Below are 72,089 nucleotides of genomic sequence, written 5' to 3' on the forward strand. Positions count from 1 at the left end.
CGTGTATGAGGGTTGTGCTTCATGAACCTGTGTGTGTGTGTGTGTGTGTGTGTGTGTGTGTGTGTGTGTGTGTGGTTTTCTACTTCAGAAGATGACCTTTCTGCCAAAAAGGCTCCAATGTATAGCAGTGTTTTTATTGCGCCTGTCCGTGACTCAACATCTTCTCTTTATGGTGAGTAACAATCTTCCATAATACTGTAGTCGAGAAATCGAGAAATGAGAGTTTCACATACATTAAGCTAACTTCTCTTACCACATCAGTTCACACACACACACACACACACACACACACACACACACACACACTTTTTTTTAATGTTCGCCAGTCACTGAGCCTGACAACAGGATCATAAATGCAGGTAATCACTGCAGGAGGGCGAGGAGCAAAGTTATGTACTACAGTGTGGTACAGCACAAGGGCACAGCAGGACAGGGGTACAATGAGGGATCCTGCCTTAGGAAGGAAAGGAACACGAAGTGTTAAGAGGGATGGTGGACAGGGAGACAGGTAGGTTGCACATTAGGCAACACCCTGTCCAACACGGTACAGAACATTATGTTTTTCATAGAACTTTTTTCCTCCTCAATAATATGGATAAGACAGAAGGCTTTTCATCACATACAGGAGGCATGAAGCCACAGACAGGCACAATGAAAAAGAATACTAGAAATATTTCAGCTTTCTGACAAAGAAGTAGAAAAAACACATTCCAAAAATCACATTTCACACAGATGGCCACTTTTGTCCCTGGGCACTAAGGCCTCACTGCAATTGCTTCTGACATTAGAAGCAAACTAGGATGGGGGTAAGGAAGAGGCATGGGTGGTAAGTCTGAGGGTTAGCAGGGTATGTGTGGGGCAAGATATTAGTGTTGACTGTAGGAGTGTGCAGGGTCATGGTAGTGATTGGAAAGGGCTGCCAGATGCAACATCACAAGGTTGTGCAGGGAGCATGGTTGGGGGAGAGAAGTAGAAAAGAGGAAAGGATTATGTAGATGCATTGGTGAGAGAGAAAACCTGCAGTACTGAGGCTGAGAGGCCAGTGGGGTTATGAGAATGAAGGATATGTTATAGGGAGAGTTCCCATCTGCACAATTCAGGAAAACTGGTGTTGGTGGGAAGAACCCAGATTACACAGATTGTGAAGCAGTCATTAAAGTGAAGCACACCATGTTAGGCCTATTCTACATGGTGAATATCTGGAAATAACGAGCTCACTGACCAACAATTAGGGTATACATTAAAACAAAAAGTGCCCTTTCATTCAAATATATTTACATAAGGATTAAAGCACAAAACTTTTCACTGTGTGATACTTTTTCAAAGACATCAAGGTGGTCAGTTTCCATCATTTCACTAATTGTTTACAAATGAATCAGTGTCATCATCAAAATCATTGTCATTCTTGTTTTTGCTTAAGACATCATGCCAAAAGCTCTACAGTCTCTTCCATAGGTAGAATTGTGGATGGAGAACTGGCCATTTTGCACCTACTAGCTTAAACGTAATAATTACAACCTCTCTCTTAACACAAGTGCTACAGTTTGACAAAGAATTAACAGAGGCTTTCCTAGATGGCAGTACTGTGCAGCATTGCTGCCTAGTACAGATTCAGGAATGGAGCATGTGAGAGCTATGAAAAATTGTTTCTAATGAGGCATGACATTGGAGTGGAAAGGGTTGATGCTGTGATTTTGTATTTGTTAGAACTACTAATTTCCTTAATCTCATAAGGGATTATTAACAGTGTTTTAAGTAATCCTATCCATTCTACAGGGTGGTCCAAAAGTCCAGAAACACCCTGATAAAATCCAAATGGAGTAGCAAACAAGGAAACAAGAGTCCCTACACACGAGGAACAGGAAGGGGAAGGGGAAACTATAGGCTATTCCACCAACATGGTGGCCATCTTAAAAGCCGCCATCTTGGATTCAACTCGAAAATTTCAAATGGAAATGTGGTCATGTGACATATCAAACAGATAGAGACTTTCACCAGGAAAACAATGCCGTTGTTATTTTAAACATAGCTTTATTCATTCTCGGGTTATAGCCAATTACTTGCGGCAGCAGTGGGACGCTCGGCAGTGTGAGTATTACGTACTGAGAAGTCATAAAATGGAGTCTGGAACGGTGCAAAGTGACTATCCCATGTCCGATATGTTACATGTGTTTAACTGTTAGCTATCATTTACTCATGCTAACGTTTTAATCATTGTTTCCTTATTTACAGGTTACAAAATGTCCTTAACACATGAAGAACACATTGAAATCATCTTGATATCAGGAGAAAGAAGTGCACAGATCATTGCTGAGGATTTCAACAGTCAACACCCAACCAGACAGCCCATCACTCACAGCACAGTTGCCAAGCTATTGGCCAAATTCTGAGCAACAGGTTCTGTCGCAGATAAACCTAAGCTTGGAAGAACAAAATCCGCCACCGATGAAGCAACAACAGTTAGCGTGTTGGCATCATTTAGCAAGAGTCCGCAACGGAGTACTCATCGCCTGTCACAAGAATGTGGGGTTAGCCGTGCCTCCATACTGTGAAGTTTATCGCAGCACAAATGGCACCCGTACAAAATTCAGCTGCTCCAACCTGAACAAGGATGACCCAGACCGTCAGGTACAGTTCGCAGAATGGGTGACACAGCAGCTGCAGATAAACCCATGTTTCCCCTATCAGGTGCTGTTCAGTGATGAAGCCAATTTCTTTATCAATGGTGAAGTGAACAAGCAGAATCACAGATACTTGTCCGACACAAATCCACACTGGATTGATGCTTCAAAAACTGTCGACTCACAAAACGTGATGGTCTGGTGTGGTGTGCAGGGGTACTAAAGACGTTGGACCTTTTTTTTTTAATTGATGGTACGTTAACAGCCAATGGTTATCTGAGGTTATTGGATGAAGAAGTGTGTCCATCATGTTAACAGAGGACGGTACATTTCCGGAATTCTTCCAGAATGATGGAGCCCCATCACATTATGGGCACAATGTGTGAGCATACCTGGATGTGCAGTTCCCTCAAAAGTGGATTGGTCGTATGGGTGCTGTGGAGTGGCCACCACGTTCACCAGACTTGACTCCTTTGGATTTTTATTTTTGGGGTCATGTCAAAGCACTGGTTTATTCTGTGAAAATACAGGATTTGCATCATCTAAAGCAGCGCATTGTTGACGCGTGTGGTCAAATTCAACCAGATGTGTTGGTCAAAGCTCTTCAGGACTGGGCTCGGATGATAGCATTAACAATCCAACATAATGGACAACATATCGAGCCATTCCTATGACTGTTGGTGGTCTCTCGGGACTGCGTAACATCAGCGTAATGTCTCTTCGGCACATAACACACATGCTGCCGAGCGTCCCACTGCTGCCACATGTAACTGGCTATAGCCCGAGAATGAATAAAGCTATGTTTAAAATAACAATGGCATTGCTTTTCTGGTGAAATTCTTTGTTTGATATGTCACATGAACACATTCCCATTTGAAGCTGAATCCAAGATGGCGGCTTTCAAGATGGCCGCCATGTCGATGGCATAGCCTATAAAGTTTCCCCCTTCCCGTTCCTTGTGTGTAGGGACTCTGTTTCCTTGTTTGCTACTCCATTTGAATTTTATGAGGTTGTTTCTGGACTTTTGGACCACCCTGTACTTATCATTATTTGAATTATCTTGGGAGTCAATCAATGTTCAATTTCCACAATCTAACAAAGAAATTTCAAAAGAAAACATTTACTTAATCACATAAGATAAAGCAAAAAAGAATATGATCACACAGTGCTTAAATATTACAGGAACAAATGCAACAAACAAACTGTGTAAATGACAATTTACAGTACTGTGCTTGCAAATCATCAGATGAAAGCCTAATAGAGGAGAAAGTGCCCATACAGCTAATGGTTCAAAACAGAAGTCAAAGTAGCTGTCACTCAGCACAATGAACTGGTGTCAGACTCCTTACAAAGAACATGTACTTTCCTGTACTTGTGCTGCTATTGCTACTACTATCCATATCCATGACAAATGAAAATCAAATTAATGCAGAATTAATACTGTTTTGTGAAACTAACTAAAAAATTACCACATTATGCATATTTATGGAAAGAAATTTTTTCAGCGTGTGTGTGTGTGTGTGTGTGTGTGTGTGTGTGTGTGTGTGTGTGTGTGAGTGTGTGTGTGAGAGAGAGAGAGAGAGAGAGAGAGAGAGAGAGAGAGGAGTGGTGGCTATAACATATTTTGTGCTAACCTGTTATTAAATAACAGATATCTTAACAGAATATTGCTACAATTTAAAATTATGTACAGGGTATCATTATGGTGCAACCAAGATTTACAAAGAACAAAGCTTCCAAAGAATATGTTGGTCTGCATTTGCTGATATGAAATATACCACAAACAGGGTTCAAAGGTATGTTAATCGTGTTTAAGTAGTTTGTGGGTCCTCAATATGTACCACACACAACTATTTTCCCAATGGTACAGAAATTATCTTCAAATTTTAACCCCTAATAAAATTTTTAATTTATCAGATTTTACCATAAACAGATTGGAATGAGTACACAATACCAACTGTAAAAAGTAATTCTCTGTTAGCTGATCACTGTTTTAACAGTTTAATGCTATGTTCCTACACAGACAGAGGGAAACATGAGAACTCGTTGACTTGGTTATTTTCAACAATGTTTTATGGTACCACCTTCTTAAGGCCACTCATTATGTTCCTGCAGGATATTCTTAGGGAATAAAATTTCTAAAAGAATAATTTCTCCAGTTTGGTGCAGAATTCATGTTGGCTGCTGTTCAAAAAAAAAAACCGGTGGCATGCCAATATCTCGGCTGTTTTCAGTTGGTAAGTGATCCAAAGACTGTGCTTCCCGTGAACTGTAACTCCCTCCAAGCTATCTTGCACTATCTTGTTTAAACAGAATATCAAAGAGATCTTGAAGATAGGGCACAGCCACTACCATTAACACAGCAGAAATGTAACACCTCCTGTCCAGGTTACTGGCTATGGGAGCCAGATGTGATTGTGTTGTGTACCCAATAGCGTGGTGCTGGGTTTATATGACTAAGACAAACAGTCTGGCCACATTCATCCTCCACTGAGCCACCACACACAGATACATCCATTGTAAAGATGTACACAGAACTGGAACTGTTCTGCTGCCGCATCAAGGAAAGCTCTAACAATGGTCACCACGCTAACAGTTTGTGATGCCCCAGGTGGAGTTGCACTGCCCAAGTGGATACCTGGCTTGATGCAAACAAGCCTATTTCCTGACTAAGTATATGGTGTGGCTGCCCAATCTTGCATGGCCAAGTACCCGATGTGTGTGTCCTTTTGGTTATTACACATGGAGCCACTCGTGCACTGCATTCAGTATGGCCGTCCTGAACGATCAATTCTATATTCACTTGACATTCAGGGGTTCCAACCAATGTGAGCAGCAATAGACAGGAACGAATAAACTGCCATCAACAGCCTACAATCCTGCTGCTGTTTAATTCCAACATATACTGGCAGATTTTTTCCCCCTTTTATGTGAGACATAACACAAACAAAGAACACCAAATGTAATTTCTGAATCAGAAACACACTGTGTAATCTTCCCTTATATGTATAAATATATATAGCATTACTTCTACCTACTTTGTGTAGTTTTGCTATAATGTTAGTAATTTGAATATTCAATATGTAATACAGTATGCCAATTTGGTGTGCATTGAAAGCAATTTTAATGGTCAACAGAGTAGTTGTGATATGAATGAATGATGTCAAATCTCTCCTTTTTGTAAACAAAAATAGAAACACGAGAAAATAAAAGAACACGCATTCCCCTCGTTTAATTTTAGGCACAATGACATAACGACTACACATGTTATGAACACTTTGTTTGCCTAATGCTGCCTATGGCATATAAAGTCTGAAGCTGCTCAATGTATGGCTGAAACTAACTATGGCTGTTATCACATTACGCGATTGTGTCTAAAATAAAAAGTGACCAATATGTTAATCATTCTGTCACAGACAGAATATTGTTTTTTTCTATGACATGTTCCCTATCTTTGATCCTCATTTAAATTCTACATTATAATTATATGGTATCCCTGGATGCTAAACATGGACAGTGATTGCTGCTCTTCAAAGTTAGTGAGTGCAGTTTGCTGTTAAGAATACACAACTTATCAGGCTTGTTAGACTCCACCTGAGTAAGACACCAGGGAGTAAGTATAAGAATATATGTAAGAATCATTTCAATTTACTTAAAAGTTTACAAAAATTCTCCACAACTTGCATATGAAAGAGTGGTGTGCGCATTTAGTAATAACTATACTGTTATCAAGATTCTGATGTTGGATGACAGTATTAACATGCATACAAAGAAGGGCTGCACAAATGGTGACAAGTTTGTGTGACTCACAGGTGAGTCACTGAAATGTTGAAAACTATGAACCAGAAGACACACTAAGATAAACACCAAACATCCTACAGAAGTCTAGTGACAAAGTTTCAAGAAAAAGTAACTCCTTTAATGACTGTGAAGACAAGATTACACTAATGACAGTGTTCACAGAGGCACTTAAGCTATCATCCTTCCTGTGCTCCATATATGAATGGAATGAGAAGAAACCCTAGTACGATGGGAAATATCCTCTGTCATGCACTTCACAGCAGTTTGTAGAGTATACATGAAGATTTAGACAAATATCACAGAAAAAAAGCAACTGAAAATATTAGAGAGAACCAGTAGCAGAAAATATCCCCAGTGTTGCAACTGTTAGTTGAAGTGTGCATTGTGGAATAACAGAAGAACAGATAGAGCAAACTGGCAACATCCTATTGTTCAGGCACTGAAGTTCACAATTCGCATTGCTCTGCTTTGAACAGCAACAATGTCAATGACATTCTTATTTGTTGCACAGCCCAAGGTCTAGCTTGGGCCAGAATCTGGTAGTATGATTGCCAGTTCAAAGGGCCAATTAAAGTGTCGTTTTTTATTTCTCATTTCCTAGATATATTTATGCTCCTACTCAAAACCCACATACTCTCATGGTAATAACAATTCTCTGGTTGTTAAAATACATGTGAGTGTTGATGGCATAAATATTACACAGTGCTGGTAAACAGTTGCCTAAGTGATATCAGTAGTTAAAGCTGATGGGCTGTACTGCATTCTTCACTACTTTTCTTCTTTGTCTCTCTCAGTTCAGAACACATTAGAAACCCATCATCTGTCATACATATGAATCAACACAGCACACTACAGATATCAGTGCATGTTATCAATTTTGGGTGAAAAATTGCTCTGTTATGAAACAGATGCAATATTGTTGCTATTCTCCATATAGTGGAGATGCTGAGTCACAGATATGCATAACAAAAACACTATCAAAAAGTTAGCTTTTGGCCAAAGACAGTGGCCATGTGTGCGAGTGACACACGTGCATGCTTGCGCGCGTGCATGTTTTATCTATTTTCAGCCTTGGTGGCTGAAAGCTCACATTCTGATAATTTTTTTGTTGTGAGTAGCAACTATCCTTTTTATAATACTGTTACATTCCATCCTAGATTTACTAAACAGATATACTCATTGGCCTGGGTATATACCTCACCGTTAAAATTAAACTAACTCCAAGATCAGGCCTAGTGTATTGCACTTTCCTGGGCATACTCTACCACGGGGCAGCAACCAGATATAGTATGGAGGGGCATGGGACCAGCACACTGCTCTCCCAGGTGTCAATTCCCACATCCTCGAGCTGCTACTTGTCATTCAAGTGGCTCTACACTTAGCATCACAAGGAAAGGAAAAATTCCTGGCAGACTGGTAACTGAACTCGGTTCCTCCACATGGCAGTCAGAGATGTTTACCACTTAGCTACAGAGGTGGGTGACATACTTTGTCATATCAAAAAAAAAACTTTTTCCTAAACACAAATTCCAAATATCAGGATGTCACCTCTTCCATTGTACACATACTTGAAGAATGGAGGTCAGTATAAAGTATTCATGCATAAAAGTAGCAGTTTCAGACGTATGTAAGGCAAGAAAACAGAAATGTAGAGCACAATAGCCATATCAGCTCCTATTGGTAATTTCATTGTGAAACTTAGAGATTTTGTATGTTAATTGCTTGAATTCTTACTTGCCTTTTTCTGTTATCGACAAATTTTCCAGACTCTGTATCACTTCTTTTGCTGCTGGTGGCGGTGGCTTCTCAAATTGCTCCATTTCTGCCCAAACACTGAAGGCCCTTATTATTGTTGCAAAGCCTGTAGAAGGACGAGTTTCTAGAAACTCTTCAGAGTTACATTCAATAATGTACAAAGGACGTGTGCTGTCATCTGCTTCCTCCTCCTCATCATCATCATCATCGTCATCATCATCGCCATCATCATTTTCAGCCTCACTGTTATAGTACAGTGATTCATCCTCTGAAAGGTCCGTTGTGTATGTACTCCTGTAGGACTGATTGTCATCATCAATTTGACTATCTGCACAAGATTCATTACATTCACAGGAATCGTCTCCTATAGTATGATTTGATTCTGACAGACAATTGCCAGTCTCACAATTATTAAGTTCTTCAGTGTTATGTACTGCTGGTTGGCTGTTCTCATAGTTCTCTTTACATTCACTACATCCATCTTGTTTTCTTCTCACATGAGACTCTCTGCTTACAGAATTATCACTTCTGCACAGCTCTTCAATTTCATATGATTGACTACTGTCATCGTGTATTTCACTAAACAGATACGGGTGACCATCATGATAAGAATCATCACACTCATAAATACTTTCACAGTGGGATGTATTATGTCTGTGTAAACTATCACTGCCTGCCACTAGAGTGTGTTCCACTTTCTCAGTTTCCGCTAACGAATTCCTTCTGTCCAGCTGGCAGGATTCTTTTGACCAACAGCTTCCATGCAAATGATTTCCTTCTTCAGATTTCTTATCTTCATCAAACATGTTACAGCTCTGAAATAAAAGACTTGGATTAGTATAATGAATTTTGTTATGCACTATGAAAAGTAGTATTGAAATAATGTTTTTCACTACCGACATGATTTCTGTTTATTTTCTTATAAAAGTAGTATGTTTTCTCACATGAAACTGCACATTAGTTCTTACCATCACTCGTCAGATTAACTAGTCCTGCCAGGCTAATGTATCACATGGCGACACCGTCAAAGAGGATCTTTGAGTTAGCACAGGAGAAGACTGTTTGCCTTTGGTGGATTGTTCGAGCATTTCCGGTAAGAGGAAGACTCTGTAGTTGTTTGGTTGGAGGGATGGAGGAAGTCTTCATGGGAGTATTCCTTTGTCCTTTACGCCCTACTGGTTGTGTAGCTGGTGGCTTCACCCCTTGAGGTGCGAGTTCGACGGCTTGTTGCACAGCTGGATGGGGAGACGACAATGCTACCTTGACACTGGGCGATTTCACAACCTCAGAGCTGAATTGGCGGTTGTAAGTCTGTGTGGCCATGGCCTTCATGTGGCGAGGGGGTAACAAGAACAAAACTATAGGCGCCAGATGGGAGAACACAGGGTTTGCGACTAGACAGTCACTTGCAAGCGACTGGGTAAGGCACTTTTCACTTTACCCTGATCTCTTTGACAACCCGCTCATCAAGATACATGGGACAATCCCAAGAGGTGGTAGCATGGCTGCCACTGTAGTTTGTACAGCGGGGAGAAGGAGGGGGACAATCTCTCTTTTGTGCTACCACAGGTTACAGATTTGGCTGGGTGTCATCAAGACGTTCTAGTGTGGTGGAAACGATGACACTGGTAGCAGCGCATCAGGTTTGGAATGTGCGACTGGACTGTGATAATTTCATAGCCTGCTTTGATCTTGGATGGAAGCACCACTCTTTCAAAGGTGAGAAAAAGAGTGAGGGGGGACACTAAGGAGGAATCTACCCTTTTCATTTCCCTATGGACAGCAATGACACCCTGATCAAAGAGGTGAGATTGGATTTTGGCCTCTGTTAGACCATTGAGCAGCGTGGTGTAAATTACACCATGGGAAGAATTCACAGTTCTACGAGCCTCGACATGAGCAAGGTAGCTGTGGAGAAGTGAGGCAGCAAGCAGTTGTGCTTGAGAATAAGAAGTAGTCTCTAAAAGTGAAGTGCCATTCTGTAAACAAAGCAGGATTTCACAGGTCTGGCAATTGCATCAACACCTGTATGAATAATAAACAGATTTAGCCATGGTTAAGGACTGACCGTCTTCAGTAGATGAGACCATGAGGAACTGTGGTGCAGCGGGAAGGGTCTCTGAATCATTAGCCTCATTACATTTACGTTTCGCAGATGTGGATTATGAAGTTGACTGACTCATTGCAAGAAAATCCCACATGATTGCCAGCATCTCCGATGGCACACTCCTTCCAACTGAGGGCCCCCTTCACAAGGGGGCGCACCTGCCTTCGGTGATTGTTCAGTCCTCTGGTCACTCCTCCTGAACACCTAACGGAAGGACCAATCAACATTTTGGGAAGGTTGTAGCTCAGGCAATTCCCCATCCCTGTGCCTGGCCTGTACCTGGGGGTATGTGAGAACCCAACCTGTCGACCCAGGGCTGGGAATTACGCATTACCCAGTCAGCTGTTATGCGTCAGATGGGTGGGCTGGCCTTCGGGAGTGCACAGGGAGGAAGAAGAAAAAGAGGAACCTCAAATGCCAAATTGGAGGAACAATAGGAGAAGGGAAACAAAGAAAGGAGAAGGGAATGAAAAAACAAAGGTGAGACATTTCATACATCAGCGATAGACAATGCAGAACATTCCCAATAACATCCCAGACACTTTCCCCAAGGGTGGCAAAAAAGAATAGCAAGAAGATAGACCTGCAGCACGGCGGGAAAAAATGCTGCAAAGGCTGGAGCCCCGTGGTAGCCAAGCACGAACCTGTCAAAGAGTGGCTAGGCCCCCTGGGGGGACCATCCAGGTTGGAGGAGGTCAGAAAGGAGATCCTGGATAGTCACAACCAACAGCTGAGGGTAGGTCAGCAGCCTGAAGACTATTCAAGAAGTCACTGCCAATTAAGAACAACTTGCTGGTGCAAGAACAATGGTGGCTGAGGATTCAAGCGATGGCCATCTCTTCTGCAGTGCATACATTGCATCTGTTCAGCAGGGAGCTTAGTTCACTGCACCTTGAATGTGTCTTAGGGACAGTTGGTTTGTCCTTCAACCATAGAGCCCTCAGTGTATACCACTCCTGAACCAAGAAATGCTTTGAAAACGACCAGGAATAGGTGGCAAAAAGCCTCATGGTCAACAGAATATTTCAGTCCACGGGATGGGTCGAGGTAGATACGAGGGCGGGGTACACACCATGAGGGTGTATGCGATTGGTCCTTGACCAGAGGTGACAGTGAGGGAAGTTAGGAGTTCAGAGTGGAGATACTGTATGCGAACTGCATTTGTGATGCCAGTCCTGGGCCTCTGTTGTGGGAGGTGGCTCCCCTTACCAGAAAAAAGGGAGTGGCAAATGTGTATCGCACAGCTGAGCAGCAGTTGTTGGCACCTGTTCTGTGGTGGAGGGACCCCAGCCTCTGTGAGTAGGCTGCCTGACAAGGCTGGTCTGAAAGGCACCTGCCGGGAATTGGACCCCACAATGACACATTGGTTCCAGCATCCACAATGCTGAAAGCAACGTCAAACTATATGCTAGATTCCCATAATCAAGACAGGACAGGTTCAAAGCTCTGTAAAGCTGCAAAAAGTGCAGAGCAGTCTGCAATAGTGCCAATGAGACATAACTGTTGTTACTGAGGCAGCAAAGAGTATTAAGGTGGGACCAGCATGTTAGCTTAACCTGGTAAAGATGGTGAAACCAAGTCAAACAAGCATTAAAGATCAGTCCCAAAAAGACTCCATCACAATGAGCAGTTGGTCATTGAGGTAGAGTTCTGGTTGTGGATGGACATTATGACAATGATATATGTGCACAATGCATATCTTTGTGGCTGAAAACCACAAGCAATGTTTAAGAGCCCAGTACTGTACCTTTTGTATAGCACCCTGCAATCAGCGTTCAGCAACACCCACAGTCAAGGAGCAATAGTGAATGCAGAAATTGTCTGCATACAAGGAGGTTGACTGTAGACCACTGACAGCTACTAGAAAGAGGCACACACAATATAGAGCACTGTGGGACCCCAGTCTCTTGTGTATGGAGGGGGGGGAGGGGGGACTGTACTGTGGGGAGCATTGAATTGAACCTGGGAATTATGGTGTGGCAACAAGTTCTGAACAAACATCGGGAGCATGCCCCAAAGTCATAAGCATTTTGCAAGTCAAAAAAGACATTGATAAAGCACTAACACTGAGAAAAACTGACTGGATACCAGACTCATGACAGACCAAACTGTCAGCAATAGAACAACTTGGTGAAAATGGCCCCAGGACAGAGTCAAAAGATCCTGAGACTTCCAACACAGCTGCTGACACACCATACATTCCAGAAACTTTTAGAGAACATTAGTGAGAATAACTGGGCAATATCTGCCCATCTCACAGAAGTGTTTACCCTCTTCCATTATTGGGACAATCATACCTTCTCGCCACTGAGGTGGGAACTCACCCTCCCTCCAGATACAGTTTCAAACAGCAACGAGACGACATTGGCAATCTCTGATAAGTGTTTGTGCATTTGATTGCGGATGTGGTCTGCTTCTAGAGCCATCTCAGGGCAAAGGGCTTGGGCACTCAGGAATTCTCATGCACTGAACAGAGCATTACGTGGCTCTAGGTGATATTTGGTGGAAGATAAAGTGCATTCGCTCCACCTGCTGCTTGAGGACACTAAATGCATGCTCACAATTCTTACATGCAGAGGCATGAGCATAATGTTTGGCGACAGCATCTGGGCCAGTGTAGACACCTTTCAAGGAGACACCAGATACACCTGTAGGGGGATGTGTGTCCATAGATGCTTCGAACCTTTTCCCAAACTTGCACAGGAGTATTACACAGTCTGATGGTAGTAATACACTGTTCCCAGCGTTCTTGTTTCTGTCATTTTATTAGGTGGCGGACATGAAGACAGAGCCATTCAAAGGCAATAAGGTTCTCCTACGATGGAGGTAACTTATGGCATTCAAGAACCCATCTACAATCTACAATGGTCATGGCAATTTTTGAAGTCTACAATGGTCTTCCAAAAAGGGATCCCAAGGAATAGGGGATCACAAAGTCTGGTGCAGATACAATGTCTGTGGTTGTGCTCTGGACAGACACATCAATAACTCAATGTGGTAAGGTGATAATGTCAATGGCAGAGACAAAGGCATCCCAGTCAGCACTCTTGCGGCCCATTCTGGTGAACACATAAGCAACTGATGCTGAGAGAGGGACAGGACGATCTGAAAATGATCAGTGTCACACACGTCAATCATGGACTCTCCAACAGATGGAAGGGAAAAAAAAGGGCTGCAGATGGATACGCCAATGGCCAAAAAACAGCCATATGCCACACTGAAGTGCATGGGGGCACCAGTATTCATGGGACAAACATTGAGCTCTGCAAGCAAAGTTTCGATAGCTACTGCAGCCTGTGGCCGTAGTTCCACCCTACAAAGGGATGCAATCACTGAAGTTGCCCAAAATGAAGAAGGGTGGGGGAGTTGAAAAATCAGATCAGATAACACAGACATTTAACCATCGGAAGGGAGATACACATTACAGATGATAGTTATTCAGAATGATGATTAAGTGTCCAACATCTTAAAAAAATGTTCACAACACAAAGTACAGTACCTTCTAACACAATTTCAGCTTGTATTAATGAGTTTGGACAAAAAGAACTGCTGGTTAATATTGCCAGTCCCAATCAAAGGGTTATAATTTATACAAAACTCAGCCTTCTGACGACTGGACGCATCAGAATGGAATGCGAAAATAAACCACATGGTTTACGACAATCGCAAGGAAAGAGCATTAAGAAATTTGGGAAAAACCCCATCTCTGTAAACAGCTTCCAAAAATCGGTAATTCAACACACACATACATGAAAACAGTGCCAACATTAAGCAAATTACTTATTGCTGTAAAACAAAAAATCCATTTTCCTTGGCAGACAGATATTTTACAGAAGACACTGTATGAAATGGGATTTGCCTGAAAGATCTCTCCAAGTAGAAGGAACATTCTACTGAAGAGAACTAATGTAATTGACTGGCGCTGCAAATACTTGAGACAAGTAAGGAAATTAAGAGAGCAAACAGTAAATTCTTTTATATCAACTTAGGTGGACAACAAACAACATTACCCTTAGAGAATGTTGGCAGAGTCATAGCATTGACACCAACGTGGATAATACTTGCGGAAGCAGCAATGGTGAACAAGTACAGGGCGTTTCAAAAAGAAAGAGCAGATTTCAAACATTTATTTCTCAAAAACTACAAATGATAGAAACACAATTCCAACGGTCCTTCACTCAATATGAGTACCAAATGTTACACAACAAATATCAAAACTGTACCTCAATATGAGCACCATTTGTTACACGACAAATATCAAACCGGTATCTCATTTCTTGCCACACACGACGCAACTGGTCTTTAGTTACCGAATTCACGGCCGCAACAATTCGATGTCGTACCTCTTGAAGAGTAGCGGGCATAGGTGGGACATAAACACAGTCCTTTATGTACCCCCACAAATAAAAATCGCAAGGAGTAAGGTCTGGTGACCTGGGAGGCCACAGACGATGACATTGATCTTGTGCTCCTGCTCTTCCAATCCACCGTCCTGGAATGGTGTTATTTAGGTACCGTCGTACAGGTTCAGAGAAGTGTGGTGGGGCGCCATCTTGCATGAAGATGAAGTGATTTGAATCTTCCTGAAGTTGAGGAAATAGCCAGTTTTCTAACATGTCCAGGTAAATGGTTCCTGTGATAGTTTTCTCCATGAAAAAGAAAGGTCCATAAACTTTGTTTACCGAAATTGCACAAAAGACGTTAACCTTTGGTGAGTCTCTTTCATGTTGAATAACGTCCCTCGGAGTTTCACTCGCCCAAATTCGTACGTTATGCCGATTAACTTTACCAGAAATGTGAAACGTTGATTCATCTGAAAAAATTAATCGTTCGGCAAAATTGTCCTCTTCCATGTCCTGTAGAATTGCAGTTGAAAATTCGAACCTTTTGTTGTGGTCGTCAGGACGCAATGCTTGCAATAACTGCAGTTTGTACGGCTTCATGTGCAGACGGTTACTCAGAACGCGCCATACCGTTGTTTTAGACATGTTTAGTTCGTGACTTGCCCGTGCCGTGGATTTTCTAGGGCTCCTTTCGTAAGCTGCACGGACACGCTCGACATTTTCATCCGATGTGCGTGGACGACCCGTGCTTTTTCGCTTGCAGATGCAACCATCTTCTACGAATCTGTGATGCCACTCATAAATTTGCTTATGACGAGGCGGCTGTTTGTTGAATTGACGGCGGAATGCACGTTGCACACCAACAATGGACTCTAACTTTGCAAATTGCAGCACACAAAATGATCGTTCCTGTGGTGTCGTCGCCATTTTCCTACAAACAAACGCCAGCGCCACTGCGGATTTGCATGGAACTTCTGCGCGGACCATTGAAAAACTTTGAACCTTTCTCTGACAAGAAACGTTTGAATTGTGTTTCTATCATTTGTAGTTTTTGAGAAATAAATGTTTGAAATCTGCTCTTTCTTTTTGAAACGCCCTGTATTGTGCTTGGTTATTAATCTACATCAAAGTTATCCTCACCAAAATATTTCACATTACATATTATAGATATTCCAGTGCTTTTTTCTAGTCCTGAAACACTTCTAGATCTCTGCCTTTGGAATAGCTGTTCTCTCAGAGATGCATTTTTAATCTCATCTATGTTTGTAAAAGATTGCCCTTTCAGGGTTTTTTTGAGAACAACAATTCATATCAGTGAACACTGACTCAAAGGCTTCAGTACAGTATTGTTTTGGGAACGTAATGAAGTGTCAGCAGGTGCATTATTATAGTACAGAAACCACGAAATATTCTGCCACAAATCTGGACTTTTTCCTTTCTTTTTTTTCCTCTCTCCCCTTTGGACTGTTTCATGCATAATGTGTTGAATTTTTAAGTAGTACTCCTTATTGATTGTTTCACCTTCTGGCAAGAAGTCTTGGTGCACTATACTGTTAAAATTGAAGAACGCTGTGACAAGCATAGCATTCACATTTGACTGCACTTGCGGAGAATTTATTGGTCTTTGCAATCCAGACTGTGATGACTAAGCATTAGTTTCAACAACATATCCATTAACTCACACTTCATCTCCTATTATGACCCATTTTGTGGCCTTCACCTTTGATATACTTTTGTAAACCCTTGTTTTACTCATAGTAGACTTACCAAAAGTAATATTTGACATTTCTAATAGTCTGATTCACTTTATTTTTCTTACAGCAAAATTTAATACGAATGCCCTGATCCATTTTTATACAAAATAAATGATCACCGATACTACTAAATCATGTGTAATCTTTTTAACAGGTAACAGCAGACTAAACATCCAAGATGCCTAATGTTCAACCAAAAATTTCAGAAATTTTTATCAACACAATGTCAAAAAACACTCATGCAAATTATTCTACTAAGAAATTGTGTATCGCCATCACTTTTGATCACTCCTTGTGTAGAAAGAATTATGGTTTTTCAACAACTTTGTCAAAAATCTACTTCTTATGAAAGTAAAAAAAAAGACAACTAAAACAAGCAGAGAGAAATGTATGTATGTTCAGTACACTAGATAAAAAAATCAGTAGTGTCATATCTTGATGAGGAACTTTAAACTTTCAGCACAGGGCAGGAGCTCACAGAAGAACCCCGGCACAAGTTTAAAAGAATAGTTAACCATGCACTGGATAGATATGTACCCAGTAGAAAGTTCATAATGGCAGGGAACCTCCATGGTATACAGTCACTGCAATGAAACTTCTACAGAAATAGAGTTTACTGTATAACAGGTGTAAAACAAAGCATTGGGCTATCGATAGAGAGATGCTGAATGAAATGCATTTGGCTGTCAAGGCAGCAATGCGTGATGCCTTCAATGACTACAAATAGCAGAATATTGTCAAGTGATCTTTCACAGAACCCAAAGAAATTCTGGTCATATGTAAACGCTGTTAGTGGCACCAAAGTTAGCATCCAATCCCTAGCAAATGAGACAGAAACTGCAATTAAGGGTAGCAAACCTAAAGCTGAAATGCTCAAATGCATTTTCAAATGTTCCTTTACAACAGAAAACCAGGAGAATTGCCCAAATTTAATCCTCGTACCACTGAAAAGATGAATGAAATAAGAGATGTTAAGTCCCATAGTGTTCAGAGCCATGAATGAAGTAAGTTTTAGTCACAGTACAAAGCATAACAAACAAGTAGAAAGATTTATATGTTCAGTGAACTAGATAAGAAAGTACTAGTGTGATATCTCACTGAGGAACTTGAAACTTTTAGCTCAGGACAGGAGTATGTAGAGGAACTATCTTCAAGTATAGAAGAATAGCTGACCATGTACCGTACATGTATGTACCCAGCGGAACACTTTGCAATGGGAAGGACTCTTTATAGTATACAGTCAGCGTAAAGCAACTTTTAAAGAAACAGACTACTATATGATAGGTGTAAAATAAAGTAGAGAGCTAGAGATGCTGAATGAAGTGTGTTTGGCTGTCAAGACAGCAACACGTGAAGTCTTCAATGACTAACATAGCAGAATATTGTCGAAAGACCATTCACAAAACCCAAATTGTCCGTAGCTCATGGTCTAGCGGCAAGCATTTCTGCCTCTGGAACATGGGGACCCGGAATCAATTCCCAGCCGGGTTGGGGATTTTCTATGCCCGGGGACCGGGTGTTTGTGTTATTGTTATCACCATCACCATCATCTGTGACAGTGGGTAGATTGGATTGTGTAAAAACTGGACTTCATAAAAATTGGGACTTTGTACGGGGGCTGATGACCGCGCAGTTGAGTGCCGCACAAACATCACAAAACCCAAATAAATTCTGGTCATATGTAAAAGCTGTTGGTGACACAAAATTAGTGTCAAGTCACCCAAGGATGAGACAGAAACAAACTTATGGTAGCAAAGCAAAAGCTGAAATGCTTAAGTCCATTTTCAAATGAACCTTTACAAAGAAAAACCCACGAGTACTGACCCAATTTAATTATTGTACCACTGAAAAGATAAGTGACATAGATATTAGTCTCAGTGTTGCTGAGAAACAGCTGAAATCGTTAAAACTGAACTCCGGGGCCCAATGAAATCCCTGTCAGACTCTATACTGAATTTGTGACTGCGTTAGCCCCTGTTTTAACTATAATCTACTTTAGACCCCTTGAACAACAAAGTATGCCCAATTCCAAAAAAAATAAAAAAATACAATGGGTGGGGGGCACAGATCACACCCATCTATATGAAGGGGAGTAGAAGTGATCCATGAAACTATCGTCCAATATCCTTGACATCAATTTGTCGTAGAATCTTTGAACATATTCTGAGCTCAAGCATAATGAGGTATCTTGAACAGAATGACCTCCTCAAAGCCAACCAGCATGGATTTTGAAAACAATCATGTGAAACCCATTTCATTTTTATCACATGACACACTGAAAGCTTTGGATCAAGGAAACCAAGTAGAAGCTCTATTTCTCGATTTCCAAAAATCATCTGACTCAGGACAGCACCTACATTTATTGTCAAAAGTACGAGCATATAGGATGTCAAATGAAATTTGTGACTGTATGTGGAACTTTTTGGTAGGGAGGAAGCAACATGTTATCTTTGATGGAGAGTTAACACCAGATGTAGAAGTAACTCTGGGTGTGCCCCGGGGAAGTGTGTTGGGACCCTTGGTGTTCATGTTTGATATTAATGATCTTGCAGACAATATTAATAATAAAATGAGGCTTTTTGCAGATGATGCAGTTATCTATAACGAAGTACTATCTGAAAGAAATTACAGAAATATTCAGTCGTATCTTGATAAGATTTCAACATGGTGCAGAGATCGGAAACTTGCTTTAAATGTTCAGAAATATAAAGTTTTGCACTTCACAAAATGGAAAAAAAACAGTCTCCCATGGCTACATACCTGGGTGAAACACTTTGGAGGGATATGAAATGGGATAATCGCGCAAGTTCAGTCATGGGTGAAGCAGGTGGTAGACTTCGGTTTATTGGTATAATACTGGGGAAATGCAACCAATCTACACAGAAGACAACCTACAAATCATTCGTGGGATTAAAGGATATTGCTCAAGTGTGTGGGACCCATACCAAATAGGACTAACAGGATGTAGTGAATGTACACATACAAGGGCAGCACAAATGGTCACAGGTTTGTTTAATCCATGGGAGAGTGTCACAGAGATACTGAAGGAACTGAACTGGAATACTCTTGAAGATAGACGAAAATTATTCTGAGAAAGTCTATTAACGAAGTTTCAAGAAATGGCTTTCAATGATCACTCTAGGAATAAACAACAACACCCTAAGTATTTCTCACATAGGCATCGTGGAGATCAGAATAATTTATGCATGCACAGAGGCAGTCAAACAATCATTCTTCCCACACTCCTTACGTGAACGGAACAGGAAGAAACCCTAATAACTGGTACAATGGAACATACACTCTGCCATGCACCTCATGTTGGATTGCAGAGTACAGATGTAGATGTAGATAAACAATGCAAGAATGAGCCTTAAATTATATAGTATAATTACACTATACTGTGTTAAAATCCTACTGGAATATATCCATCAATGTGGGAGATAGTAGATGAACATGCATTCAGATAAACAGACATTCGGTTCTGTATTTGTAATAGATATAGGAACCCTGACCTATGACTTCTGCTACTGCCTTAATGTAGTTAATTTACTCTATAATGTTGTGTTTGGGAAGAGGGCTATCTTCTGTATTCGAGTAGTGTTAATGCATTTATCTGAAAATAAACGCTGCCCTGATATACCTGCACCCATGCCACCACTGATTTAAAGTATTCACTGGGGAAGGGCTAGTACTACTTTGTGAAGCAGCCTGTAGAAGCACCTTGTGAAGTAGCTGGGTATGCAGAGTATGGACTCACTCACTCACTCACACCCTCCCTCTTGAGTTTACTGGCAGACTATAGCCACAGAGGGTTGGGGTCAATGTTGCTGGGAACAAAGTTTCCTGGAGTGCAATGCAGAAATCAGATGAAATGTGCGAGAAACACCTTAGCTTAGACAAGCATGCAGGCTGTGCTGCAGAGTCACCTACTGCATTGGTTCTGAATCAGGTTGTGTAGGAGGATCCAATGCCACAGGCACCACCAGGAACTCTACTCTGAATACAGAGCCAGAACATACAGGCTCCAGTGACATTAGGACCATCAGAACCTCCACCATCTTGGAGGTCGTCTTTCTGTGCATCTTCTTCTTGGAGGATTTCAGTGCCCCTGGCATCTTATTTGCTCTTGTTACAGGGACAAGAAGAAACGCAAAGTCCTAAGACCAGCAACCTGTAGCTCCTTCACCCCTGATTCATATCTGGTTGCAGATCAGCAGAATGCTGGGAAGGAAACATCCTGAGGGATCCTGTCCTGGTGAGAGGTAGTGGAGGAGGGTATGGCTTCTCTGGCTGGGGGTTGGGGATTGACATCCTCTGTGGATGGAGAATCAATGCTCCCAAAGTGGAAGTGGGGGAAACAGTAGGAGTAGGGCCAGCAACCAGCAGGGGAGTGAGTGTAATCGAGCAGCCTTGAGGGCGCAACATAGAAGGCATGACGGCAAGGGTATAGTCACCAGGAAGAATGAAATCTTCACAGCCATAGCAATCTTCATCTTTATATGTACACGATACAGATGTTCATATTTCTTTTTGTCTCATGGTAACTGAGTTGGTCAACAGTATCTTTTCTCTTAGGAAGATGGTGCAGTCTGGTGAACAGAGCGAAAGGCACTCCCTGCACTTGACACAAAAAGGGAAGGGGCACAATGAGCATTAGTGTGCAACTGCCAGCCACAATCCCTACAGATAAGACTGACATTGCAATGCAAAGTCAGGTGCCCGAATCTCATGCACTTGAAGCACCGCATGGGAGGAGAAACACAGTTTCACATCACATCGATACATCATCAACTTTACCTTTTCATACAGGAGTTGTCTTAAAAGACCAATATGACGGCACCAATATCAACCCTATTGTCCCCACTGGATACAATGGACAAAATGCACACCCCCACTGGTATGACCTGGCATGTAACTTGTCATCGGTCTGTAAAAGGATGTCGCGCAGAAATAAGATATCCTGTACCGTATTACGACTGTTACGGGGGTGATAGTTACAGGAATGTCACCCAGCTTGTCACATGTGAACAGTGTTGTGATTGAGTAAGAGGTGCCCTTTTAATCAGATCTGAACCACTTTCCATTTTCGGAATCATTGCTACTTCCCGAAACCTGTCCTCAGGGTGTTTGAGAAAGAATAATGACTTCGTGACAAAAAGGAGTCCTGCCAGTCCTAGAGAAAATTCAGTATTGTGGGGAGTATTTCTGCCTTTGTTTCTTAGTTCTACATTCCTCCCATGATATCGCCCAAAGTCCCCGGGCCCCAGGCATGATGGGCACATACTTCTTGTCATACACAGGTAGTTCCCAGCACAGGCACCAATAACGGAGTCCATGCTTGGTCAGGATACCACCACTGTGCAGGTAACAGATGACCCCCTCACCCAATCGACGATCAGACGACTACTGTGTTGGGTTTGGGCATGTACTACTATTGCCAGAAAGGAAGGGTGCAAAGTCAGAAAGGCGCGAAAGGTGGAATGTACACCATGCTGGGCAACATACCTTGCATGATCCGCACTTCTGTTTGGAATAAGAATGGTAGATGAAACGCAACAATGAGGACCATGTAGTGAAGGATGGAAAGCTGTATGATGTGTCGAGAGAGAGATTTTTTTCTGGGGGGGAGGGGGGGGGGGGTTAGGGCGCTCAACTACTGAGGTCATTAGCGCCCAGTCACAAATGTAAGCGCACATATAATCTGGTAAAACTCAAGGGGGTGGGGGGGGAGGGGGGGGAGACACCAGGAAGTTCTTACAAAGACGCAGATAAAATAATTAAAAGAGTTAGATGTCTTTGGACAAGTCTGTCAAAGTAATAAAACGAAGAACACGAGCAGCTGCTCGAGCGTCATCATCTAAAATTTCCTGTAAAGTAGATGGCAGAGACAGGACAACACGAGATTGATTAAAACAGGGACACGACAATAAAACATGGCGCACTGTCAATGCATGACCACAAGGGCACTGCAGGGCGGGGTCACCGGATAGCAGGTAGCGGTGGCTAAACCGGCAATGCCCAATCCGCAACCTGGCCAAAAGGACCTCCTCTCGCCGAGATGGTCGGGAGGAAGTTGTCCAAGCTGTTGGAAATGGTTTTATGGCCCAGAGCTTATTTTCTTGAAGTGACGACCAAGTATCTCACCATAATGACACAAGCCTCTTACAAACAACCCCACTAATGTCAGACGATGGGACACAAAGGGAGGCTGGCCGAGGCAGGAGGACTGCAGCCTTGACCGCACCATCATCAGCAGCCTCATTCCCAGGCACTCCTACATGGCCTGGAACCCACATAAAGCAAACAGGAGAGCCATCATCAGCAAAAGAATGGAGGGATTGCTGGATCTGTTGCACCAAGGGATGGACCGGATATGGAGCTCCAAGGCTCTGAAGAGCAGAGTACATACGGAGAATGGCAGTGGCGACGGACATACTGAACGGCCTGATTGAGAGCAAAAAGCTCGGCCGTAAAGTTGGAACACTGGTCAAGGAGCCGGTATTTAAAGGTGACGTCCGACACCATCGTCCGTTTTGGAGCCATCAGTGTAAATAAAGGTGTTACTGGCAAGCCGCGCATGAAGTTCGACAAACCGTGAGCAATACACTGCATCTGGAGTACCCTCCTTCAGGAGTGAGCCGAGGTCAAGATGAATGTGAACCGGAGCCTGGAGCCAAGGTAGTGTCGGGCTCTCGCCCTCTCTGAAGATGGTAGGGAGGGCAAAATCCAATTGTCGAAGCAGGCGACGAAAGCGGACTCCAGGGGGCAGCAAGGCAGGCACATACAACCCATACTGATGGTCGAGAGAATCAGCGAAGAAGGACTGATAAGAGGGGTGGTCGGGCATTGACAACAGCTGGCAGGCGTACTGACAAAGTAGTACGTCGCGCCAGTAGGTCAATGGTAATTCGGCAGCTTCAGCATAAAGACTCTCAACGGAACTAGTATAGAATGCTCTGGTCACAAGACATAACCCCCAATGATGGATGGAGTTGAGACGGCGTAAGAGGGATGGCCGAGCAGACGAGTAGACGAGGCTCCCATAATCCAGCTTTGATGGGACTACGGACCAATATAAGCAAAGCAGGACAGTGCGATCTGCTATCCAAGATGAACCACTATGAACACGGAGAACATTAAGGGAACATGTACAACGGGCAGCCAAATAAGAGACATGCGGAGACCAACAATGTTTCCTGTCCAGTGTGAGCCCTAAAAACTTCATTGTCTCCACGAATGGGAGAACAATGGGACCAAGATGTAAGGATGGTGGAAGGAATGCTTTATAGTGCCAAAAGTTGATGCAAACCGTCTTCTCTTCAGAGAACCGGAAGCCATTAGCCACACTCCATGAGTATAGGCGTTTAGGACAACGCTGAAGGCAGCACTGCAGGAGGCATGTTCTCTGGGCACTGCAGTAGATCGCGAAGTAATCGACGAAAAGAGAGCCTGAGACGTTAGGTGGAATGCAATCCATAATTGGATTGATCTCTATGGCAAAAAGGGCTACGCTCAAAATGGAGCCCTGAGGCACTCCGTTCTCCTGGAGGAAGACGTCGGACAATACGGAACCCACACGTACCCTGAACATTCGATCTGTTAAAAATGAATCAATAGAAAGGGACAGGTGACCACGTAGGCCCCACCTGTGCATAGTGCGGAGGATACCTCCTCTCCAACAGGTATCGTAAGCCTTCTCCAAATCGAAGAACACAGCTACTGTTTGGTGCTTTCGCAAAAAGTTGTTCATGATGAACGTCAACAAGATCACAAGATGGTCAACAGCAGAACGGCGTCGACGAAATCCGCATTGAACACTGGTAAGTAGCTGTCGAGATTCAAGAATCCAAACCAACCGAGTGTTAACCATGCACTCCATCACCTTACAGACACAGCTTGTAAGAGAAATGGGGCGGTAACTAGAAGGAAGGTGTCTATCCTTCCCAGGTTTGGGTATGAGAATGACGGCCTCACGCCAACGCATGGGGACCTGACCTTCGGTCCAGACGCGATTATAGGTATGAAGAAGAAAGCATCTGCCTGCCAAAGAAAGGTGTGTCAGCATCTGAACGTGAATGGCATCTGGCCCCGGAGCAGAGGACCGGGACAGTGCAAGTGCACAATCGAGTTCCTGCGTGGTAAAGGGGGCATTATAATCTTCCACATTCAGCGAGTGGAAGGAAGGTCGCCGAGCCTCTTCTGCCTCTTTTCTGGGAAGGAAGGCAGGGTGGTAATGGGCGGAGCTTGAAACCTCCGCTAAAAAGCGGCCGAAGGCATTTGAGACATCCACAGGGTCCACAAGTACCTCATTACCTGAAGTCAGGCCAGGTATCGAGGAGTGGGCCTTAATGCCCAACAGCCAGCGCAGGCCACCCCAAACGACAGAAGAGGGAGTAAAACTGGTAAAGGAGCTTGTGAAAGAGGCCCAACAAGCTTTTTTGCTGTCTTTGATGACTCGACAACATTGCGCTTGGAGTCGTTTGTAATCAATACAATTCGCCAGCATAGGATGGCGGCGAAAGGTGCATAAAGCACGTCGTCCAGCACGGATAGCGTCTCTGCAAGCCTCATTCCACCAGGGGACTGAAACGCGACGTGAAGATGAGGTAGTACGAGGAATGGAACGTTCAGCAGCATTGATGATAACAGCCGTGAGGTATTCGACCTGACTGTCACAGCTGAGAAAATCTTTGTCCGGAAAGGTCGCCAGGGAGGAGTAAAGTCCCCAGTCAGCTTTCGGTATGTTCCGGCTCGAGGGACATGGGGATGGGGTGTGATGCAGGAGACGAACGACACAGAGGAAATGGTCAGTCGAATAGGTGTCAGAAAGGACATACCACTCGAACCGACGGGCAAGAGTGGTAGAACAGATCGAGAGGTCCAAGGGGGAGTAGGTATGAGTAGAGTCCGAGAGGAAAGTCGGGGGCACCAGTATTGAGGCAGACAAGATTGAGATGGTTGAAAACATCCACCAAGAGGGAGCCTCTCCCAAACAATAAAAACGGCAGAGGAAGCTGAGCGATCAGGTGCATCATGTCAGCCCGACCAACTGCGGATGACGATGGAGTGTAGACAGTACAAAAAGAAAAAGTAAAGGCAGAAGGAGTAATATGGACAGCAATTGCTTGGAGTGGCGTGGTCAATGGGATGGGATGGTAACAGACATCGTCCTGAACGAGCAACATGACCCCATCATGAGCTGGAATACCGTCCACAGGGGTTAGGTCAGATCGCTTGGAGACATAGTGGGTAAAAGCAATACGGTCAGTTGGGCGTAACTTAGTTTCCTGGAGACCAATGACGAGCAGACAGTGCAGGCGGAGGTGCAGTTTTAATTCCTCCTTATTAGATCGAATACCTCTTATGTTCCAATGTAACAGAGCCATTGCAGAGAAAGGGGGAACGAAACGGGTGAAGAGCTGGTCACCTCGACGGCCGCGGAGGGCCAGGTTTCGAGGGAACATCGCTACAACCGTCGGGAGGCGGATCCTGTTCCATCAAGTCGTCACCAGCTGCGGCCACATTCCTGGGTTGCGCAGGAGGGACAGCATCATCCGCCGATGACAGGCCAGCTGAGCACCTGGCAGCAGAGCATCCCGGCAAAACTGAGGATGGCCGGGAGCAGCGACTGTCGGATGGAGCATCAGATGAAATGCGCCAGGGTGGAGATGGGGATAAAGACTTCTTCTTTGAGGCCTTCGCAGATGAGTCACAGGGATGGTGGGCTGTGGGGGCTGGACCCGAAGAAAGTCCTCATGCTCTGGATCCTTTTTGGAACACTGGACCTCTGAAGCCGGGGTCCGTAACGTTTCCCTGATGGATGCCTGAGTAGAGGATCACTTCTCAGGCGTCATCGGAGGATGGGGAGGGGGCGGAGGAGGAGGGGGGCGGAGGAGGACGGGGGCGGAGGAGGAGGGGGGCGGAGGAGGGGGGGAGGAGGGAGGAGGGAGGAGGGGGGAGGAAGGGGGGAGGGGGGAGGAGGAGGAGGATGGGGGAGGGGGGAGGAGGAGGAGGAAGGGTGGCCCCTGGGGCAAAGAGGGCAGGGGCCGCAAGGGAGGAGGATTTGGAAGGGAGGGATTTGGGAGGTGGAGGCATAGACCCCGGATGGGGTGAGGAGGTGGAAGGGGGACAGGATAGGGGTGAAGATGCTGCGGAAGGAGTGGACACGACCGAAGTAAACTACGTTGTCAACATCACGGGATGGAGGCAGTCATATTTCTTCCTGGCCTCAGAATAAGACAGACGGTCCGCAGTTTTCAATTCTTGTATCTTCTTCTCCTTCTGATATGAGGGGCAGTCGAAAGTTCTAAGTGAGTGGACGCCAGGATAATTGACACACCAAGTTGGTGGGGTGCATGTATGTCCCTCACGAAGAGGACGTCCACAATCGCCACAAAGGGGCTCAGCTTGACACCGTGACGACATGTGCCCAAAGCGCAAACATCGAAAGCATCACATAGGAGGCAGGTCGTAAGGTCGCACGTCGCAACGGTAGCACATCACCTTTACCTTCTCGGGGAGAACATCCCCCTCGAAGGCGAGGATAATGGCCCCAGTGTCGACGCGACAGTCTTTGGGGCCGTGCTGGACTCGCCGGACAAAATGCACGCCACGGCACTTCTGGTTGGCTCTGAGCTCCTCATCAGATTGCACCAAGAGGTCCCGATGGAAAATAATCCTCTGCGTCCTATTGAGCGCCAGATGTGGGACAATGGACACTGGGATGTCCCCTAGAGGGCCGCATGCCTGGAGCGCCGCTGACTGTGTAGCGGAGGTGGTCTTTATGAGAATGGACCCCGAACACATTTTACTAAGAGCCTCGATTTCTCCGAAGATATTCTCGATATGCTGTACAAAGAACATGGGCTTGGAGGTGGCGAACGTCCCCCCATCGGTCCGAGAACAGATTAAATAGCGGGGGAAGTATTTCGCCCCAAGCTGGCAGACCTGTCCTTCCTCCCAGGGAGTAGCCAAGGGGGAAAAGGCAGAAGTACCAGAACCAGAGACAGAACCTTTCCTCTTAGAAGACGTGGCCGCAGAGCGACCTGATGCATGTTGACATTTCATCTGCGAAACATCCACCCAGATACCACCCACTCCGACCAGGGGCTCTCCCCACGGGCGCCACCCAGCCTCAGCAAGGGCCACCTGGCAGGATGACCACTGCCGGGAGTCCTGATGCCCCAGGTAGACGGGCACCTACTCCTTGGCTAACGTGGGGAGGGTGCAGCTCAGGTATCGGCAGTACGATCCCTGTGTTGTCAGGGGGCTACAACCTAGAGGGTACATGATGACCCCACCACAACGGGCTGGCCACCGTGCTGGATTTCGGGTGCCATGGAAAGTCCGTCATGATCGTAGGTGCAGATGGGGATGCACTATGGGCGTAACTTGTGCAACCCATCAGGTGTTTAGGCACAAATTGATGAACAGTGGGTGCAGTTACGACGCCGTTACGATGATGAGTGCCAAGATCTTAGTGCACTGAGGACTGGTGATACACCACGTAGGGTGTCCTTCCCCAAAAGGCTCGTACTTCTGTAGAATTTTGAAAAATGGAGGTCAAACCCCAATGGGGACCATCACATTGAAGGCCGAAATTGTTGAAACTCCTTTTAGTTGCCTCTTACGACAGGCAGGAATACCTCGGGCCTATCCTTACCCCAGACCCGCAGGGGGGTCGAGAGAGAGAGAGAGAGAGAGAGAGAGAGTTTTGCCTGTTTATAAATAAAGCAGAGTGTATTTATGTGTGTACATCTGGGACCTCTTCCCAAACTGGACTGATTTCAACCAAATGTGGCTTACGAACAGCAAACTTTATGAGTATCGGAAATGTGGGCACTACAGCCGTCTAGCTTCAGTAAAGGGCAGAGAAGGTCAAAGCCACCTTTTTTAGCCCCTGCCATATAGGCTGCTCTGTATGACAAGTGTCTTGTGTGGGAATAATATTGGCCTACCTTACTGACCTGCATTGCTGAGCAGCCTACACCTCAGGGGGCAATAAATGGTTTTCAAGTCCATTATGAGAATAGTATTGACCTACTTCATCGATCTGTTGGGCTCAGGTTACACATGCAGATGGACACAGCTGGTTGAAGGTTGAAATGGACAGCAGGGGAATGGATAGAGAGAGGAGCAGGAGTGGGGCGATAATGGGAAGGTGGGGCAGGAGGAGATAGAGAGAAGAGGCAGGAGGGTGTGACAGAGTGAGGGAGTGGAGGAGATGGAGGGAGAGGGGGAAGGATAGTGGCAGAGAGGGAGGGAAGAAGACAAATAGGAAGAGGAGACCTGGAGACAGACAGGGAGAGTAGATAGGAGGGGATAAGTTAATGTGAGGTCTGAAGGAGGTGATGCATGGAGAGGGGAGCAGGAGGAGAGGGACAGGGAGAAGAGGGAGGACGAGGCAGACAGGGAGAGAAGGGGAAGAAGAATATTGGCACAAGCAGGTGGAAGGAGATGGTGTATGCAATATACATGTCAAATACGTATGTGGGTGAAACCTCGCAGAAAAGGCTAATATATACAGGATGATTCAGCTGCCCCTACTGCTGTCATTTTATGCTGTACACAATGTTATGGCTAGCCTTCATAACCATGCACGAGATTTTCTTACATTCTTGCTGGCAATGTGCAAATTATTAGTCCTACAGAAAAAAATTAGTAAGACCTTTTTGTAGCAAGTTTGATGTTAAATTTTGAACTGGGATATGTTTCTACTGGAGACTTTTGAGTTAGTCAAGAAAAATGTACAGAAGTGACCTTCCAATGCACTCCCTTCACCAGTCATGATGTCTAGTATGTTTGTGGTACTCCCTGCTAACACTGTACAAAAATTTCTGATGATACAAAATACTCCCAACAGTCAACTGTTTTTGACTCTACTGATTGGGCTGTTACATTACATCCTGGACTTTACACAAATGTCAATTTTACAATTTCTAACTGCTCGACTAAGATGGCGGCACAATAAGGCCAGTCAATAAAGGTGAGCAAGACTGAATGTGAAAATAATTTGAGAAGTTGCAAATATTTGTACAGTGGCAGGAGGGAGTGGCATGAACAACATACTAGAAATCCTGACCAGTGACAGCAGAATGTGGGAGTTGGGGTGTGTTTAAATGTCACTTTTGTACGTTTTTCTTTAATAACACAAACTACGGCTTGTAGCGAAAACATATCCCATCACAAAAAAAATCCTACAAAAGGTCCTGTTCATTCTTTATGTAGCATTAACAGTTTGCATAGTGAGCAAGATAATATGGAAATTCCACCAATGGTTCATGAAGGCCAGCTATAACATTTCAGGTTGTATAAAGCAGACTGTACAGATGCATGTCCAGGATCTCCTTCCAAATCCCTGCATCAATTTTAGTCGCGCGCGCGCGCACACACACGCACACACACACACGCACACACACACACGCACACACACACACGCACACACACACACCACAATCTTCAAAATCCTCAGGAGTGCGATATTTGTAACCTTCTAGCTTCAATAGCAGTGGAAATACAGGCAAAAAATTGTTTCTTCAGCCCCTGCACAACAAGTGTGTATGTAGTGTGGGAATAGCATTAGCCTGCCTTACTGAACTGCTTTGCATGATAGCCTAGACATCAGGAACAAGAACCAGTTTTACAGTCCCTAATGTTAGGCTATGCTGCACAACAGGCACATTTTTATTGACTTGTTTCGCACAAGCTGTATATAGGGATGGGCACATAGAAGCAGAGAGGAGATAAAAATGGATGGTGACGGATGGGGAGAGGATGAGGTGGACAAAAAAAGTGGAAGAAAAATGACAGTGAGAGGCAGGAGGGAAATGGACATGGGGGGGGGGGGGGGGGGGAAGAGATGGAGAGACAGTGTGGGGAGGGGGGGAGAGAGAGAGAGAGAGTGAGGGGAGGGGGAGAGACGGGGGGAAGACAGAGAGAGAGAGAGAGAGAGAGAGAGAGAGAGAGAGAGAGTAAATACTTTATGTTCCTCTTAAACCAAACTTCATTGGCAGTTACACTTTTTATGGCGGCTGGCAAATTAGTAAAAATGTGTGTTCTCAAATAATGGACATATTTCTGGAGTAAAGTAAGTGATTTTAAATTTTTGTGAAGATTATTCTTATTTCTAGTAGTGATTCCATTAACTGAGCTGTTGGTTTGGGGAAAAAGATTTTTATGACAAATTTAACTAATGGATTAATATATTGTAAAGCATTAAATTAATATCCCTAGTTCTCTAAACAGGCTTCTTCAGGATGTTCTTGAGCTCACAGTACCAATAATTTACTTACATTTTGGAATGACAGAGTGGCGGAGAATATAATCCCCAAATCCCCAGTCCTTTTTTCAATTAAGTGAATGAATTTTCGTAATCATAGTGACATCAAAATTGATTGAAAGAAATCACTGACTATTAAGTCATAAGGGCAATACTAGGAGTTATAAAAGACAATCAAGTCCAGACAGACTTGACAAGGCTAAAACAGATGGTAGGAACCATGCCAGCAATCTGATGCCCATGACCATGTAACAAAAATTCAGTTTCAAAATGCTGGTAGTTTGAGTCTTAGCATGTTATCCAGTGACATTAATATACATGTTTATGACCTAAATTTTGAGATGTCAGTGTGAGATTCTACAAGATAAAAAGAATATAGATAAGCTTTGGATATGTCGGTGTGACATAATTGAAGGCTGATGTAGTGGGAGATGAACTCAAATGGCTTTGCATCTGTAAACCACAAAAGGCAAAAATGTAATCATTCTATAATTTCACACTTAAGGATATGAAATAAGATAAACAAGTGCAAATAAGGCTGCCTCTGTTAGAAAGTTTTACTGAAGGGGACAGCAATCTTCTCTTACCCATTAAAACTGGTATGCAGCTTTTGATACCCAGCTCATGAATGCTACAAAATAGATGTAATGTAAATACACTTTTCAAGTTTTACCCCCCCCCCCCCCCCCCCCAAACTGGCACTGTGTAATTTCTCATAAGACTTCTTTGAAGGGACTGTTCAAGATCTTCATTTGGTTACGGTACTGCCTGTTACAAGATTGCAATCACCACCTTGTAGCAGTAGGATAACTATAAACTCCTGAAGAGGAGTAACTTGTTTCACAGCAATGTTGTGGGACTCGCACACCGTTATCTGGCAGCAAACATGAGAATTGTATGTGCAACAGAGCCATGGGGAATGCCAGGAAAGACAACTTGAGGATATGATTTTGCAGCTGCCAATACAGAATCACAAAGGAAGGTTACAGTTTAACAACCAAAAATAAAAGTTAATGGCCACTATTTATAAATGTTTAACAGCTGTAAAACCTGAATTATTATTGATATTACACAACTTTTAATATTTACAGATTTTCATGAAGCCATCACACTGGTCACTACCATGAAAACACATTGGGATAAAGACAGCTAAGATCAGACAAAACTGGTTAGTGTGCACGCCACAAATATCTATGCAGGATTGAGGACAAAGTACTTCTATGACAAATAGAAGATAAGAGTGGTTGTCAGTATCTGGTTATTATGAGTAATTCAAGGTTTTGGGAGTGGTTTTGACATTAAAAAAATAAGATGCACTAATGGAACCTTTGTGGGAACAAGGTATTGTGAGCTAATAATGTTCCTGTTAATAACACCTTAAAACATATTTAAAACTCTAAAAAATCAGAGATGATACAGATTTTGATTAAAAACAAATTTAAGTATGGAATGTGCGCCCGTCCAGTTAGCCGTGCAGTCTAACGCACTGCTTTCCAGGTGGGAAGGCGTGCCGGTCCCCAGCACGAATCCGCCCAGTAGATTAGTGTCAAGGTCAGGTGTGCCGGCCAGCCTGTGGATGGTTTTTAAGGCAGTTTTCCATCTGCCTTGGTGAATGCGGGCTGGTTCCCCTAATTCCACCTCAGTTACACTATGTCAGCAATTCCTGCGCAAACACTTTCTCCATGTGCGTGTACACCGTAATTACTCTACCACACGAACATTGGGGTTACACTCGTCTGGTGTGAAACGTTCCCGTGCTTTTGTGTGTGTGTGTGTGTGTGTGTGTGTGTGTGTGTGTGTGTGTGGGCGCGCGCGCACGCGTGTGGGTGGGTGGGGGTGGGGGGGGGGGGGGTGAAGGCTGTCCACTGGGGGCCGAACTGCACTGCTGTAGCCTGTTGTGTACCACGGAGGGCTACAGCGAGGACAAAGCCTCTCCATTGTTTCTAGGTCCCCGGTTCCACACAATGCAATTAATATATATGTAAAAACTATTGCCACAACATTATTTGACTTCTTCAACTCACAAACTGTCACATTTCGATTTAGTATAGAACATGATCAAAGCTATCACAAATTAAACATACCAATACATTTAAGATACCATCTACATAATATATGACACCATACTTCAAAGAATATACCAATGGCTCACACTGTTAATTAAATCTGATTAAATTCTCTTATATCATTTCTAAAGTGAATAAAGTACTACAGCCTAAAAACCAATTCATGTACTCTTTAGTGTTGACTTGGTATATTCTGTTTGCTGATCATGAAGAAAATGAAGGTTGGTTAGGGGGTTTTCGATGAGGACACTGGAGATTGAGCAGAAACTTTGACACGGAAAACATGCGATAGAAAACTTTCTGTATGTTTCAAGGAGGCAACTCTGAAATTTACTACAAAATTAGCTAGGAAAACCAAAATGGAAGCTTTATTGCTAAAGTAATTTCCTAGGTATGGTCACCTAATTTCATTTTCTGCTACAGTGCTCATGAAAATTTCATGTGTACTTTTCATTGGCAGTACACAGCACGTCCCAGGAGTAATAATCAACATTCACGGATATGACAGGGACAACCATTTGAAGAATAAAACTTCGTGTGACGTATGCCCCATTCTGAAAGGTTTCCAAGACAGAACACATTTAATGTACATTGTTGCTTATTTTCTGTAGCAATCAACATACTGTCAGGTTTACATACGTACACATGTACAACAGTCATTACACTTTACAAAATGCATTTTACAAAGTATCAATTCAAAAATACGTATTTTAACACATTCATCTTTAAGCATAATTGCACACATCACATTACATTACATTATGGCCATTGTGCAGTTAACAACAAATGTTCCAGTATCCTACCGCCAACTGCAATGCATTTGTGTATTCTTGGAAGAATATGCTGTGTTGATTATCTGAGTGCCTCCACTGTTCCCTAGTAAGGGCATCTATGATGCGACCATACAGTTCATCTACATATTCACGATTTGTTTGTACACCTTAAGAGTTCATCCAATTGCATAAACAAAAACATAATGGTGTAATGTTCTGTGACTTTGGTGGCCAGTTAACTGTACTATCATGACCAGTCCAGTGATTAGAGTGAATGCAGTAGAGATGTTCCCTCACACATCTGGTAAAATGTGGAGGGGCTTCATCATTCTGGAAGTACATTGCAGTCTGTGTGGCCAAATGAATGCCCTCAAGGTATTCAACAAATGAATTTGCCAAAAACTGGGTGTGTAAGAAGCACATGTGCCACTAGCCCAAAAACAAATGTACATTAAATGTGTTCTACCTTGGACACCACTTGAAATAGGGCTTGTGTATGTGTGATTATTTTTGCTTCAAATGCGTGTTTCTGTCATATTCCTGAATACTACGCAATCCTCCCGAGACACCCTGTATGAAGCACACGTCTCAGGGTAATGCCTTAGTACTACAAAGTCCTTGAAGATCTTTTGGGATAGTCTCAAAATATTCCTTAAAACTGTACAAACATGCCGTTTTAAAGCACTCACATAGTTTTCTTTTGAAGATGGGAAGTGCTTTTACATTTTTGAAACTGCCTGGTAATCTGTTGTATAATAAGCACCCTTTGGCAGTATCTTTATCGTTCAGTGGTAGGTGGGTACTACTGATTTAAAATTTATCTTACATTCTTGGCTGTACGTGTGTAGTTCTCTAACATTATGCACAATTTAAGACACATGATAGTTTCATTTGTATACTGAGTGGAGTTTAATATTATCTATTACAGACATGAGGTAACACTTGTTATAAAAGAATTTTAAGCCATTCTGACTATTTTTCGATCATGAGTGTCTGTTTCTTGGGACAGAAAACTTAATTAGAAACAAGTTTGACCTGTCTAACCAGTCTGTCACTGTTGATAAGAATGAAATTTGGAATAGCCAATAAATTACATTTTATTTTGGAAAGCTTAGATTATGGGTGCAAAGCAATGTAAAATGGGATAACCATATATTTTATTTTATTTATTTATTACAATATCTTGATGCAAAATTGAACAAGGCATGTCACCTTCTTTGCTCACTAAAATTGTGCTGCACAGAGAAAATAGTAAAGACTGCATATCACACCTACTTTCATTCTCATCTGAAAGGGTCACATTTTGGGAAAACTCTAAAGCATCTATCAGCACAGTCAACCTGCAAGAAAGGGCTATTAGAATCACATTTGGACGCAACCCTATAGACCCTCCTTCACCATGTATCTATATTCTGGAAACCCTTATGGTCTTTAAAAGAAATTTGATAAGTAAGGACATCAGATTGTACAAAGAAAGACATATTTATGACCACTTTACCAGGCAACTTCAAATGACCCACATCAGCATATCCCCATGCTAAAACAATAGTTTCATTTTGAAAGTTAAAGTTTATGACAAACTTCCCAAAAACATAAAAGCAAATACTAAAGCCCAAATTCTTGGAAAATCTTTAAAATCATATTTACAGCATCACTTCTTTTACTCCACTGAAGAATATTTAACTGTATGAAGAAGCGTATTAGCAGTAATTTTAAATATGTGTGCACATAAATCACTTTTGCCTTTATACATACAAAATGACTTGCTCAATGTCTTATGCTACTTTTGTAAGTGACAGGATCAATAAAAAATACTACATCTCAGGAGTGTTATATAAATTCATACAATTCTCTTCGTGAAAAATCATAATGCAGTACTTTAGATATTAGCAATGTCAAGTATTTAGAAAACAACTTTGATATTCTGAAATGGCAGCTCATGTACAAAAAATTACAATTTAAGTCTTATTGTGTAAGAAAAACTTCTAAAATATCTTGATAAATTGCCTTTTATTCTGTAACTTTACCTTCTAAAAGTAACGTTTCTGTATGGATGATACTTACCATGGTGCTGGTGATAATGCACTGCTTGTCAATGACCTAATTTCATATCAACTAGTCTATACTTCCTTGTTATTGGATGTACCGCTGGAATTTATCCCCACCACAGGTAGGTGAAGTTATATGAATAAATAGTACACGGCCTTGCCCCTTTATACATAAATAAAGGTATTCACTATTAATGATGTCTTTTCTTCGGTTTTTTTTCGACAAAACAAATTTTATACGCTATTATCTTCACGCCACTGATGTAAGAAGTGCCGACAGAAAAGAATATTATATGTACACGAGGAGGGCATATTTAAAGATAGTAAAAGCTCTATAATAATCCCAACATTAACACCTCAATCCTAATATCGTCAGTTAAAATATATTTTTTTAAATTACTCCTGTGATGCACGTCGAAACATGAATCATTTAATATGATGAATCTATGCCCAAGTCAAATTAAAAGGCAACCCATGAAATCGTGAACTATTGTATATGTAAAAATATTGTGACACTTACTTCCTACCTGCTAATCAACAGTACTACTTGTTTTCTTCTTTGATTAGTGGAATGACACATGACCCCAAAATAAGCGTCTTTCAGGCATGCCAACATGAGAGTCTTCCTTCATTTCTTTCCGGTACTTCAAGAAGATAAGGTACTCAGCTTTTGTCGCTTTTTATTCTGATTCTCATAAAATAACTACATTTTCACTATGAAAATTATTTGCTGATGCTTTTTACAAGTTACAAACTACTTATTAATACACGCCTGAGTTGATTTGGACATGATTCCCAGACTGATAACAATACAATTAATTTTTATCTCAGTTGCACCACGTGACCTCTATTATGCTTCAGGTAGCAGAAGTTACTTCATTCGGGAGCCTTCAATTCAAATACTTGCGTCTGTTGTTCCCAGGCCCTTGTGTGAACCAAAACGTAGCCGATATATTTGTTACTATGAAACCTTAGATGGTGAAAGTATGAGCGGTTCTTAGCATAAATTGAAACGAATCCGATTAATGTCGCAAATAGGTCTATAAAGATTGTCCTACAACGGAAGACTACAGTACTCTGTTCAGAACAAAGTGTGTATGTAGCTTTCGGGGTATAGTACAGGAAAAGCTGTAATTAACCAGTTTGAGAACTCGCATTTATTAATAGGTAAATGTATTACGATGTTAAACCGTTCATTCTGTTCCTAACTTACCATAAATAAATCTGATGGCTTTCAAACTGTACAATGTTGCTCTTTCCTGCCCTACCGCCAACTTTGATCTTAGATGTGCACATTAGAAAACTGGCCCGTCATTAGTTATCGCAGCCGCTGGTGATAAGTGTCACGAGTTTGTTTCCATTCTGACGGATTACCTAAGCACTCCAAAGACACCAAATAATTTTGTTTACTTGGTCTCACATATTGGCCCTGGAGTAAGAGTTCGTCACAAGGACGTTTCTCGGTTTTTCGCTTAGTAATTTTTCTTCGAAAATTTTAGCTGTAACCTCTTACTCGCACCCATTCTTAATATATAACCTGTTTGCTGTCGTTCCTGGTAATCAAAATTGTATTTAATTGCGCTATATATTTCTGTGGCGTCCAATGTGGACTTGTGCAGAAGCGTTGCGCGTGCTTTTATCTGTCAGGTCGATACAAATGACAAATACTATTTTTAAATTTGTAAAGCCACTGGACCAGGGAAACATTGTAAGTGTGCTTCGAAGTAGGCTACTGTAGTACTCTCAGGATTAAAATATTGACGAGAACATGAATGTGGATTGTACTTTTATTTAATATGCCACGACTTTTTTTTTTCTTTCCGCAGTTATAGGAAGACATGCATGTAAAACCTGCTTCAGGTGTAATGTATTTTGTATTTAATAAGTGGCTATCGTATAAATGCCATTACTGTATAGTCAAGGTGATATTATAGAGCTTATGCTTGGGTGGAGGCGTGGAGCATGTCCAGGTGACATAGGTTGTGAAATGGACATTGTAGTCTATGTGCTGAATGAGCTGCTTACTTTGTTACTTGGTAGCCAGACACATCTAAAATTTAGCAGCAGTAATTCACACACATAGATAGCAAGTTAGTGATGATGCCTTCATAAAAAGCAAAGCTGTCTGTTTCTGCAAATAGTCCTTAATCAAATGTGATAGGCTGTACCAGTAACAGGATTGGAGTAAGATGTTCCGGATGGTTACATGGGCCATTGTTACCTCTGGGTCTTTCACTCAGATATGATCCACATGATCAGGATTGATGGTAAGAGTGGCATTAGAATGGAGTAGCAGTCAAAAAATGGAACCAATGCTTCCGATTGACACTTTTGGCTGCATCTTCTGGAACTTTGCTTCAGCCTCTGGATGGTGGACTTGTTTTGTTCCTCCTTAACTTACTTTTCATGAAAGTTTTCTGAATGTTGGCAAAACTGACACATCAAATGTATTGGTTGTGTAAATACACTCTGCTTTAATATGTAGCCCATTTTTTTTCCTCAGTTAATTGAGGGTCATACTTACAAAAAGTAAACTTCCTTCAATAAAGTTGCATCATTTTTTGAAAGTCCTTTAACTTGTTTTCCTTTTGTGACAGTTTGCTGTACTTCACTGTTTTACTATAGGTTGCCATATCCTTTCAGAAACTCCGACTTAGAACTAAAATCCTCTTGAATAAATGCAGGCAGTAGAAGAAATAACTTTCACAATTGACAATAATGCCACTTTTTAAAGCTCAATAAAATCAACTAAAATACATAACCCAAAAATAATGTCCACTTATTTCAAGTACATGTAATATAGTTATTTAAATCACTTCAAAAGAACATCATTAAAGTAACAGCCATTGCTCATGAGACACTGCTGAGACAATTTGAGGAAGTTGCCCATGGCTTTTGCCTCATCTCCGATTGAATGATGTTAACTTCCCATAAATTACTTCATTAGTTCCAAAACTGACATGTCTATATTCCAGATTATCTCTGTAGAAGATAATTGCATTTGATGAAATGAGGTGACTAGGTTGATCAACAAGTCTCTCCACACAGAGAGATTAGATGGGTAGAGAACATCAATTGTAGATGTCACCTGCACAGTGGCACCATTTAAAGTGAGTTTGATGTTTATCGTTCTTCAGACTCTGGGAATTATCATTCTAAGGAATGGATTGGTGCGAGGGAAGCAATTCTTTTGCACCTTGTACTTATACAGAAAAATTACTGTTGCTTCTAAACGCACTTGAATGCACATTAATGCAGCTGAAATTCTGTGTATTAAAAGATGACAGTGATGATATTTCTTTAATTTCAATATCCAGTGGTGTGTAGACCCGAACACTCTTCTGCTGTACCAGTAACAGGAATGGGTAATGAAGAAACACAAAGAGAATGAATTCCTCCATATCAACCAGAATAGATTCAAAAACCATTTGTTCTGTTAAGCTCAACCCACCTTTGTGTCACATGACTTTCTGAAAGCTGTCGATTAAGCAGGGAGGATGCAGCATTTACTTATTTTATTTATTTATTTTTCCACCTAAAGAGCGTTTTGTTCAGTACCATACCAACAATTATTAGTGAAAGTGATCATATGAGGTATCAAACAGAATTTGTTGGTGAACTGAAATTACTTGGTGGGGAGGATAAATCTTCATTCACTGGAGGGAGAGTCATTCACAGTCGTATGGGGCCATCAAGATACACGAGCCCTGCAATGAATTTGTGATATCACTCTAGCTGGCTTGTCTGCGACACTTTGCAAACACTTGGCTCTCTGTAGGGCCCATTGTAAATCAATATGTAACTGAAAATGTACACACTACAGAACTTAATTTTGTCATGTGCTATTGAAAACTTACATGCATTTAAACATGCAGTCAAGAATTATTAAACATGTCTGAAACAGATATTCCCTCTCTGCCAGATATGGCTGTTGGCACTCTTAAGACCTGCAGTGTCACTATCTGTGACGTATGCGGCATGGCCTGTCTTTATCGTGGACCTCACAGATGTAGAATTAAGTTTAGGCGTGTCCCAGCGAAGTGTGTGAGGACCCTTACCACTAATGTCATTACAAACAATAGCTCATTGCCCATCATGGTTTAAAGGAAAGTGTGTTATTGTCTAACTCAGGCTGATCTCTAAAGGGATTCTTGTCACATCTATCTGTCACTGTTGCATATTTTTCTCCTTTAATAGAAGTCATGGGAATAAAACATGTTTAAGCAAAAGACTGCATGTGGTAGCAGCAGCTGGATTAGGTGTAGAGTGTGGTCTTTGGATATTTTTGACACTTTCTGCATTGCATAGATCACACACAGCAACATAAGTTGATGATGGAAGCAGTGAATAAAAGAAATACACACACTAGTGTTAGCAAAAGTTTGTAATGGTATTGTGTAGTGATGCCATGGACAGCACAAAATTGGTAGGGCTAAACTTTACAAAGGGCCTTCCATATATTGCACTTTCTGTGTTATAAGGTAGATGTTGGCAGTGTCCTTGTGTCTTTCAAGTTAGAGGTATTAATAAACTACTGTTAATCAAACATACCTTTATATGTTACATATGAATCAATCACATTTTGTTACTGGGCTTTCCTTCACATTTTGATTTTGCCACATATCGACTTTTCTGAATAGCACATTTGTTCCTTTTGTGTTGAAATGTTATTAATTTTTTGTCTTAAGTGTGTACCCTAGGTTATGGTGACAGACTGATCTGTAGTGTACATACAGGTCTAGTTTTAGTTAAATGGCTACAGTTCAGTTGTGAGTTTATGAAGCCAAGAAATGTGGATTTGAAATCTTGGATGCAGTGACAGAATGATCTGTAGTATAGCCAGAAGTCTTATGTTAGCTTAGAAGCTGACCGAAAACAGAAAGAAAAAATTCATTGTATTTTCTCCTGCAAATGAATTGTCTTTGTCTTCTTTTTCTTTATTTTATGCTGTCCCCCTTGAAGTTCAATTTCATCACTCTGTAACATCTAGTATGTTAAAGTTGATGGCGCATTAAGTACTAATATTTCTTCTGTGATCATAAAAAAAACATATAATTACTTCATTGGACATACAAATCAACTGTACTGCCATTACAACTTCCCATGATCTCTTGCAACAAGTGTTACCAGCATACACTTGAAGATTAGAGCTTGGATAAGCACTGGGGAAAGTTGTATCACTGGTAATCCTGCATGTATCTAGGACAAAATGACCAGTTAATCCATCTAAAGAGTTCCCTAGGCCAGAATCGAATAATACAGTTTATTTTAGAGTATAATAATACTCAAAGGGGCGGTATCATAGTGTGACGGTACAGTTTCCCATAGCATCGAATCACGGCTTGTATTTATTCCATTGACATTAAGAGCATGGTCCTATGTTGAAGAAATCTCACAACCAGTTGCCATACCACTCATGAGTGTGCTGTCTGGGTCAAGGTCTATAAAATTGCCACTTCAGTTTTTATGTTCAACATCTACCACCCTCTTCCCGCAGCATCATCTGAAGTGTCACCAATATAAAATATATGGAATGAAGTTCAGTTTATCCCATAGTATACACGTATAAATTTCAGTAGTCAGGAACTGTGTAGGATAAATAAAGCCTGTTGCTGTTATGATAGGAGGTCTTTGGGCTACTGACCAGTTGTTTTGAAAATGGAAGAGCCGTAACTACATACTTATATTGTTATCATCAGTAACTTGAATAATAAATATTATGGGTTGCTTGCTGAAATCGTTTCATATTATGAATACCTTGTCCTCCTTCCCAAACATCATTCCTTTTTTGGCTGTGTGTGTGGAATTCACGCTGAAAGCTAGCAAAAGTTTGCAATCCTTTTGTATTTATTTCACAGTTATCAGAAAATTCTTTGTTGCTGTATTTACACTCATTAAGCAGATAGCTGTTCTGGGGTTGTTTTCCTAGGTTAATAATATTAGCTTTCACATGAAGCATATATAGTTTTACTAATTGTCTTCTGAAAAGCGAGCCGTCTTCTTATCTTTCTCAGCATGGTTCCAGTCTGTTCTCTGAGTCAGCAACCTTCATTTTCTTCTAACACAGTGTCAGGCGTAAGCACTGTTGACCATTAAAATTGCAACACCATAAAGATGGTGTGCACCAAATATCAAACAGTCATGAAGGGTATTACATGCTTGGATATGCAAATGATTAGCATTTCTGCATAATGACACAAAGTAGGTAGAAATAATTCCATCTACATTCTGTATACAAGGAAAGATTATGCAGCAGATTCCTCATTAAGAATGTTGGTTGCTTGTGAGCTAGTGATAGGTCCCATGAAGTAGGAGAAACATCAACCAACAACTGTTGGAATTCAACAGTGACAGAATTATCACCTATCAGGATTGTTATTTGTCATTCTGTGAGATTGCTGCTCACATTGGTTGGGATCACATGGCTGCCACGCGAATGTCAGTAGGCGAAGGAGGACCATACTCTATATCAGGCAAGATCTCAATGGTCCTGTGCATATAATGTCTGAGCAGACAGACACATTGTTTTTGCTCCGCTGTGCAGTACCTCAAATCAGGAAATGGGCTTGTTTACAGCAAGAAAAGCATCAACACAAAATACAAAGACATCTAAAGCACCACAACTGTCAGCATTTCAGTCATTGTTGCAGCTTTTCTTGATGTAACAATAGAGGGAGAGGCGCTCCAACAGTGGTGTGTCTAAAAACAATACTGGACACAAAGGTGTCACCATGTCATCTTTTTTTTATAAGAGTTCTGCGTGCGGGTTAGAAATGGATGCATCTATTTGTGGAGACTCCGAGAAGGTCAAATATAGCCAAATAGCATTTAACATCATACTACGGGCCCTTCACCTTGAGTGATGGTGTGGTGTGCCATTGGGTACACAGCACAATCACTCATGGTTTAAATAGCCAGTAGTTTGGAACAGCAGCCATTACATTTTTGATGGGTAGCTTTGCCCCATTTTTGAGAGCTTCCTGATGGTATTTCTCAACAAGATAACATAAGATATGTTGTTCATAAAGTTCTAGACTACCTTGATAGAGTGTGTGCTCAACTGTTGCCCTGATGAGCATGTTCTCCAATTTACTCACCCACTGAAAACATCAGGTCATGGGTTGTCAAGAAATGGAATGCCAGCATGCGTCAGCCACACTACAAAGGATGAACTGTGGCATACAGTGGAAGCAGTGTGGAACAGTGTAACTGTGTCTGCCATCTAAGCTCACTTTTACTCACTGCCGAGCTGGATTGGAACCATTGTTGCTGCCAGAGAGACAGCTCTGTGTACTAAATTTTCACTACAAACTGATTCATATAAATTAACAATTATAGTGTATCCACACAATAATTAAAATTTCATTATTTACTATCATTCCTGGTATAGCAATTTTAACAGCCACAATGCGTACGCATCCTTGCTTGCAACTATTTCTGAAAATATAATATTCCTTATTCCAAATCTTAAGATATTTTAAAACTTGTTTGCCGTGCACGAGTGCTAGACTAAAAATAAGGTGACTTCTTGATGTTGCAAATTTATTGCAAGGGATATAATTTCAGGTCATAATGCTATTAAGCCTGGCAGAACCTGCCCAAGCACACACTCATCTGCCCTATTTGTCTCTCAGATTATGTCCTAATGTAAGTAGTCTTTGTATAGAGAAGGCACACATTTTAAATGCCAAAAAACCACATCCAAGCAGAGATGATGCAGTAACAGGTGGGAACAAATGTGGCAAAGTTGGACAATCCAGATTTGTGTACAACTGGCAGCAATGGCCCTACTAAAACCTAGTAATGAAGGGCCTTGTTCTCAAGGAGAATGAAACGGTGATGCTTTCAATCATTTTTTATGGTTGCAGCTAGGTTTGAAAACAAGCCTCCTCATGGCACTAAATGTCCTTAGGAACTTTACTCTATGGTGAAAATAATTTCTATTTATTTCCTTTTTCTAAGTCCAAGTGGCTGCATTTATTGCTTTCCACTTTAATTACAACAGATTCTGAAGCCACAAATCTACATCTACACACATACTCTGCAAGTACTTTGTACCACTGCTTGTCATTTCATATCTTATACCGCTGACAAATAGAGTGAGGGGAAAAACTGTCTATATGCTTCCATTTGAGTCCTAATTTCTCCTATTTTGTCTTGAAATATATGTTAATGGCAGTAAAATTGCTCTGCAGTCAGCCACAAATGCTTGATCGCTAAATTTTCTTAATAGTGTTTCGTGACAAGAACATCATCTTCTCTCCAAGGATTTTAGTTCATGGAGCATTTCCTACTGCTTACAAATATGGCAGCATGCCTCTGGATTTCTTCAATATTTTCCTTTCATCCGACTTGGTAGGGATCCTAAACACACAAGCAGTGTCCAAGAATGGGTCGATCTAGTACTATGCGTGTGATCTCTTTTATAGATGGGCCACACTTTCCTCGAATTCTCCCAATAAACCAAAGTTGACCGTTTGCCTAACCTTACACTGGCCTTACATGCTCATTCCATTTCATGTCATTCTGAAACATTATATTTAGATATTTAATTGATATGTGTCTGTGAAGCAGCATATCACTAATACTTATTCAAACATTGCAGGATTGTTTTTCCCACCCATTGTTCTAAATTGCATTTGGCTTCATTTAGAGCAACCTGCAATTCATCATACCCAATAGAAATTTGATCTAAGTCATTTTGTATCCGCCTTCAGTCAATCAACGATGAAACTGTGCCGTACACAACAACATGATCAACAAACAGTTGCAAATTGTTACTCACAACATCCGTCAGGTCTTTTAGATATATAGAGTCATCCTGTCACACTTATGTGGGACACTCCTGATGATACCCTTTTTTCCGATGGACATTTGTCATCTAGGACAGCATAATGGGTTCTATTACTTACAAAGTCTTTGAGCCTCTCACATATCTGAGAACCTATTCTGTATGCTCTGATCTTCGTTAACAGTCTGCAGTGCAGCTCTGTGTCACACAATTTCTGGAAATCTAGGAGTATGGAATCTGCCTGCTTCCTTTCATCTATGATTTTCAGGGTATTGTTTGAAATATTGTTGAATTTTACAAAAGCAATGCTTTATAAATCCATACTGATTTGTGGACAGAATTATATTCGAACATAGAATATGGTCATAATTTGGCAGCAAACTAACGGCAAGAATATCGGTCTGTAATTTTTTGGATCCATTCTTTTAACCTTAATGACAGGAGTCACCTACATTTTTTCCCACTTCCTTGGGACTTTGTGCCATTTGAGAGATTCGTGATAAATGCAAGGTAAATACGTAGCCAGTGCCAAATAATATTCTATGTAAAACCAAATTGGGGTTCCATCCAGATCTGGGATCTTATTTATTTTTTCTTTACATAGGGGTGCCTGTTTGTATATATTCTGTATGGGAGTCTCTGTGATGGTCAAAGTATGGTATGTATAAACAGCTTTTTGACAGAGTAATAGTGTACTGAAAAGGAAAAAGTTGACTTGTTCCTCAGATTTATTTAATGTTTCAGTTGTCTTTAGGCTTTTCAGAACATTTTTGCACTCTTATTTTGTACCATTTTACTAGTTTATTACATTTTGTTCTCTTCAGATATTTTTTCTAATCTGACTGTTCCGTGGCTCATATCAGACACTAGTGACTACATCGTGGGATGCCCTACACTCGGAACAGTAATAACAGCAGCAGCAGCAATTCAGCCTCCTAATTGTTATCTGAAACTGACAAAATGCTATCGGAGAAGTTAAATGTGGTGAAATCATCTGTTTATAATGGACAAGGCCAAAATTGGCCATTAATGTAATTTATATGCATGCTGCATTAAAGGAATAAAATTGACAGCCTGTGGTGGTTAAAATGGCCCCATCATTTAGACAAGCAATGAGAGTAATGCTGAGGCACTGCCTTGATGAACAACATTCTCCTTATCAAAGAGTCTGACAGGACTTCTCAAAGCAACAACATAGAAAACAGTGGTATGAATATAGGTAGATATCCTCAGAATTCTCATTAGTTTAGATTTCTGAAGATATTGTAAGCCTAAATATCTGGAAAGATATAATTGACATGGTGTTTGTGTATGAAACCCTATTGTATCCGGTTATCAATATCGGAATGTTATCTCCTGTCCATATGAAAGCAACTGTAAGATAATTCTAGTTTGATACTGCAGGCAAGACAGTAGTTTGTAATATGTTCCAATGTCTTTCCTGTACATCTGATGAAAGTAACATCATGGTAATGCGTCAGACATGTATTGTCCTCCCTGTGATTGAGTTGAGATACTAGTATTGGAGGCGCCTGTGAATCGCAGGGAATCAGTGTCTTTGAAATACGTTTCTTGAAGACAAAGACACAAGGACCTTGCCTATGCCAAGACTCAGTTACTCCATGTGACTACTGAACACATCAATGTGCCACTTTGATACATGAGTCATCTTAGTAATGAGGTAATTCTTTTTCTTGCACACCATTTTCCTATTGAGATGAAGTGTCTGCAATTGATGGAGCTTTACGTATTGGACTTGCTTTTTCTCTAAGGCCAAATGAAAATACTTATTTTAAGGAAGAGTCATCATCAGACTTTTCATGCTAAATGACTGTTGTATGTTCTCATATCTTTGAATCCCTTTTTCTGGAAATTAACTTCATAATGTGAGGGCTCACTGAATACGGTATCATGTTTTAAAAGGTCTAATTACCAGCTTCTTTGTTTTATGTTCTTGTCCTTTGTTGTTGCAGTGATAGGATATAATTAAGTGCTGTATTCATAGTTACTTTGAGAACAATTCTAGATGTTGTTGTGATCTTCAATCCTGAGGCTGGTTTGATGCAGCTCTCCATGCTACTCTATCCTGTGCAAGCTTCTTCATCTCCCAGTACTTACTGCAACCTACATCCTTCTGAATCTGCTTAGTGTATTCATCTCTTGGTCTCCCTCTATGATTTTTACCCTCCACACTGCCCTCCAATGCTAAATTTGTGATCCCTTGATGCCTCAGAACATGTTCTTTGCTGTCTCTGACAGAATTACAATGTCATCGGTGAACCTCAAAGTTTTTATTTCTTCTCCATGGATTTTATACCTATGCCGAATTTTTCTTTTGTTTCCTTTACTGCTTGATCAATATACAGATTGAATAACATCGGGGAGAGGCTACAACCCTGTCTCACTCCCTTCCCAACCACTGTTTCCTTTTCATGTCCCTCAACTCTTATAACTGCCATCAGGTTTCTGTACAAATTGTAAATAGCCTTTTGCTTCCTGTATTTTACCCCTGCCACCTTTAGAATTTGAAAGAGAGTATTCCAGTCAACATTGTCAAAAGCTTTCTCTAAGTCTACAAATGCTTGAAATGTTGGTTTGCCTTTCCGTAATCTTTTTTCTGAAATAAGTCACAAGGTCAGTATTGCCTCACGTGTTCCAACATTTCTGTGGAATCCAAACTGATCTTCCCCAAGGTCGGCTTCTACCAGTTTTTCCATTCATCTGTAAAGAATTCATGTTAGTATTTTGCAGCTGTGACTTATTAAACTGATAGTTCAGTAATTTTCACATCTGTCAACACCTGCTTTCTTTGGGATTGGAATTATTATATTCTTCTTGAAGTCTGAGGGTATTTCACCTGTCTCATACATCTTGCTCACCAAATGGTAGAGTTTTGTCAGGACTGGCTCTCCCAAGGCTGTCAGTAGTTCTAATGGAATATTGTCTACTCCAGGGGCCTTGTTTCGACTCAGGTCTTTCAGTGCTCTGTCAAACTCTTCATGCAGTTTCGTATCTCCCATTTCATCTTCATCTACATCCTCTTCCATTTCCATAATATTGCCCTTGTATAGACCCTCTATAGACTCCTTCCACCTTTCTGCTTTCCCTTTTTTGCTTAGAACTGGGTTTCCATATGAGCTCTTGATATTCATACAAGTGGCTCTCTTTTCTCCAAAGGTCTCTTTAATTTTCCTGTAGGCAGTATCTATCTTACACTTTGTGAGATAAGCCTCTACATCCTTACATTTGTCCTCTTAGCCATCCCTGCTTAGCCATTTTGCACTTCCTTTCGATCTCATTTTTGAGACGTTTGTATTCCTTTCTGCCTGCTTCATTTACTGAATTTTTATATTTTCTCCTTTCATGAATTAAATTCAATATTTCTTCTGTTACCCAAGGATTTCTACTTACTAGCTCTCGTCTTTTTACCTACTTGATCCGCTGGTGCCTTCACTACTTCATTCCTCAGAGCTACCCATTCTTCATCTACTGTATTTCTTTCTCTCATTCCTGTCAATTGTTCCCTAATGCTCTCCCTGAAACTCTGTACAACCTCTGGTTTAGTCAGTTTATCCAGGTCCCATCTCCTTAAATTCCCACCTTTTTGCAGTTTCTTCAGTTTTAATCTACAGTTCATAACCAATAGATTGTGGTCAGAGTCCCCATCTGCCCCTGGAAATGTCTTACAATTTAAAACCTGGTTCCTAAATCTCTGTCTTACCATTATATAATCTATCTGATACCTTCTAGTATCTCCAGGATTCTTCCATGTATACAACCTTCTTTTATGATTCTTGAACCAAGTGCTAGCTCTGTGCAAAATTCTACCAGACAGCTTCCTCTTTTATTTCTTACCCTCAATCCATATTCACCTTCTATGTTTCCTTCTCTCCCTATTCCTACACTCGAACTCCAGTCACCCATGACTATTAAATTTTTGTCTCCCTTCACTATGTGAATAATTTATTTTATCTCATCATACATTTCATCAATTTCTTCATCATCTGCAGAGCTAGTTGGCATATAAACTTGTACTACTGTTGTAGGTGTGTGCTTCATGTCTATCTTGGCCACAATAATGCGTTCACTATGCTGTTTGTAGTAGCTTACCCGTACTCCTATTTTTTTTATTCATTATTAAACCTACTCCTGCATTACCCCTATTTGATTTTGTATTTATAACCCTGTATTCACCTGACCAGAAGTCTTGTTCCTCCTGCCACCGAACTTCACAATTCACACTATATCTAACTTTAACCTATCCATTTCCCGTTTTAAATTTTCTAAACTACCTGCCCGATTAAGGGATCTGACATTCCACGCTTCAATCCGTAGAACGCCAGTTTTGCCTCTCCTGATAACGACGTCCTCTTGAGTAGTCCCCATCCAGAGATTCGAATGGGGGGCTATTTTACCTCCAGAATATTTTACCCAAGGGGACACCATCATCATTTAACCAAACAGTAAAGGTGCATGCCCTCAGGAAAAATTACGGCTGTCATTTCCCCTTGCTTTCAGCCGTTCGCAGTACCAGCACAGCGAGGCTGTTTTAGTTAGTGTTTCAAGGCCAGATCAGTCAATCATCCAGACTGTTGCCCCTGCAACTACCGAAAAGGCTGCTGCCCCTCTTCAGGAACCATACGTTTGTCTGGCCTCTCAACAGATACCCCTCCGTTGTGGTTGCACCTACAGTACGGCCATCTGCATTGCTGAGGCACACAAGCCTCCCCACCAACGGCAAGGTCCATGGTTCATGGGGGTGGGGATGGGGGGTGGTGGGGAATTCTAATTACATGACCTTTTTCCTCCTTGGTAACTTGTACCTTTACATAAATATGTATTCTTATATTTCTTGGTGGTCTGTGTTTAGGTTGTTGTGTTAGCTTGAGATACATTTTTCTCTTTGAAAGTATTTTACTTCACCATATGGCATCATCCTTCTTTCCACTCCTCAGCTTACTCAATGTATTTTCCCCTTCATTCACATGACTACCTGAACAGTAAACAGACTTAGTGACATATCAACAATGTAGAGAAAGACAGATTGGTACTTGCCATAGTGAAGTCATGTGGTGTTGCAGGCAGGCACAATTAAAATACATTCACATAAATATTTCGGCTACAGTCTTTGTCAGTAGGTAAAAAACAAAAACAAACACACGCACATACACACACACACACACACACACACACACACACAAAAAAAAAAAAAAAAAAAAAAGCACAGCCACTGACACCAGCATCTTGGGCCAGAATGTGAGTGTGAGTGTCTTTTAATTGTGCCTGTCTACAACTTGACATGTCTTCTTTGTGGTAAGTAGCAGTCTGTCTTTTCCTACATTATTGATATTCCTATGTAGAGTTTCCATTGTTTGATTAGACAGTGACATACATTCTTTTATCAGTCCATGACTTAGCAGCTGATTCTGAGGTTGCTCACTAATGATTGTTACACCTGAACATTCATCCACACTATTTTCATGCATCATGGGTTGAGGGTGAAAGTTTGTGCTGTAGAGGTTTGTACCATGCTCATTCCCAATGGGTAAGGTAAGATTCTTGCTTTTCAAAAGATGCACATTCAATTTTCTTCCCTAAGAGTAAATGCTACAAAACACCCAGAGTTCATGGCAATCAAGAGCCAGTGATCTCTTCGTACTCTCCTTAATAATTCAGCAGGACTTTGTACTCACTGTCCACAAGGCTACAAGTTACTCTGCTGTTGATGAGTATTACTCATCGACAGTTCCATCATACAGCTAACAGTGGTACATCTTAAGGAAATGGCCACAAAGGATGGGAAGGAGCACCATGTGCACTCAGTGTGTTTGACTGATGGCATCATTCAACATGTTGAAGAGGCTATTCCATCAGCCTTTGAGCGAACAGAGTGTAACGAGCTGCAGATTGTGACACATTCTGGGCCTGTCATCTGGGCTCAGAGGTCATAGTTGGATCATTCCAGTGACTGGCAGAGAAGGTTGAGGATACTGGTCTTTCTCATGGAGTTTCAGTGAAGCTCTTAATCTGCAGTACTGTCTCGAGAACAGATTGTGGTTCCCTTGTTCTGAGTCTGGTGGAAGGCTTGAACAAGACTGTGAAAAGTTCTGTGACTTCCTGGACTTGAGCCATAGGGCTGAGTACTGTAGGGTCCCACTAATGGGTCAAATGCCTGCATGTGAGATCATTTGGGTAAGCCTCAGTATCAGGGGCGAGTAAAAATTATAACTGGATCCTTCTATAGGCCACCAGACTTGCCTCCTGATGTGACCAGAAACCTTAGAGAAAAGCTTAGTTCATTAGTGTGTAAGTTCCCTGCTCATACTATTATCATCAGAGGAGACTTCAATCATCCAACAGTCAGTTGGCATAGTTAGGGTTTTGTTAGTGATGGGCATGACAAGACATTCTTTGAAACATTATTAAATGCCTTCTCTGAACACTACTAGAACAGATTGTTCAGGGCCCCACTCATGGTGGAAATATATCAGGTGTACTGGCAACAGATAGACTAGACCTCTTCATAAACACCCACATCAAAACTGTTATCAGCGACAATGAGGCAGTTATAGCAGATATGATAAACAAAGTACAAAGGATAACAAACAGATAGAAAGCTTTATATGTTCAGTGAACTATATAAGAAAGTACTAGTGTCATATCTCACTGGGGAACTTGAAACTTGTAGCTCAGGACAGGAGTATGTAGAGGAACATCTTCAAGTATAAAAGAATACTTGACTGTGTACTGTACAGGTATGTACCTGGTGGAATACTTTGCAATGGGAAGTACTCTTTATGGTATACAGTCAATGTAAGAAACTCTTAAAGAAACAAAGACTACTGCATGATAGGTGTAAAACAAAGTAGAGGGCTATAGCTACAGATGCTGAATGAAATGTGTTTGGCTGCCAAGAGTGCAACACGTGATATCTTCAGTGACTAACATAGCAGAATATTGTTGAAAGATCATTCACAAAACCTAAAGAAATTCTGGTCATATGTAAAGGCTGTTAGTGACACAAAATTAGTGTCCAGTCACTCAAGGTTGAGGCAGAAAATGAAACTGAGGGTAGCAAATCAAAAGTTGAAATGCTTAACTCCATTTTCAAATGTTCCTTTACAAAGGAAAACCCAGGAGTATTGACCCAATTTAATTCTTGTACCACTGATAAGATAATTGAAATAGATATTAGTGTCAGTGATGTGGAAGTATAGCTGAAATCATTAAAATTGGACAAATCTCCAGAGCCTGGTGGAGTTCCTATCTGATTCTATACTGAATTTGCAGCTGAGTTAGATCCTGTTTTAACTATAATCTACTGTATATCACTGAACTGTTCCTTATGGTTGGAAGAAAGCACAGGTCACATCTGTCTACAAGAAGGGTGGCAGAAGTGATCCACAAAATTACCATCCCATATCCTTGGCATTCATTTGTTATAGAATCTTCAAACACATTCTGAGCTATATAATCAAGTATCTTGAACAGAATGACTTACGCAAGCCAACCTGCACAACGCTTCATGAGCCCCAACTTGCAGTTTTCTCACATGATATACTGAAAGCCTTGGGTAAAGGCAGTGAGATAGATACAGTATTCCACAATTTCTGTAAAGCATTCGACTTGGTACCACAAATCTGCTTATCATCAAAGGCATTACCATATTGGGTATCAAGTGAAATTTGTAACTGCATTGGGGATTATGTTGGTGGGAGAATGCAGCAAGTTATCATGAATGGGGTGTCATGAAAGATGTAAAGTAACATCAGTTGAGCGCCCTGCTAATGTTGTGTATCTTGCAGACAATATTAATAGTAACCTCAGATGGTGCAGTTATCTACAGTGAAGTACTGTCTGAAACAAGCTGGTCAATGATTTCAAAGTGGTTCAGAGACTGGCAACTTGCTTTAAATGTTCAGAGGTGTAAAATTGTGCACCAAACAAAATGAAACACATAGTATCCAATGACTTTAATATAAGTAAGTCACAGTAAGAATCAGCCAACTCATGCAAGTACCTGAGTGTAACAGTTTGTAGGAATATGAATTGGAAAAATCACAGTCACCGTTCTAGGTAAAGTGGATGGCAGACTGCGGTCTGTAGCTAGAATCCTAGAAAATGCAGTCAGTTTACAAAGGAGACTGCATACCCCAAAAGACTCATGTCATTCATCCGAGAATACTGCTCAAATGTGTGGGACCCATATCAAATAGGAGTATCAGGGAATACTGAACAGTTACAAGGAAGGGAAGCACAAATGGTCACCAATTTGTTCTACTCATAGGAGAGTGTTATGAAGATGCTGAAAGGACTGAACTGACAGATGCTTGAAGATAGATGCAAACTATGCTACGGAAATCTACTTAGAAAGTTTCTAGAACCAACTTTAAGTAACAAATTTAGGAATATATTACAGCTGTCTTTGTATTGCTCCTGTATGGGTTGCGAACACGAGCTTATACTAATTACAGTGTGCACAGAGGCATTTAAGCAAGCATTCTTGTCGTGATACATATGTGAATGAAATGGGGAAAAAGCCCTAATGACTCATACAGTGGGACATACCCTTTGCCAGGCCTTCAAAATGGTTTGTAGAGGTAGCTGTAGGTATTAGAATTATCATGTAACTGCGTGGCTCTCCCTGACTGCAGAGTGGCATAGCTCATTCCACAAGAAGATGGTAATCTTCATAGATGGTCAAAACATTGGAACCAATGCATCAGTGACCTTGTGGATTGCAGTTGTAATGTGGTTTCTCATTTCTATTCACTGTTACAGTATCTAAACATAGCCTTCGACTGTGCAGCACCCTGTCAACTTAACCAACCGTCCATTCAGGTGGTTTCTGTTCAGGACTTGTTTTACCCGTTAGATGTACCAAACTGGGAAGCAGTCACTTGGTGAACTTTCCACTAAGCAGTACCTGCAAGAGCAGGGGAATGTATAAAGAGATTTTGTAGCAGAGAACAACCCCACAGCAGTGGTGAAGTGTAAGTGTTGTACCCTATGTTCAGAAGGTGTAAAACTTCTAAATGCAGAAAGCTCTCAGCCCTTGTGGCAGCTGGTCTTATAGCCCCATAGCAAGTTGTGTGCATTAAAATCCTCACAAAAGAGGGAGAGTTGTGTAATAATGTCAGTGAGAGCTGGTCAAGATCTTAATTAGGGGACAAGGGAAGGGACCATATTATCAGTCTATACAGCAGTAACTGCTTGCTAGTTGTTGTTGAAGTAGAGAAGGATTTGCATTAATTACTGATGAATATGGCCACTACATCCTTAGCCTTCTTCCCACTCAGGTTGTCATTTCTATGTAGTCTGTAACAGCTTAGGAGAGCCATCAGCATTTTTAAAGTATGTGTCTTGCAGATGTAGACACATGGGAATCTCCTATATCAAGAGCCAGCAGTTCTCAAATTTAATCATAAACCCATTGATGTTCCACTGGAGCATATGAGCATCTTAATGATTAGATTTTTCTTCATCTTCATCCACATCCATATTCTATTACTTTCCCATTTTGTCACCAGTTACTTGGAGATTTTATGTCATTAGTAAGTGGGGGGACAAAGAGACTTGCTGAATCCCCAAGGCAGACTGCATACACCATAAATTCACCTAATGCTTTCTCATTATACTCACTTTTAGTTTTGGATGGTCAGAGAATTTTGGAATCTTTCCCATAATTTCTTTGAATTATGACTGGTCACTTAACTTCTGACAACATAGTAGAGTACGTATGTTTGTCTTTCTGTTTTGAGGTGCTGATACATTTTGTTTGTAGTCTATCTGGAGGAAAGGGTTTGTTTTGGATTTGATGCATTTGTGCAAGTAAAGAAGCAATGCTGCAAGAATTGGCACTTTTGTCAGTTACCTTGTTTGTGCAACTAATTAACTGAGCTCCTGTAATATCATTGGTGGCCAGTTCTTTACAGATGAAGCGAATAGTGTTCTGAAGACAGATGGATGATGTGGTTTTTCGTATATCATCTGTGGCTCACTGTTAACCCTCTTCATAACATTTTTTTTACATTTCTGACATATTCTCTCTCTCATTCTTTGTCACATTCACTTGTTTACATATCCATTATACCTTTGCATGGCACAATTCCTTTACTGTAGTTAAGGGTTGTGTGTTGCTCTGTCACAGTTGGATACTTGTCAAGATGTTTTTCATTCAAAAGAGCCATTACTGAATATAGGGTATATGTCTGAACTACGAGGGTCATTCAGTAATCAGAGAGACAAATTGGTCTGGGGAAAAAACTGTTAGTAGGGCAAGTTTGGTATTTTTATGGCTTTAAGTTGGCATCACTAGGATGAGCCCTGATCAGCTGATGTATCAACATTGTTTTGTTTATAACCTCAAAAATACATTTCAAGATGACGGGTCTACTGGGAATATCCACATTAGTTGAACAACGTTCTGTTGTTCATTTTTTACTTGCAGAAGGCGAGAAACCAGTGAATATGTACTGTAGAATGTCTATAAAGTTTATGGTGAAGGTTGTATGAATCGTGCACATTTTTACAAGTGGGTAGAGCAGTTCAAAAATGGTCATGACTCGGTGACTGATGAACACCATTCTGGCCAACTGGTTGCAGTTTCAAGTCCCTCACTTGAAAGTTTAATTGATGACATTATTCATGCTGACTGACATGTGACTGTGGAATGATAGTTGATAAGGTTCAAGTTCTGTGAATCATAGTAAATTGTTAAAGAAAGTGTATGACCTTACTAAGGACTACCAACTAACATCCCTTATTAGTATCTTCCTTCAGAACAGTAGATTCCAAGTTTCATTACAGGATAAGAGGAGTAGATGTTGAACACAGAAGAATGGTCTCCCCCAAGGAAGTGTGCTCACTCCAGCACTGTACAATATCTACACAAATGATCAGCCAATACCAGCAAGTACTAGGCTCTTCATTATACTGATGACACAGCAGTAGCTGTTCAGGGGCCAAACTTTAAAGAAGTAGAGGGAAAACTGTCTCTAGCAATGGATGAACCCTTCAAGTACTATGATGCCAGCCACCTGAAGCCCAATCCCTGTAAAACTCAAGTGAGCGCCTTCCACTTACAAAACGGAAGCGTAGCAAAAGCTGGACATCACATGGTAAGGAGAGCAACTGAAACATTGTCCAACACCAGTATACCTAGGTGTCACACTTGACAGGGCTCTAACATACAGGCAGCAATGCCTAAACTCGAAACAGAAAGTCATTGCTTGCAATGGAATACTTAAGAAGCTGATAGGCAGCAGTTGGGGAGCCAATCTGCACCTCCTAAGGACTTCTGCACTTGCGCTTTGTGTCTCAGCCACTGAGTATGCTGCTCCTGTGTGGAACGCTTCAGCTCACACTAAGCAAGTCGATATTGTGGTCAACGATACTGCAAGGATCATCTCAGGATGCTTGAAGCAAACACCAGTGCAGAAATTGTATCCGATTGTTGGAATAGCCCCACCCAACATCCGGAGGGCCATTGCTGCAGACAATGAGAGAACAAAGCAGGAGAATGACCACTGACATTCTCTGTATGGTCATCAGGCAACAAGATCCCACCTTAAATCCTGCAAGAGATCCTTTGCTAGAACTGTGCCACTGGAGGGAGTACCAGAGGCAATTCATCTTGTAACATGGAAGAGCTCACTACCCATAGATGTCTCATCAAAAGAAGGACTAGCTCCTGGCACAAACCTACAATACCCTGTATGGAGGTCCCTCAACCGCCTCAGAGCAGGTGTCCCCCAATACAAGACTAACCTGAAGAAATGGGGAATCCTTCCAGTGAGTGCTGTCATCTTTTGTGACTGCGGGGCTACTTGTATGCCCCCTCCTCGACAACCTGTACACAATACAAGATGTTTATGAAGGATATGTCAGTTATCGCAGCTGCTATTTTTGGAAATGCTGACCAGACACAAAAATGAATGAATGAGGTTCAAGTTAGTACTGGTACAGTTCATATCATCATCATCTGTAACAAGCTGAAGTACCAGAAAACATGTGAGAGATGGTTCCCAAAGGAGTTGATGCAGCTATACAAGGAAACAAGGTTGAGACTGTCCACAGAGCTAAAGGAACGTTATGGAAGAGAAGGTGAGCACATCCTTAACAAAATTTTGATTTATGGTGAAATTTGGGTTCATTATTATGAGCCAGAATCAAAAAGACAAAACAGGGAGTGGAAGCTCACCAAGTTACCTGTCAAGAAAAAAGTCAAAACCCAAGCATCAGCAGGAAAAGCCATGTTGACGGTGTTTTGGAATGCTGAAGGTCCAGTTTTTTTGTGATTATCTCAAATAGTAGCACACAATGAACAGCCAATAGTACTTGGATTTGCTTTTAAACAAGGGGAAGCCAGCCGTGAGAGAGAGACATCGTAGATCTCAGAGGAGAGGTGTGGTTCTCCAGCAAGACAATGCACATTTTCATATTATTCAATTAACCCATGAAACCATTGACAAAATGGGCTAGGAAGTACTGCCTTATCCCCCTTACAGTCCTGGTTTAGCACCTAGTGATTTCCATTTGTTTGGTGCACTGTAGAAGACATTATGTGGGAAGAGGTTCCAGGATAATGAGGACGTGAAAAGTTTGTGGGAAATTGGGTCAAACATCAAGATAAAGAGTTCTTTGCAGCCGGAATAAAAAAGCTTGTAGCCTGCTGGAACAATTGCATAAATGTTCAAGGGGATTATGTTGAAAAGTAGAAAAAGTATTGTTTTGTAAAAATAAATGCTTTTTTTTCTCCAAACCAATTTCTCTCTTTAATTATTGAATGACCCTCATAGCTTTTTATCCTGTGACTTCCACGTGTGTGCGTTTGTCATACAGACATTGAAGCACCAAACAAACTGGTATAGGCATCCGTTTTCAAATACAGAGACATGTAAACAGGCAGAATAAGCGCTGTGATCAGCATCACCTATATAATGCAACAAATGTCTGGCACGGTTGTTAGATATGTTACTGCTGCTACAATGGCAGGTTATCAGGATCTAAATGAATTTGAACGTCGTGTTATAGTCGGCAGACGAGCAACGAGACACAGCATCTCTGAGGTAGCAATGAAGTCAGAATTTTCCCGGACAACCATTTCCATGAATATTAAAAATCTGATAAAACATCAAATCTCTGACATTGCTGCAGCCAGAAAAAGATCCTGCAAGAATCGGACCAACAGTGACTGAAGAGAACAGTTCAATGTGATGGAAGTGCAGCTTTTTCTGCAATTGCTGCAGATTTCAATGTGTCAGCATGTGAACCATTCAACAAAACATCTGCAATACGGGCTTTTGGAGCCGAAGACCCACTCATGTACTCTTGAGGGCTGCACGACACAAAGCTTTATGCCTCGCCTGGGCACATCAGCCCAGACATTGGAACCATGTTGCCTGGTCAAACGAGTCTCATTTCAAATTGTATCAAGTGGATGGACATTTATGGGTATGGAGACAACCTCATGAATCCATGAACCCTGCATGTCATCAGGGGATTGTTCAAGCTGGTGGAGACTCTGTAATGGTGAGGGGCATGTGCAGTTGGAGTGATATGGGACCCCTGATACATCTGGGTATGACTCTGACAGGTGACATGTACGTAAGCATCCTGTCTGATCCCCTGCATCCATTCATGTCTGTTGTGCATTCTGACGGACTTGGATAATTCCATCAGGACAATCTGACACCCCCCACATCCAGAATTGCTGCAGAATGGTTCCAGGAACACTCTTCTGAGTTTAAACACTTCCACGGGCCACAAAACTTCCCAGACATGAACATTATTGAGCATATCTGGGATACCTTGCAACATGCTGTTCAGAAGAGATCTCCACCCCCTCATACTCTTACGGATTTATGGACAGCCCTGCGAAATTCCTGATGTCAGTTCCCTCCAGTACTACTTCAGACATTTGTCGAGTGTCCATGCCATTCCATGCCATGCCATGTTGCGGCACTTCTGCATGCTCGTGAGCCCTACACGATTAGGCAGGTGTACCAGTTTCTTTGGCCCTTCAGTGTATTTCAGACACACATATGTCCAATTATCTGCTCTTTTACAATGTGGGATCCCAGACAGGATGTTAGGCAAAGAATATCTACAAATATTTTCCATCCCCTAACATTGCATTGGAGAGGGAGAAATTCTCAATGCAGACTGCAGCAGAGAGAAAGGGGGTGGGGGGAGAGAGAGAGAGAGAGAGCGAGAGAGAGAGAGAGAGAGAGAGAGCGAGCGAGCACACATTTCAAATCTGCTGATGTCCCTCTGCTCAAGGGATACAGTCTGTTCAGAAAATAATGATCTTAGTGGTGACAGCGATAAAAGCTGTGAGGCCATCTTCCTAAATGGTCTGTACCACTTCACTCCTACTTCCTATAACAGCTATTCAAGCAGTTGCTATAAAAGTTCACCTTTGTAATATTTATTTGCCACCCAATTAAGTTCTGGATAGAGAGGCTCTCTCTGACCCAATTTTACAACATACTGAACAGTTTCTGCTTGTAGGAGCTTTGAATGCATGTAATGTGCTTTGGGGATCAATGTCCACTTGCCCCTGGGGCTTAGTTGCTGAGAGCCTCTTTGTGTCTAAAGAGGTATGTATTCTAAATCTAGATGATAACAGACACTTAAGCACTACAATGGGGTCAGTCTCTCTTGATCATTGATGTCACATTGTGTTCTCCTGCCCTTGCAGTTGCTGCTTAGGGGGAAATGGTTAATGTCTTGCATACAAGTGCCATTTTGCCATATGAATCCACCTCTCAGATAGATTAGTACTAGAAAGAAAGCTAGCACGATGGATTTTCAGCAAAGCAAACTGGAAATTATACAGCGAACGGGCTGTTTTTGAAAACTGGATGGATCACACTACCAGTGGGATCTCAATAATATAGATACATGACTTTGCAAAAGTTCAAGTATCTAGTATCCACTAAGGACCTCACAGCCTTTTGGGTTGTGAAGGCAAAGGCAAGAAGAACAGTCAAAGACAAAAATGTTTCTGGACTCAGTAAATCATTCTGCTGGCTCTACAAATGTGTAGATAGCTGTAAGGAGGATATCTGTCAAAAGTGTCATGTCACCAATAATTTATGTCAACACTTGGTGACAACTTGCAGCAATGGTGGACTATTTTGATCACTACTTCAGATTTCTGTTTCAACGGCAATGATGAATACAACTGCCCCTTTCTACAACAGTTAGAATGAGCATTGTCTGAGACCAAGGAGACTGCATCAGGTAAAGACTGAATACAGTACAGCACGTTATGGGATTCTAGGGATCTGAAGGAAATCCTCTTGGTTCTTTTAATAAAATCTGGGTAACTGCAGACATTCTCTACTTGTGAAAGTAGATAATTTTAGTACCTTCCCTGAAACCAAGGAAAGAACACACAATGCCCACTAGTAATTTTATTGTCCCTTGCTGTGTACGTAGGAATCCAGAGCACAAGGTCAAATGGTGTCTGGTTTCCTTGAATCATAAGAGGTACTTATTCAGGTCCAGTTAGAATTCAGCAAGTGTCATTCATCTCTCAACAACCTCACCCTTCTGGAGGCAGCAATACATCTAAATTTGTTGTCAACACAACACCTCACAGCTATATTTTTCAATTTAGAGTGAGCCTATGTTGACTCTGCTTGGAGCCATAAAGCTCTCTGACAGTTCTATAAATGGAGTTTCCAGTGATATGAACCCATATTCATTCGGTCCTTCATTTCAATCCAGTTTTTAGGTATCATGTTAATGTTCTGTCAGAGGGATCTGAGGAAGAGAATGATGTGTCTGAGGAATCTGCTTTAATCATGACTCTGCCATAGCAAGCAGTAATATTACATTTAGAGGCCTGCATCAGACTTTTATGCTCACTCAAACTGTCCAGTCCATGTAGTTCCACATTAGTTCATCAGATGTCAATACAACCACTTCATACATGGCGATCAACTGCATTCATCTTCTTTGATGCTCATTCAAGCATTTCATGCTCATTCACACACAAAAATACCCAGAGGCATATTTTAAATTTTCTTTTGAATTGTCGGGAATTCCATTCTTGCTTTATGTTAGATGGGAGCTTACCAAATCTTTGAATATCTTACCATCAGAGTATTTAACCCCATTCAGAACCATAGACAAGAAGGCAAGATCTACATACAATTATTTTTGTGTCTTGTAAGACAGGTGGCAAAGAGTTTGTATCTAGGGAGTAATGTTTTATGAAATGGCACTGAATAAAGTGGACTGCAGGGCTCTGTACTTCATCCACTGCTAATTTTAATATTTGCCGATGACAAGTTGTGATGGTCATACCCTGTTCTTTTCAGATAATGCAACATTAATGACTAGCGGTAGAGATTCATCTGAGGCAGTAAAGGATGCTAATATATTATTTGAAGTAGCCAAAAGGTCATTCAAAGCATATAAAAAAAATTAAATGAAGATAAAACCCAGAAAATATTATGGAGCCTTGGTGGCTGTGGACCCATAGTGAATGTTGATAGTGTCAAACTTTAGGAATCACAGTTGACAGTAGGCTGAGACAGATCAAACACAAAGCACATGTCTTTTTTTAAGCTCTCATGAGTAATTTAGCTCCTCAGGAAGCTCAAATATGTGACACCAAATCAGCATTTAATCACAATAATTATGCACTGTTCCACAGCCATATTACTTATGGATAGTTGCTGTGGGGACACTCTACCAGAAGTAAAAACAAAATGCTCCTACAAAAGAAGGCTGTTTGAATAATATCTTCCAGCAAGAAATTCGACCACTGTAGACCCATTTTCAAGCAGTTGGGGATAATGAAAATATGTAGCCAGTATGTTTTTAACTCTCTTGTCTATATAAAAGAAAATCAAGGATCCTTCTGCAAGATACAAGAGAGTCGCAACTATGACACGAAATAAGGCTGACATTGATATTCCAAGCTGTCGCCTAAATAAAACACTGGACTGTTTTCCAACAGCAGCCCTAAACATGTTCAATCACCTGCCACCAGATGTTTCAATATTGCCACTTTGGATGTTGAAGGAAGGAAGACTGAGTAAACTCCTTCGGTAAGGAGGTCATTAGAGATGGAGCATAAGCTCGGATTGTATCAAGGATGGGAAATGTAACCAGCAGTGCCCTTTCAAAGGAACCATATGGGCATTTACCTGGAGCAATTTAGGGAAATCATGGAAAACCTGAATCTAGATGGCCGGATGCAAGTTTGAACCGTTGTCCTCCCAAATGTGAGTCCAGTGTGATACCATCACATGTGAAGCCATAAATTGGAAACATTTAAGAGCTGCAAACTGTTGTTTATAACCATTGTTTATAACTTCAGTATTGTGTAAATCTTCTTGTCTGTTATCTTAGTTGTGGTAGTGGTTTTAATATATAATTGCTAAGATGTGACACGATCTGTCTAACTGTTGTTGTTGTTGTTGTTGTTGTTGTTGTTGTTGTCTTCAGTCCTGAGACTGGTTTGATGCAGCTCTCCGTGCTACTCTATCCTGTGCAAGATTCTTCATCTCCCAGTACCTACTGCAGCCTACATCCTTCTGAATCTGTTTAGTGTATTCATCTCTTGGTCTCCCTCTACGATTTTTACCCTCCACGCTGCCCTCCAATGCTAAATTTGTGATCCCTTGATGCCTCAGAACATGTCCTACCAACCGGTCCCTTCTTCTTGTCAAGTTGTGCCACAAACTCCTCTTCTCCCCAATTCTATTCAATACCTCCTCATTAGTTATGTGATCTACCCATCTAATCTACAGCGTTCTTCTGTAGCACCACATTTCGAAAGCTTCCATTCTCTTCTTGTCCAAACTATTTATCGTCCATGTTTCACTTCCATACATGGCTACACTCTATACAAGTACTTTCAGAAACGACTTCCTGACACTTAAATCTATACTCGATGTTAACAAATTTCTCTTCTTCAGAAACGCTTTCCTTGCCATTGACAGTCTACATTTTATATCCTCTCTACTTCGACCATCATCAGTTCTTTTGCTCCCCAAATAGCAAAACTCCTTTACTACTTTAAGTGTCTCATTTCCTAATCTAATTCCCTCAGCATCACCCGATTTAATTCGACTACATTCCATTATCCTCGTTTAGCTTTAGTTGATGTTCATCTTATACGTTCCTTTCAAGACACTGACCATTCCGTTCAAGTGATCTTTCAAGTCCTTTGCTGTCTCTGACAGAATTACAATGTCATCGGCAAACCTCAATGTTCTTATTTCTTCTCCATGGATTTTAATACCTACTCCGAACTTTTCTTTTGTTTCCTTTACTACCTGCTCAATATACAGATTGAATAGCATCGGGGAGAGGCTACAACCCTGTCTTACTCCCTTCCCAACCACTGCTTCCCTTTCATGTCCCTCGACTCTTATAACTGCCATCTGGTTTCTGTGCAAATTGTAAATAGCCTTTCGCTCCCTGTATTTTACCCCTGCCACCTTCAGAATTTGAAAGAGAATATTCCAGTCTACATTGTCAAAAGCTTTCTCTAAGTCTACAAATGATAGAAACATAGGTTTGCCTTTCCTTAATCTTTCTTCTAAGATAAGTCGTAGGGTCAGTATTGCCTCACGTGTTCCAGCATTTCTACGGAATCCAAACTGATCTTCCCCGAAGTCAGCTTCTACCAGTTTTTCCATTCGTCTGTAAAGAATTTGCATTAGTATGTTGCAACTGTGACTTATTAAACTGATAGTTCGGAAATTTTCACATCTGTCAACACCTGCTTTCTTTGGGATTGGAATTATTATATTCTTCTTGAAGTCTGAGGGAATTTTGCCTGTCTCATACATCTTGCTCACTGGATGGTAGAGTTTTGTCAGCACTGGCTCTCCCAAGGCTGTCAGTAGTTCTAATGGAATGTTGTCTACTCCCGGGGCCTTGTTTCGACTCAGGTCTTTCAGTGATCTGTCAAACTCTTCACGCAGTATCATATCTCCCATTTCATCTGCATCTACCTCCTCTTCCATTTCCATAATATTGTCCTCAAGAACATTGCCCCTTTATAGACCCTCTATTTACTCCTTCCACCTTTCTGCTTTCTCTTCTTTGCTTAGAACTGGGTTTCCATCTGAGCTCTTGATATTCATGCAAGTGGTTCTATTTTCTCCAAAGGTCTCTTTAGTTTTCCTGTAGGCAGTATCTATCTTACCCCTCGTGAGACAAGCCTCTACATCCTTACATTTGTCCTCTAGCCATCCCTGCTTAGCCATTTTGCACTTCCTGTCGACCTCATTTTTGAGTCATTTGTATTCCTTTTTGCGTGCTTCACTTACTGCATTTTTGTATTTTCTCCTTTCATCAATTAAATTCAGTATCTCTTCTGTTACCCAAGGATTTCTACTAGCCTTCGTCTTTTTACCTACTTGATCCTGTGCTGCCTTCACTACTTCATTCCTCAGAGCTACCCATTCTTCATCTACTGTATTTCTTTCCCTCATTCCTGTCAATTGTTCCCTAATGCTCCCCCTGAAACTCTGTACAACCTCTGGTTTAGTCAGTTTATCCAGATCCCATCTCCTTAAATTCCCACCTTTTTGCAGTTTCTTCAGTTTTAATCTACAGTTCATAACCAATAGATTGTGGTCAGAGTCCCCATCTGCCCCTGGAAATGTCTTACAATTTAAAACCTGGTTCTTAAATCTCTGTCTTACCATTATATAATCTATCTGATACCTTCTAGTATCTCCAGGATTCTTCCATGTATACAACCTTCTTTTATGATTCTTGAACCAAGTGCTAGCTCTGTGCAAAATTCTACCAGACAGCTTCCTCTTTTATTTCTTACCCCCAATCCATATTCACCTTCTATGTTTCCTTCTCTCCCTATTCCTACACTCGAATTCCAGTCACCCATGACTATTAAATTTTTGTCTCCCTTCACTACGTGAATAATCTATTTTATCTCATCATACATTTCATCAATTTCTTCATCATCTGCAGAGCTAGTTGACATATAAACTTGTACTACTGTAGTAAGCGTTGGCTTTGTGTCTTATCTTGGCCACAGTAATGGGTTCCCTATGCTGTTTGTAGTAGCTTACTCGCACTCCTATTTTTTAATTCATTATTAAACCCACTCCTGCATTACCCCTATTTGATTTTGTATTTATAACCCTGTATTCACCTGACCAGAAGTCTTGTTCTTCCTGCCACCAAACTTCACTAATTCCCACTATATCTAACTTTAACCTATCCATTTCCCTTTTTAAATTTTCTAACCTACCTGTCCGATTAAGGGATCTGACATTCCTCGCTCCGATCCGTGGAACGCCAGTTTTCTTTCTCCTGATAACGGCGTCCTCTTGAGTAGTTCCCACCCGGAGATCTGAATGGGGGACTATTTTACCTTGGAATATTTTACCGAAGAGGACGCCATCATCATTTAATCATACCGTAAAGCTGCATGCCCTTGGGAAAAATTACAGCTGTAGTTTCCCCTTGCTTTCAGCTGTTCGCAGTACCACAACAGCAAGGCCGTTATGGACAGGGCCAGATCAGTCAATCATCCAGACTGTTGCCCTGCAACTACTGAAAAGGCTGCTGCCCCTCTTCAGGAACCACACGTTTGTCTGGCCTCTCAACAGATACCCCTCTGTTGTGGTTGCACCTATGGTATGGCTATCTGTATCGTAGAGGCACGCAAGCCTCCCCACCAACGTTAAGGTCCATGGTTCATGGGAGGATCTGTCTAACTATGGCCAGTGAATGATGCCGACTTAGTAGTAATAGCGATATGTTCTAGTATTGGCTGTCATATTATTTTTTTGTTTTGCGGTATCCTTTTTAATATGATAGTTAAAACTGCAATATTGCATTCACTTTATATATTATTGCCTTTCCAACTATGGCTCATGAATGACATAGAATTGGTAGTAAAGGTAACTGGGAGGATGAATGTGAGAATTGCAAGATTCTTAAATAGGCTTCTGCAAGATGTATAGTTGCCTGCTTTACACAGTATTCTTGTTACTTGCTTTTACAGATCAAACACTTACTTTAGGTGCACTTCCCCAGAAGATAACTCCATAGGAGAATAGGAAGTGAATATATGCAAAATAAGCCAACAGTCTTCTCTTTAGGTCAACACAGCGAGAGAGATTTCTAAGGATATAACATGGTGACTGAGGTTTTCAATTAGTTCATGTATATGTTGACTCCATTTCAATTTGTTATCCAGATAGACTCCAAGGAGTTTTACACACTGTATTTCATTCATTGAATGACTGTTAATGTCTACTTCTGTTGCTAGGAGGTTGTTATGGCCTGTTTGAAACTGTGTAATGTGAGTCTTTGTGGTATTAATACTCAAACTGTTAGCTTTGAACCACCTGTAGGCATGTTCAGCCATCATATGACCCCCCCCCCCCCCCCCCCCCCACCCCCTCTGCGGATCTGGGGGTAAGAATAGGCCTGTGGTATTCCTGCCTGTCGTAAGAGGTGACTAAAAGGAGTCTCACACATTTTGGCCTTTATGTGTTGGTCCCCTCTCATGTTAAACCTCCATCTTCTCCAGATTTCTGTTGCTAGTGTGTACCATTTGGGGAAGGATGCCTTAAGTGGTGTTTTTTGTTTGTCCATCATGCACCAAGATCTTGCATGCTACGTATTGTCATGTAGCGGGCTTTGCACCTAACGTATTATGGGTTGCCTACTTCTTGTCTCATGCGCTGTACCATTCTTCAGGCCCATGACAATTCGGGACCATTTTGACACCCGAAATCCAACGCGGTAGCCAGTCTGTCATGGTGGGTTTGTTATATATCCTCTTGGTGGTAGCCCCCTGACAACACAGGGATCACACTGCTGATGCCAGAGCTGAGACCTCCCCGCTTATGCCAAAAAGTAGGTGCCCATCCTTCTGGAGCACCAGAAGTCCCGGCAATGGCCATCCCGCCAGGTGGCCCTAGGTGAGGCTGGGTGGTGCTTATGGGGAGAGCCCCTGGTCGAAGTGGGTGGTATCAGGACGAATGACCCACAATGAAACAGGTTAAATCCAATCAAGCTGGTGGTTGCTTGGCCCCAGCAGTCTCAAAGCTTGTCAGGAATGATTTTGATGCTGTGATCTATGATTCCTAATCATTCCCCTCCCTGGCTACACCTTGGGAGGACCGTCGGGCAACCAGGTCTCGAGAGATGTATTCACCTCAGTACCTCGTTTGCAGCAGGACTGATGAAGAGACCTTTCAGGCAACAAAGCCCCAGTTTTTTGTCAACCATCTTGAAGATAGGTATGGGGAAGTGGCAGCATTGTCCAAAATGCGTAGTGGGTCGATTTTGATCCAGGCGGTCTCCCCAGCCCAGTCGAGGGCGCTGCTCGCCTGTGACAAGCTGGGTGGCATCACTATCTCGATTACGCCCCATAGAAGCCTTAACATGGTCCAGGGTATTATTTTCCATCGTGACCTCCTTTTGCAGTCAGATGAGGAGCTACGCACCAACTAGGAGTGGTGGGGTGTCCACCTCGTCCGGTGCGTGCATAGAGGACCTAAAGATAACAGAGTTGCTACTGGTGCTTTCATCTTGGCTTTTGAGGGTTACTCATTACCTGAAAAGGTTGAGGTGATGATTTACCATTGCGACGTGAAATCGCACGTCCTTCCTCCTATGTGTTGCTTCAAGTGCCGGAGGTTTGGCCACATGTCATCTCACTGTAACTCCAGCGCCACCTACCGGGATTGCGGTCGTCCTCCGCACCCGGGCACTCTGTGTGTGCCTCCTCCCACTTGTGTCAACTGTGGGAAGTGCCACTCCCCCTGCTTGCCTGACTGCCCTTTTCTCCACAAGGAGCAGTGAATAGTGGAAATCAAAAGCCTGGACAGGCTCAACTATCAAGATGCAAAGAGGAGATACAAACACCTTCATCCTGTTCCAATGACTGCATCATATGCTGTGACTGCAACTTCGTTACCCCCGTTGGCAGTGGCTGTCCCTGCATTTTTTTGGGGACACTGCTCCTTCTGGTGCTCCCAAGGTACCTTCCTCGGGAGAACAATCCCCCAAATTGACTTTTGACAGCTGATCAGTGGCTCAAGGAGCCACGAGCGGCAGATTGAAGAGTTTTCCACTCTTCATCTGCCCCTGACCCTCCTTCTGCGACTCCCTCCCGGGTTGATCCTAAGGAGCGGCGGGGGGGGGGGGGGGGGGAGGAGGAGAAGCAGAAGACAAAGCTAAAGCTGGGTAAGAAGAAAGAGGTTCTGGTTGCCTCTGTGCCACCTGTCCCTACCAGCTCTGCATCTGAGGATGATTTGCCGATTTTTGCATCCCCCAATGACCTCAATCTCGCCTCTGCCTCAGATGCAATGGTTCTTGAATCAGGCTCTCCTTCAGTGGCAGTAGATGACCCGGCGGCGTAATCTGCCTCCTCAGTCCCTTCACGCCTTTTTCAGCTGCGGACGATGTCATTCTTTAGTGGAATTGCAGAAGATTTTTCCACCACCTTGCTGAGCTCTGACAACTTCTCAGCCTTCACCCTTTCTTTTGCATTTCTCTCCATGAAACTTGGTTTCTGGTGTTGCGAACCCCCGCCCTCCGTGGCTATCAGGGTTATTATAAGAATCGGGCAGCTTATGAGAGGTTATGTGGTGGAGTCTATGTGTACGTCCTTAACTCTCTTTACAGCGAGCATGTGCCTCTTCAAACACCTTTAGAGGCTGTTGCTGTTAGGGTGTGGATGTCACAGGCTGTTACCATCTGCAGTATCTGCCTTACACTGGATAGTGATGTCCCACAGAATGTATTGGCTGTGCTGACAGCTCAACTGCCGCCACCTTTCCTATTACTGGATGACTTCAACACCCATAACCTTTTATGGGGTGGATTGGTGGCAACTGGCCGAGGCACTGTTGTTGAGCAAGTGTTGGCATAGCTCGACCTTTCTCTTTTAAATAATGGTGCCTCCACACGTTTCAGTGTAGAGCATGGCACGTACTCAGCCATTGAGGTTTCAGTGGGCAGCCCTGGCTATCTACCATTTGTCCAGTGGAGTGTGCATGACGACTTGTGCGGTAGCACCACTTTCCGATCTTTGTGTCACTGGCACAGCATCCCTCTTCTGCGCACCTCCCCAGATGGGTTTTGAATAAGGCTGACTGGGACTTGCTACTATTGAGCCTCTTTCTCATGATGCCATTGATGTGATGGTTCACACGATAACCAACAGCATCATTTCTGCAGTGGAATGTGCAATTCCCTGTTCTTCTGGGTCCCCTTGGTGGAGGACTGTGCCTTGGTGGTCACCGGAGATCGCTGAGGTGATTAGAGATCACAGGTGGGCCCTCCAGTGTCATAGGCGGCACCCAACACTGGAACACCTCCTTGTCTTTAAGCGACTCCGTGCCCGAGCCCGACGCATTATTCGCCAATGGAAGCAGGAGTGCTGGGAAAGGTATGTCTCCACCATTGGCATCCATACCTCCCCATTGCAAGTTTGGGCCAAGATTAGGCGACTCTATGGATATCATACCCCCGTGGTTGGCCGTGGAATGGACAAGGACAGATGGCCAGTCCCCACACTGGCCCTCCAACTCAAGTGATGTGAATGCATTACCTCCTACCAGTAATCCTCCTGTGAGTGATCACCACATCAGATACATATACATGTAAAAAAAAAAAAATAGGTAGCAGAGAAGTTTTTGAGACCATCAGTTAGACTTCAACTGCAATATTTTTAGGAAGTATGTCCTAATCTGTAAATGATTGAAGGATGGATTTTCCAAGTAGTTGTGATACCTAAGAGCTACAGAAGCAAGGTGTCATGTTTGCGTTGTGAAGATACCAATTCTGTTGCCAATCTAGGTTTTCACAATAATGAATATTTGATTGTTGTAGGTTCCTCATCTTTACATTGCAAATTTTCTTACACCCAAGGCATGACATATTTTTAGCTTGGATTGCAGTTAACCTGTCTCAGAGATCATTATTAACAATGCCAGAAGATTTCTTAATTCACTCAGTATAAGTGAAGTGGTGACTTTTCCCTCAATGTAGACATATTTGAACATAAATATCTTGTGTGAGCACTTTTGGGCACACATTTTTATAGCTACCACACAGAAAGAAAATCTTATTTTGCAAACTTTTTATTTACTGTAACCTTGTTTTCTTTTAGCTGCCATATGCACATTTTAGTGAACACGTAATAATGGTGTTTCAGGTAAATGTCCATCAAGTATAGAACAATGGCTTTCTCATCTGAAGAAACCTTGACTGAAGAACACTGGAAAGAAGAAGCATCAAGTGTCATAAATGATATAAAGGATCATGTTAAGGACATACACGTCTCACAGAAATTGAAATCAAACAATAAATTTATTTATCTGAATTTGACCACTGAGGAGGAAGAAAATTTCTGTATTGAGTTGAGCGGTGCAGGTTTCAGAATCGTTGGAAACACTTTTGATGATGATTCTCAACCAAGAACTAAAATTTATGAGACTCCTTATTCACTGTTGGATGAAATAAGCCCTAAATATCGAGAGTCATTTGGAACATCACTTGTAAATAAACTGAAAGCCTTACAGAACACTTAAACTAAGTGGTGCAATCAGTCATTTGTATACCATTATGTACTACAAAACTTATGTGTTTGCATAAACAGAGGTTTTAGAACACATCTTTGTTTGTTGAAGCTTTTGTTTGAGCTTTCATGTTAGTTTGCCCAATGTAAACATTCATAGTTGTGATTCTTGCAGGCATTGTATGTTATAAACTAGTCATTAAAGACGGGCCCATCTGGACTTGCAGTATGAAACATGCCATCTCAGACTAAAAGATTTCTTAAACAGAGTAAATCATTATTATTCAAAATATTTATGTATAAATTGTGTACTGGTGTATAATCCTGAGAGCTGAATATTTGCTTGGACTATAACATATTAACTTTTTCATGAAAATAATAATTTAATGCTTTCTTTCCAATGTTACCATCAGTGATGAAGTAATTGTCTTTATGAGGTAAATCTCTTTTCTCATGTCAGTATTACATATCTCTAAAATCAGGGTAGAATTCATTTAATTTTGTGGTCTCTGCAGTCCGGGGGTGCCCTTCAGCGAATGAGGAAAGTGAAGCAAGAGTCCCTTAACAGAAATACGCAGAAGGCATACTTAATGGTGGCAATGTCACCTGTTCTGATTGTGTAGGTATATTTCGTTTATCACTTAGTACAATGTTTATTACAATGAGTGCGCCCTGCATATTAGGTTATATTACATATCTTATCCTTCTGACAGGCTTTTAATGTCCTTCAGTTTCCAATACTGCCTCCCCATAATCATCAGAAACAGTCCTCCTCCCACCTGCTCTGATAAACTAGAAAACTGTACTGCTGTACAACATAAGCCTGGATGGTATGGAATATCGTAAACTTTTGTTTAACACTTCATACAGTAAAATAGTAATTTTATTCATCACAGTTTTTCTGCCATAAAACAGAGAAATGTTACTGATACCTGACCAAAATTGTTAAATTGTTGTTGCCTTCATAGCTGTGTTATCGTGTATAAAAACTGGCAGTATGTATAAGAACAGTTCCAGATCACCATTTGAAGTTTCAGTACTGAGTTAATGAAGGTTATAATCACTCTCTGGTGACATGTACTTATTGAACTACTATTTTACTATTTTTGTTGTTTGCGGTAGCTTCTGAGGGGACAAGCCAGATCACTTGTTCAGTATGGTGGCCTTGTATTATGTGAATGTTAAAAAGTTTCATCATGTTAGTTATTTACCAGATCCAGATTGTGACTGGTCAGTTACAGAGTCATCCTTGCTAAAATACTAATTAGCACCAACAGCAAGTGGGCTCTTTCAGTTAAAAATGATTTCTGTCAAATTACTGCAGGTGTCATTTCTCAATGTAATCTGTCTCGTGTGTCAGACACCTCACTCTGTCTCTGTGCAGATTTCAATATCTGAGAATCATAGATATTATCTGATTTTGTCTCCTCCATCTTCAATATATTAACATCTGCTAGGACTATATACAGGGTGGTCAGAAAATGTCTGAAATGCTTGTAGTGATGTTGTAGGGAAAGTTGTACTGAGACATAAATGTTAAGAAAAAAATTCGATACGTTGTGCCGTTTCCGAGTTACATAGCTTAGAAGCTAGCCAATCAGGTCGTTTCGCACTCAGATTCAAACAGTCTGGAAGGGGCAGTGTTGCCAAACGTATTCTTCATGTGGTTTGCTCAAACCGAACAAGAGAGCAATACAAATACAGGAAAATATTCACCTGTAGCAGGGATCAAACCCAGGACCAACGGGTCAGCAATTCTGTGCGGTACCGTCTACGCTATGACAACATCCAACTCCAATTGTTTCGGCCTGTGTAGTGAACCTTTATCTGCTTGTCATTTGATCACCGTCAGGAATCGTATGTATGCAGTCGATCTTTGTCGGAAGACTTAGCTGCGAAGGTACACGGAAGCAGGTGTGACAGAACAACAACGGAGGTAGGCTTGACACACATGTAGTGGTAACATGGCGCAACATTGGTACTCCTTCAAGGAATATGCCGATATGCATTTAGCATACGGCGCTGCGGGTCAAAATGGACCGGAGGCCCACAACATTTACAACGCAAGATTTCCCAACCGCATTATTCCGTGTGTGAATACCTTCGTAGCGGTTGATAGACGGTTAAGGGAGACCAGAAGTTTTGCTGTAACAGATGTTGACACTGGACGAGAACACTATGTATGGAACATTCAATTAGAAGAAAA

The 72,089-nt window shown here is 41.7% G+C and overlaps 1 protein-coding gene across 1 annotated transcript; it reads right to left on the reverse strand.

Annotated features, from left to right (window-relative positions):
• Positions 1-8,152: 8,152 nt before the first annotated feature.
• On the reverse strand, positions 8,153-35,659 carry LOC124613423 (transcription elongation factor SPT5-like). The gene is made up of 2 exons (XM_047142126.1): positions 35,563-35,659; positions 8,153-8,992 (listed from the first exon to the last, which is right to left on the reverse strand). The coding sequence occupies exons 1-2, from the start codon at positions 35,563-35,565 to the stop codon at positions 8,153-8,155; spliced, it is 843 nt and encodes a 280-aa protein (XP_046998082.1). The 5' UTR covers positions 35,566-35,659.
• Positions 35,660-72,089: the final 36,430 nt, after the last annotated feature.

Source organism: Schistocerca americana, chromosome 4 (assembly GCF_021461395.2).
Source record: "Schistocerca americana isolate TAMUIC-IGC-003095 chromosome 4, iqSchAmer2.1, whole genome shotgun sequence".
Classification (NCBI taxonomy): domain Eukaryota; kingdom Metazoa; phylum Arthropoda; class Insecta; order Orthoptera; family Acrididae; genus Schistocerca; species Schistocerca americana.